Here is a 60948-nt window from a genome sequence, read left to right on the forward strand (position 1 = left end):
ATAGGTAACACCTATCAGTATCTCTGCTGTACTTTCCCACTACTGCCCATACTATACCTACTTCCTACTACCCCCTAATACTGTAGTATACCTATACCTATATATCATAGAGGGCCGAGGGACAAGACCCATGCAGTGGCTGGCCTGAGAATATCAAGAATCCAGTCCAACCCAGCGGTGCCTGGAAAGCGGACTTTAAACTGATGATGATGATGATGATGAGTACCTACAGACATAAATACATTGGCCACTGGGCCGCACATCTGCCCTGCCCCCAATCCCCTCATATTATGTAGGGCAGCTTTCCATAACTCCAGTGCAAGAAATATGCCTGAGTTGTATATCAATAGAAGAGCTGAAGACTTGTTTCTGTTTTATAACCATAATTGTTACTATAAATGTAAGATAGCATTTGTGTTTTATTTGACAAAGTATCCTTGTATCATTACATACCGTATGACAAACCAAAACCGCGTGAAAATAGGTTGAGAATTCAGTCTCGGAGGCACAGCTCTCCCTAAAACAATATGACAGCCAATGGAAAGCAAGTGACCAATAATAACATATCTAAATGTATATCTACCATATACTGTATGTATGTACTTCCCTACTACTACTACTAGTAACTGAGATCCCAACTTCCCTACTAGTATCCCTACTTCTTCATTACTACCCCAAATGGAATCCCTACTTCCCTACGGTACTACCCCTACTAATATAGCTACTTCTTCTATACTACCATATGCACTAATAAACCTTCTTGCCTATACAGTAGGCTACCTCTATTATATTCCAGGTGTTTAAATAAACACTAATTCATCAGCATTATGGACAGAAACATTCCTATGTATGTACAGTAGTATGCTTCAAGAAGTGAACTGTGAACTTAATGAAGTGAAATGACAGAATAGCAGGGGAGCCAAATGGAAAGCATCAGCAGCACAGACAGTATATATATATATATAGGCCTGCTATGCCAGTGCCAATACAAATAATGCATTGTTTATATAGCACTAGTATCATGTTTTACAATTAAAGAGGAGGCAGAGAAGATCATCCTAGTACTTGATGAGTGTACAGCAGTATACCCATGAAGCTAAATCAAGGACACGAAGAGAGAACGTACCTCCTGAAGAAAATTAACTTAAACTTAAACTTGAGCACAGACAAGCTGAAACTGCAAAGTGTCTGTTTGGTTGGAGGGCCCAAGGAAAAAGAGGGAGCAGAATGCGAGCAAAGTGGCTCCATGGCCGCTAATCTCAGTCAGAGGGAGATATAATTTCATGCCTATTTAGAGAACAGTCCTGTAGGGCTTTCTCATCAACGACTCCCGAGTCTCATGGATAGGTGATGCAGCAGCTCTGAGATTCTGAGATTCTATCATCATCCTCTTTAAAGAGACACTCTTCACCCTACAGCTCATCAATGACGTCTCTTTAATACAAGCATCATGGACATTAAGGAGAACCTTGTCATCAGCAACACTCCAGTCTGCTGAATGAGCCAGACAGCACCTCTTCACTATTGATCACCTCTTTGCTGGCTATCGTCTACATCTTTTAATGTTTTTTTTGTGGCTTTTGCCGTTTATTTTATTCTTTTTGTAGAGAGATAGACAGGAAATGGGGAGAGAGATGGAGGGGTGGCATGCAGTAAAGGCCCTCGGGATCGGGAGTCAAACCCACAGCACACTGCCAGCCAAGGTGCCTGGACCACTGAGCCATGGCCCATGCCTACTGTACATTCAAGTCTAAACAGAAATACTATTGTCTGAGTCATCAATTACTTCACTATAATGCAAGCAATATGGACTAAAGGGATTGGGAACTTTATTATATAATTTGTTTCTTGTCTTATTCTTTCAGCAGATTCTCATCAGGGTCACCACAGTGGAGTTTCCATTTGTTTCTGCCACCTGCATGTCCTCTCTCACTGAATCCATAAACCTCCCCTTTGACCTTCCTCTTCTCCTTTTGCCTAGCAGCTCCATCTTCAGCATCCTTCTCCAAATGTACCACTCATCCCCCCCTATGCACATGTTCAAACCATCTCAACCTCGCCTTTCTTGTCTCTTATCCCCAAAACTTCTAACCTGGGCTGATCCTCCAATGTAGTCATTTATGATGCTATCAATCCTTGTCACTCCTAATGAGAATTGTAGCATCATCAATTCTGCCATCTCCAGCCTGTGTCTTCGTCAAGCCATACAGCATGGCTGGTCTCACTGGTGTCTTATACATCTTCCCTCTTCACTCCTGCTGGTAACCTTCTGGAAGTTCTGTCACAAATCACTCCTGACACTTCCCTCCATCCATTCTACCCTGCCTGCACTCTCTTCCACACTTAATATTACTTTGTATAGTTGACCATAGGTATTTAAATCACCTTTGCCACCTCTACTCCTTGCATCCTCACTGTTCCACTGTCTCGTTACACACACTCTTACTCCCGCTTACTTTCATTCCTCTTCTCTCAAATGCATGCCTCCACCTTTCAGACTCCCTCCCCTCACTACATATCACAATGGTGTTGTCCACAAACATCATAGTCCACACACTGCCTCCTGCCTGAATTCATCTAAAAGTACTGTAAAGAACCTGGGGGTCATTATTGATCGAGTTGAATTTTAATACACACATTAATCAGGTTACCAAGATGAATCGATTACTGCAATGCACTTTTTCTGGACTGCCAAAGAAAACTACTGACAGACCAAAATGCGACAGCCAGAGTTTTAACTAAAACTAAGACTATGAGATAACATATTACTCCAGTTTTACCTTCACTCCATTGGCTTCCGGTTGTTTTTAGGATTGATAAAAAAAAATGTCTTCACTTGTTTATAAAGCCCTTTGGTCTCGCACCTTCCTACCTACATGTCCCAAAACGCCTCCTCAGGTCCTCCAATGCTGGCCTGCTCAATGTGCCTAAAACAATGGCTACAAAAAAAACATGGTGAAGGAGCTTTGCGCCTCTATGGGCCGACGGCATGGAACAAACTCCTGCCACTCCTGACTTCCTCATGCAGTACCACACTTACTCTCTTGGCACCCCATCATTCCTGTTTCTTGTCTATAGTGTGGAAATATACATGGAATATTTCTCTTCCCTTATTCCTGGGTGATCTATGAATCTGTATCAATGGAGAGCTTGTTTGAATTAAGGGAGAGAGGTGGGGAGGGGGGGGGGGGGCATATTTTCAATTGAACACAAGGAGAAATATTTTGTTTCTTAAAATTGAGTCACTAAGCCCTCAAGTGGTACGCAACATTTTGAGTTACATGGGTGGGTGATGTGTGCAGCGGACGCAGCTGGCCATGAAAGGTTGAAGACTGAACTGATGATTTTGAAGTTTTTATTAAATCAACATAGAACTGTACAAGAAACAGGCATAAAATGTATCATAAATCAGACAATAATCATATGATCAAACATTCCCATAAACCATAATTACATAACCAATAAAATCCATGCACTGCATAGCTTAAAACTACCGTATCAAAATGCAACATGAAAATAAACCTCAGACAAAACAAAAACACAAAATAAGACACTCAGACCAAATATAACTATCAAGTCACCTTGTCCCCTTTCCAGCTGGGTGCTAAAGTGGCATGTGCTTCACTGCTTGGCATCCATTTGTTCCAAAAGTTTGGCCATCCGTCTCTCCTTTCCTTAGGCTTTTTTTTCTTCCTTAAGCCCTTTCCATCCGGTGACGGTCCATGGTCCACAAACCATTTGTTCTGTTATCTGCTGCCATAGTGTCCCTTCCTCAACCTGAGGCAGCATTTAAACCCCAGTACCACAGCTGAGCCTAATTCCCCATCACCAGATTCTCTGCAGCTGGCCCAATCATGACAAGATAGAGCTCCATGTTTCTATATGACACCACCAAGAAAAGCACCTTCATATTAAAAGTCTCGACTGGGGTCCGTTAGCGTTACAATGTGTAACTTGAATGTTGAAGATACACATGGTTTCTAATCAAATCTCTTATTTAATACCAAGAAACATTTGAGCAGATTTTTGAAACCAAGTCTCACCCTGTTGCATGCTGATTGGATGGCTGCCCAGTGTATCGCCACCCTAAGGGGTTCCTCCCTGACAACCCTCACAGATAAGTAAGTACTGACAACCACAATGAGAATAATAAAGAATAATGATGAAATTAGAATATCATTATGCAGTTCCAATTCATACCATCCGCTACTGTTTTTAACTCTGTGTTGCTGTCTCTTAAGACTTTGGTAATGAGACAGCACTCTTTTTTAGCCATGAGATCAAGTCCTACGGGACCTTCTACTTCACAGTAATGTCTTATAAAGTATGCCTTTCAAGCATGTCTGCCCAGACCCAATTATGGAATATATGCACCCACAGCATTCACCCCAACGTTAACCACAAACACATACAGTTCTCACAGGCACAGCTTCAATATTCAAGACACCCTGGATTCTTAAAAACGACCCTGACAACCCAATGCAACCTCAGATTCTTTATTTTTTTTATAGCCAGGGGGTGTGGATGAGGGTTGGCTACACAATAAAATCATATGCATTCATTTAACTTTGAGAGAGTAACATTTTGACTCAAATGGACCCATATGGAGGTATTTCCTTTTTAATTTCTTTACAATCCCAGAGTGAAATTAACACAGAGGATTTGACTGTGCGGTTTTGGGTGAAGGAGGTCATTCTCTCCCTGGGTGGACAATCTGAAATGACTAATGACCTTGTGTCCACAAACTGCATGCTTGCAACACATGTACAGCACCATTGTTCATCTTAGTTACTTCTTTTAACCTCTTAATCAAATTCCGGGGGCAAGAAAACAATGAAACCACAGTGCATGGACAGTGTCAACAATTTGATGGGACAAATGAACAATGCACTGTGGTTACTGCGGTGTGGCAACAGCCTCCCTCTCTCCTTTCGGTATATTATATATTCATTATGTCCCCCTCTTTTCCATGAAACTTGTAGCACGTTCATCAGCAGCGTGACAAATCAGATGTGCAGTGAATATGGAGTAAGATTGAGACAAGAGCAGTGCGGAGGATTAGAAACTCTCCAATCTTACCAGCAATCTTTCCACTATTTCCTTCATTTCTGTGGGCAACTACCCATGGACGGGAATGAAAAATTAGATGTGTTTTACTAAAAAAAAAAAGAGACGCTCAGCCAGAGAAACAGAGTTGGAATAGATCTCAAACTTTCCAATTTCAAAGACCCTAATGGTGTACAAATGGGGTCCATTTGGTTCCATTTTAAACGTTACAGACCTGCAGGTGTCCATTTTGAACCCCCTCCGACTTTGAGAACCAGTGGAATAGAGTATTCAAACTTGTAAGCAAATGCAATTTAGGGTGCAGGATTTATGGATAGGATTAAACATGTGTGGGTGGATCTGGGGAGGTATAGTGGATTGTCCATCAAAAACAATCAGCTATAAAATTGTTTATTATGTCCCATCGTTCAGCACATTTCAAATAAACTTTTAGACCTTCTTGAATATAGCTGGAAAATACAGTGGCTGACTTTTTAGCCATTCCCCATATGTTGAACATAAAAGCAAGCCTTCAAGCCATGTCCAGCACACATTTTCTTCTTGTGCCTTTCCTCATGGGAGACCTTTTTTTTCTCTTCACTGCACACACATTGGTCCCATCTCTTTCATGGGACTGCAGTTATGGTTTCATGAGACCACAGGCTGGCCCTGCCTGTGAAACTGGCCTGTAGTAGGGCTATCTACAGTACAACAGTACATCTAATGACCACCAGAGGGGAATGTTTCACACATTGAAATTATGCCAGTCTGTGCTGTGATATTGGTTTAAACAAGTTACTGTGTCTGTGTGTATTATGTTGAAACAGCATCTATTGAAAACGGCACAGAATAAGGATAAAGTCAGTGATGTCTATCACTGACTCTTATCATGGCACATCATCTCCATTCATTGTCAATGGGAATTTAATGTTTGTGTAAGACAAAAATAGACACTCTAAGCTGATTTGCTCAGACACTATGATGTAAAGTTCTCCATTCACTGTCAATGGGAATTTAATGTTTAATGACAAACATCTACACTAATAGTGAGTATAGGAGGGGCTAGCGCCCCTCAAAAATAAGAATTGGAATTTATATGGCACTATTCTAAGTATAAAGTTTCTTTACATGTGTGTTGGACTCGGGGGGCTTAATTAGGGGAAAACTGTAAAACTCAGAGTTGAAATCAAAGTCAACTCATGGCGGTTTTGAAGTAGGGATCGAGGGGGCACCTCTGATGTTATTCCAGAGGGAGAGGGCAGCCACAGAGAAAGCCCTGTCGCCCAGGTTCAGAGCCTGGTCTTGGGGACCTGGAGGAGGCCGGGCGGCATCACTGGACCTGAGGGAATTATGGGACAGAACATGTGGCTGGAGGAGGTCAGAGAGGTAGGGGGAGGTAGGGGGAGCCAGGTTGTGGAGCGCCTTATAGGTGGTGAGCAGCATTTTAAAGTGGATTCTTTGTGTGCAATATGGTCGGAGTGGGTACTGGTGTGATATGGTCTCTGGAGTGGGTACTGGGTACTGGTGTGATATGGTCTCTGGAGTGGGTACTGGGTACTGGTGTGATATGGTCTGTGGAGTGGGTACTGGTGTGATATGGTCTCTGGAGTGGGTACTGGGTACTGGTGTGATATGGTCTCTGGAGTGGGTACTGGTGTGATATGGTCTCTGGAGTGCGTACTGGTGTGATATGGTCTCTGGAGTGGGTACTGGGTACCGGTGTGATATGGTCTCTGGAGTGGGTACTGGGTACCGGTGTGATATGGTCTCTGGAGTGCGTACTGGTGTGATATGGTCTCTGGAGTGCGTACTGGTGTGATATGGTCTCTGGAGTGGGTACTGGGTACTGGTGTGATATGGTCTCTGGAGTGGGTACTGGTGTGATATGGTCTCTGGAGTGGGTACTGGTGTGATATGGTCTCTGGAGTGGGTACTGGTGTGATATGGTCTCTGGAGTGGGTACTGGTGTGATATGGTCTCTGGAGTGGGTACTGGTGTGATATGGTCTCTGGAGTGGGTACTGGTGTGCAGGCGAGCAGCTGAGTTCTGAACATATTTGAGTTTATTGAAGGCTTTGTATAGGCTACTGGTGTGTTTTGTTCAAGACGCCAGTATTATTATTATTAACAGTCTGACAGAGACATCTAGTGGCTAAATTAATAACAGTCATGTCTATTGAATACACAACTCTATCTATGGTATGGCCAAAATAATATATAGCTGCAAGCAGCTATAAGACAGGGTCAAGCCATAAAAGTAATAAAGAAAAATATATAGGAATGTGTGTGTGTGTGTGTGTGTGTGTGTGTGTGTGTGTGTGTGTGTGTGTGTGTGTGTGTGTGTGTGTGTGTGTGTGTGTGTGTGTGTGGGTGTGGGTGTGTGTGTGCACAGCGAGCATGCACACACACACACGCACGCACGCACGCACACACACGCACACGCACACACCCCAACGGTTGAGGTTCCTCAGCCATGAGGCCCATACTAGGTCAGGATCTCCTGTTTCCGAGGCAGCTTGTACACCCCCTGGAAATGACACTGGTATGTCGCATGCAGGGACTTACCCCCAATCCAACCCTTGATGCTAGGAGGCCTTGTACCTTCAACGAATGTTGCTGTGTAGTGCAGTTTGAGGCAACTGTGTATTATAGGAATGGATTAGAAGTATATATATATATATATATATAAAAAAAAATACGATTTTGTAGCCCATTTTTCACCCCTTTGTCAATTATCTAATGTGATTTTGGGCTCTACACACCATCCGGGGGAGAGCAACGGACTTGAACTCATGCTTCCTTCATGCATGAGTGTCCAAGTTGCTCCTTTACACCTGACAGGGGGGAGTTTCCCTGGTTGGACGTAGCGCGTGGAAGGAAGTTTAGAGACCAGGATTACTGCATGTTTTTTGTGAGGGTACCTACCCTAGGGGACACGGGGAGAACATGCAAACTCCACACAGAAAGGCCCTTTCACCAACCTCGTCTCGGGTATGGGCACTGAAGACGCGGAGGAGAGAACACGCCACCAGCACCCACAGCATCCCCAGCGGGAATCGAATCCAGGACCTTCTAGCTGTGAGGCGACAGCACCAACTGTGCCACCGTGCCCCCGGAGTAGAAGTATATCTTTAAGTAGTCTTTTAAAGCCCAAATCTGTGAATGCACAGAATATTCTATGAGGCAGACATCTGAGTACAGTGGTACTGTGGTAGGCCCACTTGTCTTAAACTCAATATACCTGGCCTGGGCCGGCTTAGCGGTCCAGGCACCTTGGCTGACAATCCAGCATGAAAGTGTGTCGCGGGTTCGAGTCCCGATCCCCAAAAGCTTTGCTGTATGTCTTCCCCCCCATCTCTCTCCCGTTACCTGTCAACTTACTTTATATATATCAATAAAAGGCAGAACAAGTCAAAAGATATCGTTAAAAAAACCCTCTATATACCCATCTGCGTGGGGGCTCTATATTTGTTCCCCTCCTTTTTCCCCTCGACGCCAAATCTCAAATGCCTATTTCCACCTTTTATTATGACCTACCCAGAATAGGGACACCAGGCCAGGGTTCATGTGGTCAACAGCCTACAGGTAGAGGTGGTATAGATACCAGGTGGTGGACTGAAGGGTAGTGAGTGTGGTTAGGGGAGTTGCAGGGGTATAGCGGACTAGCACACCAGGGACGCATGGAGGGTGTAGACTGGATATGTGGGGATGGGGGATAAGGGACAGAAAGAGGGAGAGGGAACAAGAAGAGACAGGTTGGATGGAGTGATATCTGTCTGGGAAGGGCGCATCGAAACAGTTGAAGCAGGTGGTCGAGGTTGATGGAGGTGGTGATGTGGTCAAACTAAATGCCCAACCACCTGCTTCATTAGGGCGGTGAAGGGGTGGAAGGAGCAGCTTGGTTATTTCAAAATCAAGAGGTATAGCAATAGCACAATACTAATTAGAACATGAACAATTTGAAAAAAGGAGAAATGCTATAAGTAACCTGTCCTTCATGCAAAGGTTTCAATAGATAGACTGATAGACCTTAATTGATCCCACGGGGGGAATTCAGCTGTCAGAAGCATTAAAGCAGTTAAGATACATTTACAGGGTAAGAGAAGTAACCTAATGCAGGATACAGCAGGGTAAGAAAACATCACACACAAAAGGAACACCATCAATAATGAAGAGTAGGCCTACTAGTAATCCCAATATATACAAACATACTAGACTCCACCAGATGCCAAGCATGGCCAGAAAGTTATGAGCCGCAGGAGAAAAATAAATAAATAAGTTAACTGCAGGGCTGCTCCTAAGCACAATAATAACAACAATATGACATCTGTAATTCTGCAGTGCAGGCCTCTGCTCCATACAGTATGATTGTTTAATAGTGTTAATGAACAATCAATTCAGCTGACAGTAATCCTGGGAATGGAAAAAACACAATAAATCCCTGAAACCACACCAGGGAATGCTACACATTCCCTGGGCCCATTGGATGGGATTACAGCACTCTGTGTCAGGGCCTTCACTCACAAGTGTCCTACTCTCATTGAATGGTATCCAAATCTCATGTAACATTTTGATGAGTATCTTTAGTGGCACGCTGGTCACAGCAGGAAGGGATTCTGTTTCACCTGACTGTGTCTCTCCTTTCAAATGCTATCACTTCTCTATTTTACTGTATGATGAATTAGGGTATTTTGTGGTAAACGGTACTTAGCTAGCTTCTTATGTTACAGTGAAGGAACAAATGGTGGAATCAAGAGGCAAGGCTTACTTGAGGGTACGGGATCCACAGAAACTCAGAGAACATTGCTCCAAGCCTTCAGAGAACACAGGTGCAGTAATTAAGTAATTTACTCATCAAACTGGACACCTTGAAATCCCCAAGGTAGCCTTCTGCCTTGACCAAAAAAGAAAAAGAAAAGAAAAAAACAAGCTATTCTTTGATGAGGTTTTAGATTTGTTTTGCTCCTTTTGAAGTTCAGATTTCGTCATGTTTTCTCACCAGAGTCAAATAAAATCAATGGGGTAATCACATGTAGCACTAGAAATGTCATCTACATGTTAAAGTGTCCATTTCGGCTCTCGTATATCAGTAAGAAAAGGCCATGAAAAACAAGGATTTCAGAACACAAGAAGTAAGCAACCAGGTTGGGAACCATGACTCAAAAAGCCCAGCTGTTCACTATATTCTCAAGCTCAACATTTGGTGTGTTCTTTACATTACAAGATGTATAGATCTCAATGTATGAATGAATGGACCATTGTAAGCGCTTTTAGTAGGCACGTACTACACGTAGTGCATTGAAATGTGCTATAAAAATGCAATCCATTATTACTTGTGCAAGCAGAGCGGCGCAAGTACTGCGATCGGCTGGGTATGTATGCCGGTGTACTCCACTGGCCAATCAGGGACCAAGTACTGCAATTGGCTGGGTATGTATGAATGTCAGTATACTCCACCGGCCAATCAGATACCAACATTACGTCCCTGTCAACAGCCAATAAGAGACCACCATTCTTGGTGACGTAACTAAGGTTTGTTTCAAGATTGGTATAAGGTCAATGCCAGTGATGAGCGCACCTCATGGCACACTCTACTAGCGCACAAGTAGACCATACCTAGCCTACTTGTGTGTAGGGCACAAGTTGGCATCTCGACAGAGTGCATTTCTAGTTATTATTACTTGTGCGAGCAGAGCGTGCAAGTACTGTAATCGGCTGCATATGTCGGTGGCGTCGCTCGGCCAATCCTTGGTGGTCCTTAGGTGGTCCCTATTTGGCTGTTGATGGTGACGTAATTACGATATGTTTCAATGTTATTGGCTGTTGATGGTGACGCAACTAGGGTACGTTTCAAGATTGGTATAAGGTCAATAACTCAGGTCTAAAAATAGACATTAGTTAGTTGCAGTACTTGCACTGTTTGCACCTCAACAGTTGGCTGGGTGATCGGCTGGGTATGTACAGTATGTATGTATGTATGTATGTATGTATGTATGGGTAGGGTTTAAAAAAAGGCAAAAGCATGCACTGTTGCACTGGCCTAAAAGTGGGTCCTTAAAAACTGCTTCAACTTCTGTATGTATGTATGTATAGTATTAAAAAGGGGGGCTTTTTTGTAAAATCCCAGCCCACAATACCTTCATATATTTAAAAAGAATACCAAAATAGGGTTACCAGTGAAGGGCAACATGCCTATTCACTGGGGACCATGCAAGGCAGAGGCGTCCATTCCCCTGAGTCCAAGTTAGACTAGACCGCATACCTAATGTGTATGTACTGTATGTACCGGTATGTATGTATGTATTTGGTTTGGTTAAAATGGGTAGGGTTTAAAAAAAGGCAAGAGTTTGCTCTGGTGCACTGGCCTAAAAGTGGGTCCTTAAAAACTGCTAAAACTTCTGAAATGTATGTATGTAGGTATGTATGTATGTAAGTTATTAAAGCTATTGGTGTTGTATCAGCTCAGAACCATGAGGGACCGACTAGATGGAAATGTCTAGATTTAACAGGAACATAGAAAATATTACCGCTGTTCTGGCCCACCTGCATACGGTAGGTTAGTGAATTACAGAATGGATGACTGGTCTGCTATAACTCATCATTCTTAACATGATGACATCTTATCATGTTTTCTGTTTGTTTGGTGATGTGCTTCGACTTTGGATCAGCACACTGTTTTTTAAATGTGGCTCATTATAAAGGAGGTGTTAAAATGCAGAATAATCAGAATCACCTTTATTTTAGCCTCTGCCCAGGCTTTTATTTCCGTTACCTTTATTGAAAAATCACAGGTTTTCAGGTGTAAAACAGCAGGTTAAAATCAGTTTTTGTTATTCTGATTCTGTTTTTCTTATTAAGATATTTTTGGGGCTTTTCTGCCTTTATTGGGACACAGTGAAGAGAGAGACCTGGACCGCTAGGCCAGCAGGCGCCCTCCGTTATTCTAATTCTGACATTTTAAATGCTTTACCATTCAGAAAAAAGTGAAAATAAGCCTAAAATAGCCTTAGTTATATTAATTATAATTGAGGTAAGAACACATATAGAACAGCAATTTGAGTTCATTAGTGCAGTCAGAGTGCAGGGGTCCTTGTGGGTTCAAGGGGGTCCCTATGCAGATAAATTAGTTAATAATAGCTATATTCAAAATATTAAATATGCATCACCATTGACAAGTTATGAGCTTGTTGAACTGCCTTTTTAAATAATTTGCAAAGTCTGGGTGTAAAAAAATAGATTCATTTCTTTTTTAAGACGTTTTTCTCTGAGGGTCCCTAAGGCAACAACATATTTTCAAAAGAGGGACCCGGATTAGCAAACACAAAATATTTTCAAAAGAGGGACCCGGATTAGCAAATTTGAGAACCACTGCATTAGTGACCTAGAGAGTTATTGGTGACCTATTGATTTCAGAACATGTGTCTTGGCATAACACTGGCGCGCGTCTCGGCAGCAGTCATGCATACAGCCTGGCGCCGCTGCCCCTGCACTTCCACAACATCAGGTGTAATGTTACTGTTTGTTGTGGCCTTCTGGCCTGCTAAGCCTAATAGGTTACGCCACAGTGTTGAAAGCAGCACACAACATCGCTTCGCTGCGAGGAATCACTCAACCGAGGATGGATCTGCATATTATTAATTAAGTGGCCCGGTTAACCAAGAGGCATGGTTTGGCTAATTGACTAAATGTCATAGCGTTTGCAACTGGCCCCGACCATATAGAAGATATAGGCGATCAAACATGCATATATAGGCGGCCTATAGGTAAAATAATGTAGCCTTCATGAAACTAAAGTTTGTTGAATTAAAATAGAAGTATGTCAATCTCTCACGAAGTAGGCTACACTACACTACAATTTATATATATATAAGCACTAAAACAGAATTATTATCTTAACGTCCATTCGAAAAATTGTGGCAAAAAGAGAAGTGGTTAATCCCAACACCATTTGCGATTTGATGCAATCCTATTGGCCAATGTTTTGGATGGACTTTTGGAGAGAAGTGACAGGTAGACGCCTTCAGCTCAGTCTCAAGACAGCCAGATTGACTTGTCTTCTAAGGTTCTCAGTCATTAGTGAGCTATAGAGCAGCATCACAAGCAGCTATAAAGGCATCATTTTTAAACAGGGTCAAATCAATCTACCGTATATGTTAGCTAGTAAATTAAGGGGATGAATACTTCGTTGACATCGACGCCATTTTCGGTTGAGGATATTCTGAAGCAGGAACATCATCATATTTATAACAATGGATTATCTTTGCCACATCAGACCACACAGGTGCCTCACCAGGCCACGCACCGTGCCTCTCGAAGCCTGGACTTCTTTGACTACCAGCAGCAAAAGCAGTGCGTCCCAGCAGGGATGCAGGGGAAACGCACCATCAACACTCTGAAGGGACATTCAGCCGCAGAAGAGGAGATACGTAACGAAGGTGAGTTGTCACTGTCAACTAGGGAGGCTATGTTACTCAGTCACACATGTTTTATTCATTATCATTAATTGAAATAGGAAATAGCCCACAGTGGGGACTGGGGAGTGGGGAAGTAGCCCACATAAAGTAACAACAGCACCGCTCAATAAATGTGTTTTATCTGTCTTATATTAATCGTGTTATAAATTATAATCATGTGTAGCTACAAGCAAAAAATCCTATTAGTGATTAAATACGAAATTGGCAAAAGTGACACAGGCTATAGCTATAGGTCTACTCTAGTCTGTAGTTTTACTTCAAGGCCGCAAAGGTTTCCAGCATAATATATGCCGACTGTTTTCTTTTCCTGTCGTTTATGTTGTTGCAGAAATGTGCAGCTTCGAAAGTTCACTTGATTTTGAGAAAACATCCCACGACGACGACGACGACGACGACGACGACACGACGGAGAAGAGCAATAAGCCAAGGCTGCGCAGGAAGCCGCGAGTTCTCTTCTCTCAGTCGCAGGTGTTGGAGCTGGAGAGGCGCTTCAAGCAGCAGCGGTACCTGTCAGCGCCGGAGCGAGACCACCTCGCCAGCATCCTGAAGCTCACCTCCACGCAGGTCAAAATATGGTTCCAAAACAGGAGGTACAAATGCAAGCGTCAGCGTCAAGACAAGTCGCTGGAGATGGCGGGTTACGCCGCGCCTCCGCCCAGAAGGGTGGCAGTGCCCGTGTTGGTTCGGGATGGCAAGCCGTGCACCGGCGGCGGGTCTCACTCTCACCACGCAGCGCCATACAACGTCACAATTGGACACTATAATTCAGTGTTTGGTTATGGCAACGGCAGCTTGTACGGTTATAACTGCCACAATGTTTCACTGCCCTCTGCTTCAAGTAGGCCCGCCACGCATTCACTCCAAGCCGCCAATAACCAACTGCTTGACATGTTTGAGAATTCTGCAGAGGGAGGCTTCGGCCAAGGACATTTTCAAGCTTCACTACCGGGTTTAAGAGCTTGGTGAGGAGCGAAATGGTTCTACAGGAAAATCAGGCAGGTTTTTTAGTAAGAATATTGCATTTTGTATACTTTTTTAAATAATTATTTTTATTTTTTATAAACTGTGCATGGTGACCTGTATGTATACATATAGTTACTATATGCTGGAATTGTCGGCTGCAAATAAATGGATAAAATGGCAACGTTTGCCATGCTTATCTATAGGTCTACTGTTTTTATATGTTTATGTACAACTATTTCCCATTTTTTAATATTAAGTAGCCTATAGGCTATATATTCACATGAAATTGTTTTTGTCAATTTCATAGCAACGTTTACAAGATAAGCTCCTACAATATATTTTTGTTCTCTAAAAGCTTTTTTAATATATATATATTTTTAGACATACAACAATTAGATGATTCACACCTATTTATTTGATTTAGTAGGCTAGTCTGTCATTTCCATTTAAAAATTACACAATGTTGTATCGCAAATAGCAATTAAGCTAAGGAGTAGGCCTAGCTTTAATAATCCTTAAACTAAACTTGTTTAAATGCCAAATGGCTATTTTAAGGGAACGAACGGGCTATTATATGATGTATTTTAAATTCATCTTGAAAATGAATTAAAATTGTGCATACAGACACAGACTTATGTAAACCTTTCCGCACATAAAACAGAAATGGGGCCGCCGCCTATATATTCGGGTCGATTTTTTAAAAATGAATTTGAACACATAATTAGCTGTAAAACGCTCAATTATAGGTCTAGTCTAGTATTAAACTGGCACCATGTATAGCCTACGGTTATTATTTTAAAACGTCTGCTATCAAAGAATCCAATCGCATGCTAATGGATATGTGATAGATTAGACTTATTATCCGATGCAATCTAAATGCGATAATAACCGCGCTCATTATTTGTCCATTGACAAAGCCGCTGAACAATTCCACCTGCGATAAGGGCCGAAGAGCTTGTCCTGTCGCGGGGCTTTGGTGGGTAAACAAACTCGCAGACACAGTGGCTCTTTACTTTTTAACTTTCAATCAAACGAGGAAACAGCTTGAGAGAGCCTCCAATCTGACCTGTCAGTCTCAGTCAGCGATAGGCCTATATATATTGCCTATTTAACACCACTTGTTCTTGCACCGAACTTATTATGCATAATGGATATTCATATACAAAATAAAATATTACAAATATTACAAATCTCAGACTGAACACTTTTTTGCATAAAATGCTCAAATGCACACACACACACACACACACACACACACACACACACACACACACACACACACACACACACACACACACACACACACACACACACACACACACACACACACACACACACACACACACACACACACACACACACACACACACACACACAAGCAACAACAAAACTATTCCAAGTCCAACAAATAGATGAGATTCACTAACAGTGTAACGGGCCCATTAGCCTATACTCAATTAGTGAGCCTGAGGTGGTTAAATGAGAGGCAAATCCCTGTGGGACTACAAATAGCCTACCAGTGGAGTGAAGGCTCAGATAAGGACAGACAGTGGCTGTAGACAGAAAGGAGACAACACACTCTTGAGCAGATCAGATAAGGGGGTTGTGTGCGCGCGTGTGTGTGTGTGTGTGTGTGTGTGTGTGTGTGTGTGTGTGTGTGTGTGTGTGTGTGTGTGTGTGTGTCCAGACTCCATTGTCTTGCCTTCTGGACATTTTCTCAAAATTACATGGCAGCATTGAGTAAGATTTTTTCATTAAACCAGTTTGGTTCATTTTGCATTACAGTCATGAATCGAATCACTACCTTGAATAATGTTACACAGCAATTTACAGGCTTGCTTATATAGTTTACACTTTACTATAGGGATTGACGCTCTAATCCAGAGTGATTTACAAAAGTGCAAGATCAGAGTGAACCCTCAACAAATGACAGAGTAAATATTAACTTAAGTAGAGTGCAAAGAAAAACTATTTAGTGCTTCAAAGTAATATAGGATACCAGGTAAACAAATAGGCCTAGATCCTAGCGAAGATCTGTCTAAATAACATGCAGTCTAAACATTCTAGCATTTGTGGCAAACATTAGATGTCAAATTATACAACAAACAATTAAGCAACTATAATCAACATATTTAAGTATAACTGCTGTCTGCATCTATAAAAAAAACTAAAAAACTAAAAACAATGAGAGTGCTGGGGGATAGGTGAGTTGTCAGACTGCAGTGTGAAATAGGGATTGACTGCAGTCCTGCCTGAGGGAGGTATAGTCATTCCATAGGAAGCCAGGAGGGAGAAGAGTGTACACTTTTTGGATCACTGGCCACTTGGCCAGGGTAGGGAAGGCAAGTATGTCATGTCAGTGAGCAGGAATGGGTGTAAAACAGGTCCCAAGGGGATGCAATGCTCTTGACTGCGTTGTGCAATCATCAGTGTTTGAATTTGATGCAGATAAATCGTGAAGGGAACGCAAAAGGGGGAGATATTTGTGGAGGCTGGAGACCAGCCAATGCAGGCACTGCAGAGTAGACCAGCAAGGAGGGAGTTGCAGCAGTTAAGTCTGGAGATGACCAAATGTATAGAGCAAACCTGTCCTACAGGATCGAGTGATCCCTGAAATGTGTGCATTAAAGGACAGCTACAGGACCTAGGTTCTTGGAAGTTGGAACAAGATCCAGGGGGCATGACTTTGCAGGTAAGAAGAGAAGCTCTTCTCTGCATTGAGGTTGTGGGAACTGGGAAGACTTGAGGTGTTCAGAAAATCTGCTTAGCCTTGGGAAAAATGCTTCATGAACTTTTCATCCCTGTTCTGTGCACACAGATGCCTATATACTGTATGCATGCAGTGTTGCACCTGTATGCATTCAAACATACACACAGAACAGCAACAGAGTCTACCGGTAATAGTTTTAGCTTTGTTGTTATTCAGCTGACACAAAGGGAGAAGAAGAGCGATTCAAGATTTGTATATGCAAATAGAAAAATAAGTTTTTAATTAAATGTGCAATTAAATTCCACAGAAAAACACGAGCAAGAAAAATCTACACTTTGAAAAGTGTAGGTGAGCCAAATTTTCATGTCAGGGATTTGAATATGATTGACTAATGACTACACAAGCTGATGGTTATCAGTGTGCTTTAACTGAAAATTAATTGATTGAAATTTGTATTCACAGTTTGTAGAATAGCAGTAAGTCGGACTTATCGTCCTCCGCGTCGGACGACCGACTAGGTGGTCGGGTCAAATGGATTTCGCCCTCCCTCTAGAATAGGTAGGCTACAGTTCAAACGATAGTACAGGTCAATACAAAGAGGATAAACCAGAAAAAGCACTAAGACTTGTTTACATCAGGGTCCTCCATTTTCAATTCATCAGAACATTTAAAGACATACAAATATACACTTCTATTAAAAAAAGGAAATCATCATATATACAGTTGAAGAAAGTAAAAAAAAGTGTAGGACTCAGTGTGGAAGAAATAGGGGGGGACTTTGACTTGAAATAGGGGGTGACTTTTACAGGGGCCAAGTGTTCTTTGAGAACACATTTATGGCGTTTAAGGAGTTCCACATTTTAGTGACATAGGAGCAAAATGAATTTAACCCCTTGTTTGAGACGAATCTGGATTGCACATGGGTTGTTGCACTCCCTCTGGTGTTGTGATTGTGGACTTTGTTGACATGTATTTGCAGTTACATAGGAATCTAGTGTTGTAGCAAATCTTGTAGACTAGGCTAGCCTCGGTCCCAGGCTTACTTATCTGCGAAAAGAAAAGCCTGGTCACAACGTAAGGCAGAGCTATCGCGGATGTATCCTCCGGAACATCCGTCAAAATGTATTTCCCCCGGATACGATATTTCCCCGACCAATCACAACACTTATTTCATTCGCGGAGAATGTAAACTGATTTGTAAAGCATCAACGTCATTTCCTTGAGCAATACTTCCGCGAAAATCCCGCAACTTCCGCTGATAGTCTTTTCAGCGTAGGTCTTGCCCAGGGTGAGACTAGGCCCATTGCAAGTTGCTTTAAGCCTATCAGCCATTCCAGCCTATCAAAATAGGCAGGGGTGAGGTGGGTTCTGGGAGTAAGGCCAAGTCTGACCAGTTAGACTGTTAGAGCCTTTTTTTTAGGGCATTTGAGATGCTGTGGTACCATGAGGTGCAACCTTGATAGCACATGTACTCATATAAAAGAAAAGCTTGAAGGAACTAAAATAAAGTTGCCTTCACACTGCATGTGTTTATATTTAATTTAGCTTAGAACTTTGCACACATGCTGTGCCATATATGTATCAAAGGCTCAATTAGTGCTTTTTCAAGGAATAAGATATTGTCAGTGGTTGCAAATGTATCATCTCATTGTAGTCTTTGAAAGGGGTTTAGCTCATATAGGCTTAGGCCTATGTAAGGTGCAGCAAAGAGTTGTAAAAAATAAAATCAAAAATAAAACAAAGTGACCTGTGTCGAATCTGTCAATGCAATTATTATATCATATGATAATTGACAGATTTAGGGGATTACTTCAGATTTAACAATAAAAACATATGACACTCATCTGCCCACTTATAGGACACCATAGAGCCATCAGTAAATCACAAACAACTTGAATGGGGATGGAACAAGTAACAACACATTTCCAAAACAAGTGCTTTCTCACTTTTCACAAAGTCCTGAGGGCACTGGATTGAGCTATTTAATAGGGATTGGTCTATAGCACACATTATACAATCTGTAAACTTCACTTCCCCGGGGTGATACGGTTCCCTGATGAAGGTACAGGAACTGAAAAGCATTATGTGTAATAATCCAAATAAAATATTATAGTTGTGTGAGTTGTTTTTGTTGCTGGTTTTCTTTTACTTTTTATTGGACTTATTTTTAAAAGACGTGCAGAAGGGCTTTAAATGTAGATAAATCAACTGACAACAATTCACAATTATTCAGTCAATGACAATCCTACTTGCAGCTGCTCATCAAGCTGATCTATGGCGTTGTAGCGCCCTCTACTGGACTGTCTGTAGATCACTCACTTCCCTATGGAATAATACATTCTAGAAGTGCATGATTTCACACCATAGCTATCGCAGTTAAATTATGATAATAATAATAACAATACCCGCATTAGAATCAAAGAACAATATTAACATTATTGTACAAAGGAATGTTTGAGTGTTTGATGTGATCGTTCAAATAGAGAAGGCATGTGTCAGTGGAATGGGATGTTATGAATTACCGTAGTCTATTCTGAAGCCAGATTGGAATTCGTTAGTTAGTTGTTTTTACTTCCAGCAAGATACTTTTCAACTTGTTCAAAGTCTCTGTTTAGGCATAGCTCTATAAATACAATATTATAGTTTGTGTATATACATTTAAATGTAATGCATTTTGATAATAGTGCACCATACACTCATAAAAGCTGCACTACAAAGATATGCCTTTTTGTCATATTTTGTAGATAAATATGAAGCTCCAATCATGTGTCAATATCTAGCCTATATGTCATGTCAATATCTACTGTACCAATTTATTTCAGATAAGATGAGCCCCAACTCTTCAACCTCATACCATTATGTCTTTATCCAGGGAGGAAACAAACAATAAGAAATAAAGAAACACATAGTGTGTTCACAACCGAAGGATCACATATCAACACTTGCACTTCGTAGATAACAGGAAGGAAGTCCAACAGACAGGCACACGTATACAAGGCATTGCCTTGCTACTCATCCCCGACAAAGAAATAACAACAGACCTGAATAGAAAACAAAAGTTGATTGATAGCTGGCTGACAGACATAGTGCAAGGATAACAACAGTAATGTGTATTATGTACTGTGGAAGACAAATGCCTTCCTAGGGCAAAGGGTCATAACGACCTGTAATGACATGCCTGGTCCTAAAGAAGTGACAAGACATGCACTTTGCAACTAAACATCTGCCCCGTTCAGTGACCGCTGCTTCATATACAGTACAAAGTAGCAGTCAGAGAAGCCAGAATAAATGTCCAGTAAAGAGTTAAGATAGAGCTATAGTATTTTAAAGGATCCAGTCCACACACACACACACACACACACACACACACACACACACACACACACACACAGAAGAATTCAAGGTGAAGTGATATAGCCTATCATCTAAACACGGTGAACTGCTAGCCTGACACAACATGAAGAAGCTTAAGAACACCTAGTTAACTATATGTAGAGCAATAAGAGCATACTTATTAACACCATTTCAGGGTCCTTGTAATTTCAATATTAGTTGACACTTATGTTTGACTGCTATAAAAAGTGCTATAGGCTACTTTGTGAACCCCAAGCGTCATCAGGGCAGGATATTTGGCATTCCTAAATTCATGTTATTCCAAACAGAGCGTGAATTCTCTGAGGACTATGCATGCCACTAGTAAAAACATTCCTTCCCCTCAAAAAAATAAAAAATAAAAAAGGTCACTTAGGAGAATGGAGAACAACAAATAAACAGCCACTGGACAATGAATGAATGTGTCAGTTACTCAGTTTGGTAGCAGACCTAAATGTGTTGAACACATTAGCCCATACTATAGCATCAGGGCAGGGTGGCCAGTGGCCACCCACACTGACCCTCTCTAAGAGGATGGAAAGCCCCCTGGACACACCAGGTCAGTGGTCATTCACACTCAGACTGTGAGGCTGTCCGAAATCTCAGAGCCATCAAGGCCTATTTCAGATTTTTATATTATTATTATTTTGCTTTATACTACAACAGAGATTATTATATTTTCCTTTTAATTTATAGTATGTAAAATCTAGTCATAAACTGAATTCATATTGGGCTCCTCAATGATGTGGGCTACCCATAGGGGCTACCATAAGTTGAATTTGTTTGCCCCGCCTCCTTCACTTGACAGTGCTACTCCCCCCGCATGCACTTAAATGGATGTCACAAACTACAACTTTGAACAGTTGTGTGTGCCACGCGGTGGACGACTTTACTGCACCGAGAGATGTCGTTGACACTAAAACCTCGGACTACGTCGTTCCTCATAGAGGACATTCTCTCAATTACAGAAAGCACAGGATTTAATGGTCTACAGCCAAAGACGGGAATGTGTCCACAGTGGGAAAAGTCCGAGAGTGGACCAGAACAGTTGGGCGCACAGGAGATGTCATTTGGAGAGCGAGGTGAGTGTATCATCATCAGCTATAGAGCTATACCATCGTTGTTTGCTATGAAAATAAAAATCCCATAAAGAGTTAATTGCATTTCACCCGATTGATGGTAGTATGTTCTTCTCGTTCGCAGAGTCCTGCGACACATCATATCCCAACACCTCGGCGACAGGCAGCTTCACAACGTCGGGGAAACAAAAACGTTCGCGCGCAGCCTTTACGCACCTGCAGGTGCTTGAACTGGAGAAGAAATTTAACCACCAGAAATACCTGTCCGCCTCGGAGCGGGCTCACCTGGCCGGCACCTTGAGACTGACCGAGACCCAGGTGAAAATCTGGTTCCAGAACAGGAGATACAAGACCAAACGAAAACAGCAAACCAACGAGTTATGCAAGGACATCTACAAGTCGGAAGGACTGGGTCTGGAGAACGAATTTGTCAGAGCATCAATACTGGCCACTTTTTACAAAACGCACACGTACCGAGCTCCAAACTTGTGTGACTTCCCTCGACTTCACTGGACACCGACATTGTGGTGACTGACATGTGACAATGACACCAATTAAAGGGCAAAGGGGACTCGTGTTGGGACGCCAACCCCTTCTCAACCCCAACTCGTCTTTTTATGCAGGGCTGTCAGGGTACCCTTAGGGACGCACACTGGTTTATAACCAAGAAGTTTTCGTTTGTTCAGACGCATTCTTCTTAATACAGTACTTAAGCTTATTATGACCTATAGGCTATTCTGAATATTATGCTTGTTTCTTTATTTTTTTAACTACATGAAATGTAATCTGCAGACTGTATCATAAAAACTGTTAAAATCACTCGGTTTGTCATTAAATCTTAATTGAATCTTGATGGCATTTGATTTTAATTTTACTATAAAAAAAAAGAAGAAGATATAAGCAAGGTTATTTCCAGTTCTACAGATCTTTATTAAGCAATAAGCAGACATTTTCATCCATTCAGGAAAGTAGGCTACCCATTTATATAAGCTTACATTGTACTGTATTGTAGTGTTTTGTCTTTGTCATCACTTAATTGTGACTTTGACTTTTGACCTTTTCCATCTCGCCCCAAAAGTGAAAATCGATCGCCCCTACGGTCCGGTACGGTCACCCCAAAGCTCGGCGAAGTCGCCCTAAAATCCTATAAAGCTGAGACAGGGAGAGTGGGAGACTGAACTAAACACACACTCATACTCTATAGCTAGTGCTAGTGCTATAGCAACAGAATCAACATTTTGAGCTATATTTAACACTTGTTCTTTTTGCATTAAAGGTTTTGTAAGTGATTTTTGTGTTTGTTAATACTTAATTATATTCCCACAGTAATCATTACTATAGGCCAATGTAACAGTGTTATATTAATTACACAAAATATCATACAAATAAGTGCTTCTACCACCTGACTTAATCCATGTTGGAATGAGAGGAGTCCTTGCACTACAAAAGGAATTAACCTGTAGACGTGTTATTTGTTATTCATTGTCAGAATAAATGGAGGTTGTCTCCAAAGAGAGTTCCGGGTCACAACGCAGAGTGAGATATACTGCCGGTTACACCAGAGTGTTCAGGAACAGGGGTCCCCCAAAAAATCAGGCTACCATACCATACCATACCAATTTTATCTAATTAGGACAAAGAACTCACACAGGATACAAAATAAACAGATACTGTGGAAGTGATGGTGACCATTGGAATCCGTTTCTAAAATGAAAACTAAATTATCAGAATAATACTTTGATTTATACTTCACTGTGGAATGGCATATTATTACATTTTCAAAGTTGTTTAGATTATCCCATTGGAATGGATTTGTTTTCTTGAAAGTCATTAAACTTTTAAATATGTCATAATCTTCTTTGTCCCCACTACCTATAGGCAGCGAAAGGTTTTATAGAAGAGTTTGAAGAGAACAAATGATCTCTCTGGAGTTAAACTCTGATAATACAGGTAAACTCCACAGACACTAGATAACTCATCTGCACTATCTGAAGCAGAGATGAGGGCCCTGTCTAAAGAATGAGGTAAAAAGTCCCTACCCCTATCCATCCATTTAAATGGAGTCATTCTGCACCCTAAGCTATGCTACGTTAATTTTCTTCCGGTGACATCATGAAAAAACAGCATGGTCCTTAAAACCAAGCAGAGAAATTGTCGCTTTTGACAGGAGGCTGCCACTGATTCCACCTGTTCAAATCAAATCAGTACTATTCATTAATAGCACACATGATTTTGATTACAGCCACATTCTGCATCGCTTAAAGCTCTGTGTGACACATTGGATACGCAGACAATCAAAACAGGATAAGAGTGGTTGTATGTAACATTGCAAGGCAAATTATTGTTATTCTATAAGAAAATAAATATCTGCAATTAACAGTTAATAACATTTTAGTTTAGACCCCACATATCCCACCATAAGCATTTTAACAGTATGCCACTGTTAAAAATCACTGCCATGGAGCCAGACTGCATTACATGACCTTAAAAAATAGTTTGGCACATTAAACCAAAAGAGAAGGGCGTGGTTTTCATAACCTCCAACATGTAGATATTGATGGCTTACAATTTTTGTTGATTACTTTTCTTGTAACCACTGCGCTCTGACTTCTGGTGCGTCATCTACTCAAATCAACATCACAAAAAATAAAGGTATTAAATAATTAAATGGACAGATGTTTCGCCTCTCCATCCATGTGAGTGTGACAACACTGATGAAGGCTGGAGAGCCGAAACGTCTGTCGTTCAGTATGATGTAAAATGAATTGAAATTCACTCGTCACTGACTGCGATCCATTACCTTTATTTTTCGTTACTATTTTTGTAGACAAGCGAGCAGAATTGTTGTTTTTATGCATTGATATCATCCATTCTCCTTTATCTCATGGCCCCTTTGTTGCCCTAAATAAGGGCCACAAATGTCCCAAGCTTGGACCAAAGTAAGATACCCTGCTTAACTTTCCTTCAATGTCACTTGATTGTCATCCGGCCCTTTTTATGACATAATGTAGATGGACTATGTTGATGACTGATATCCAAGATGAGTCATATTTTACCTCCCTACGCATGGCGGATGGGTAATAGGATAGCCTACCCTACCCCATTGATGAGGAAAAGTATACATAAAATGACAAGCTAACTTTGTAATTGTTTTCTTTCACCTTGTGCTTGTCGCTTTAAAACTTGGATTATGAGATTGTTGCACAAACATGAATGGTGAATTTGTTGATAAATATCTCATACAAGTTATAAATTCCATCCAATATAGTGTGGTATAATAGGATAGACATCTCTTCGTGTGCTTTTTTTGGTCATTAACCTAACTTAAAGCTATCACAAATCTTGATCTTTAGGTCAAAATTTGTGTCAAAACAGAAACAGGATCGTCATGTCCAGCCTAGACACAGGATATTTTCTTTACCAGCAGCGGCAACAAGTGAGTAACCTATACAGCAGTTTCTGCACTGCATTTTCAAGTGAGTGAAGGAAGGCTCATTAATACCTGCTACTTATTCACAAGACCTCACAACATGACGCTATTCGGCAAAATTAATAACAGGACAGATTTTCATGTGAAACTTTTCATTTGACTATTCAATGCATAGTGTTTATGGAATGTTTGTTGAAGAGAACAGTTGGCAGATACAGTGTGTGGAGTGTGGTGCACCTCTCCTTCAGCTTGTCATGGTCTGACCCAGAGTTCAAAATGGTTCATCTAAAACAAGTAAACAATCACACCCGTGTGAAGTGAGTGGTGCAACTCCATGTGGGGGTCCCCGGAAGTTCCAGACCCACAGGAACGCGGCCTGGGTGCCGGCCCGGTTCCAGCGAACCGCCTCGCATCCGAAGCGGTCGAGAAATGACAGAGTTACCATGTGGGGGTACCTGGGGGTTCCCTGGAACATCCAGGGACAGGGGGTCAGCCCGGTTCCGGCGAGCCGCCCTGCGTCCGGATTGGTTGAGAAATGAGAGAGTTACCGTGTGGGGGTCCCTCTACTGTACTGTACTGTCACTGTACTGTAACATCCCAAATCATCATATATACAGTTAATGTGTGTGTGTGTGTGTGTGTGTGTGTGTGTGTGTGTGTGTGTGTGTGTGTGTGTGTGTGTGTGTGTGTGTGTGTGTGTGTGTGTGTGTGTGTGTGTGTGTGTGTTAGGCTGCGCAACAGTGACAGACCCAGCCAGCCGGGGACAGACCCAGGAACACAGGGACACACATAGCTGTCTATAGGAGTGGTTGCACCACTCAAAAAAGGTAAGGACATCCCTAATCCCTTCTTGGGAGAGCCTGCATTTAGTTCACATGTTGCCATTTGCAAATCACGCATAGCACGATATTAGCACCCACATCAGAAGCACACCCCTCCGACAATATGCATGCGAAAAGTATGTACTATGTGCTTACAACATCAACTTCCGATCATCTCAACGACAAGAGTTCCTTTTACTAGGAACCATTCCTGAAATGTCCTTTCTGTTCCTGTCTCATATAAAGGATGGTTTAAATCTAGACAACTGTATACATAAAGCTGCAATCCGAACGTTTCATGTCCTATCAAGCTCTAAATGCATCAGTCCAACCACAGCAGATGCACTAGATACTAGATAGTTATAATGTAATAGCAAACTTTGCCAGACAGATTGGTTAAAATAACGTTTTACTCTTAATTAAGTTACATATTGCAGCTTTTAACATTGTAGTTGCGCAGGTTGCCTGCCCAGACTGATTTAAAGGAGCGTATAGTGTCCTCTTAAGATTCCTGAACTGATAAGACGGCATGAAGAGTTTAGAGCAATACTGTACATATTTTAAGGGAGGGCATGTTTACAGTAGCATAAGTCAAGTGTAAGCAGAAATGAGATGAACTTGAGATACAATGTCTGAGGGCTTTCACAGCTGTGATCTGTCTGACACTTTGTAGTCTGGACTCTGTAGCCTACCTTGGAACCACCTGCCACGCAAGTGTCACAGATAATTTTAGTTGTTTGTTTTATTCAAAGGACTGATCAGTCTTTTTCAATGTTCCTGTATCTGGTTGCTTGATGTGTTCCTTACTTCCTTCTAGTTTCATTTACTTATTTATACCTGTTACTCCTATACTATATATACAGCATATATATATATATATATATATATATAGCTTTTCAGAAAACTTAACTCAATAGCTGCAAAAACTGAAGTGAGTTACTACTATCACCTGCCAACAGCTGAATCACTCAAGCAAAGTCTTTCGAGTAAACAGGTAATTAGACATTGAGTGAGTGAGCAGATAGCATCTGTTTTGACGGCATTGAGAGCCTGACCAGTATCTCTGTGTGTCTCTGCCACCAGCCAGGTTGTATAAGACCTTGCGCATCTGATAAAGACGCTTGTTGATGTGCAAAGCTGAAGGTTAAAACTATTGTATTCTACTTGCCATTGTAATGCTTACACTTCCCAGAGGCTGAACGGGACACGGTACATTGGTTCACAAATGCTGAAAGAAACAACCCCATCCTGGTCTCCTTCTCACTCTCTTTCTTTTATGTTTTTTTTTAGGGGAGTGCCACCAGGTCTCTTCCTACCATCTGGATTAACTGGCTTTTCTAAGTCATAGATCAAAAGCTGTTAGGTGGAGATTACAACATAACTGCCCTTGATAGAAGCGTTGATTTTGAAGCCTTATCTCCACTCAAAGGAAGGAAGAAGGAGCTGCCTGTCAAGGAATGCCAAATATAATCCTATCAACCAAAAGACATGCATGTTAAAGACATACTCCTCCCAAGCATTGTGGCCATCGAGAATTTTATAAAATAACAGTACAGGGAAGTTTAACCACTTAAACCCTGTATACTTTGTTGAGTGGGGTCTCGCAGGGGTCTATTCTGGGTCCCCTCAATTTCCCTCTACACCAAATAGCTGAAAATAGCTGGTCTACAAGCCAATTTTGCAGAATGTTTGCCTAATAGGACAATTTCAGAATAGTCATGTGGTTAGATCAGAAATGTATTCAGATTCAGTTAGCTAGAACATTTGTTATGAACAATACTGTCAAATATGTCTATATCGGTATGTACAATCTAAACTGTGGCACAGAAAATGTATCTTAGGGTAATGTAACAAGGGTCTATGCCCATGTGCTTAACTGTCATCTCATATTCTTGGGAATCTGAATGGTCCGTACAGGATGCAGTGAACAGCGTGGCCATGCCATCATTGCAGCTCTTCAAGGTGCCCACTGATGCTTTGGGAAACAAACAGATCTCCTTTACAGATGGGGGGAACCAAACGTCAACCACAAAGACTGCCTTTGTCAGTGTTCCAATATGCCGTGACTTGCTGACAAATTTGTTTTAGTTGATAAAGCAGGTTTAAAAGCATGGCCCCAGCCTTTGCACAAGGGAAGATTCATAAACTTCCTAGGACAGTGTAACTAGATCCCTCATGTTACGGCACCAGCAGACAAGATCCTTTCTTCTCCTATCAACAGATAGACTGCGGGATTCAACTTTATGCGATGGTTAACGTTGATCACATTATCTGCCTGTGAACAACGTGTGTGGCTGGAAATTATGAAGTGTCCAATTCTTAGAAAAAGACAGACAGAGAGACCAATCTGTGGAAATCTTTAAATGGCGTTATCTCCCAGACATAAAGTGGTGGGACAGTTTATTGCAGATACGGGATTGGAGAAATGTACTGTCGACAGGGAAAACAGGCAGTTTTTTTTTTCATTGTGCACTTCAGATAAACAAGTTTCACATACACCAGGGCAAAAGATAAACAAATCATGGACAATATGGCATTACACCTGTGTACGTGCCATGAGGCATGTCCGTTTTTATTTAAAAATGTTTCGTGGGAACAGAAAACTGTGGTTAAAGTTATGTTAGATTTAGAAAGATATGAAGAGTGTAATAAGTAACCCCTCATGAAAAATGTGTTAAAAATAAATTATGAAACATTTGCAGCATGTTGTGGTAATGTACAATTGTAGGAAGCAAGTTGGTGTTGATAATAAGAATAAGGTTCTCCCTTGTTGGAATTTATTTAAGAATATGGGCATAAGGTGACAATGACAATGTTACACAAAATCAACATGAAGACCAAGTTAAAATGAAAATTAAGTTACATTTTCCACTTGGTTAAGATCCCCAGCATTTTTCACATCATCTCCGTTTCCTCAAGCACCTCAAGCCAAGGTATTATAGTGCCCTCTGTTGGTGTTACACAATTCCATCAGATGATAGTGCTTTATAACCAGAAATCTGAACAAATAGTCAGTGGCTACATGAAAGATAAAGAATAGCAGTGGAGAGTAAGACATATTTTAATAACCAACTAAGCTCTTAATAGCAACGCAAATAGACAGATAAACATATTTTGAAACTGTATTATTATTTTCTATAATAGGTTTGTTTTTGTTGGTGTTTTTGTAAACGCTGGAGCACTCTGCAGGCATGAGATGCTAACACACGTGGTAATATACAGGATAGTGACATTTGTCAAGAATGCAGATTTTAACATGATTTCAAAAATGTTTGGCACCGCTTTTACACCGTAAACAAGAATGAAGTTCACTGTAAACCTCATTTTCATCTTTTAGAACACTGTTTATTTTATGTTATCATTGTCTCAATCACACCATCCAGGGAGTATACACAGTAAAATCCTCTGTTAATATTACTTTGAGTGTACAGAGATTATTGCACTAGTGAAGCAAACTGTCTTCAGTGTTTCTCTGAGAAGTAAACTGTGCCACCTCAGCACAGGCTTCTAGATATGTTGTTCTAGGAGTCAATTATATTTTTGCCACAGTACAGTGACGTGACAGCCTCAGATGAAAATCTAATAAAATTCCCTTCCTGGTCACAAAGAGATTGTAGTTCATTGGATGGATGACTCTGCCCAATAGTGCTTTGGTAAAGTGTTGAATAAATGGATCACTCTATGACTATGTCAATGGCCCGGTTTCCCGAAGGACACCTCTTACACCATGGTGTAAGAAGTGGTGTTGCACATGCTCAGTTGCTCCTCTAGGCCGCACACAGAAGCCTGTGAACATAGCATTCCGTGCATAGATGTGCCACGCAATGGTAGGCCTCAGGCCTGGTATGGTAGGCCTCAGGTCTACCATTCTGAAATTTTATTTATATATATAATTAAATTAAATTTCAGAATGGTAGACCTGAGGCCTCTGAAATTTAATTTATATATATATATATATATATATATATATAAATAAATAATTAAATAAAATTTCAGAATGATAGGCCTACCATACCAGGCCTGATGCCTACCATTGCATGGCACATCTATGCACAGGCTTCTGTGTGCGGCCTAGAGGAGCAACTGAGCACCATGGTGTAAGAGGTGTCCTTTGGGAAACCGGGCCAATGTCTGTGCCTAGTTAATCAGTCAGCTAAGACACATGGCCATGCTTCAATTTGTACAGGGTCACTTCAGTACTAGGGGTTCTCAAGGCAAATTCTCTTGTAGTTCTACGGAATCATGTAGTTTGTAGGGCCCCTACTGTTGTGTAAGAAACTGTATGCCAAAACAATGGTGGTGGACAATCGGTTTAACTGGTACAATGGTTATGTATGCATTGTGCGCTTGAACACACCGAGCGCACAATACAATAGAACTAGAAAAGCGGAAATCTACGCTGGGAGGAATGTCGTTGGAGGCCATGCGACTTTTATTTAGTGCTGATCGGATCTTGCCTTCGGACACATTTCCTGGTCGCTCTAGGAGTGGGATTGAACTACAGTGCAGAGGGGCGTTGCTCCAAATGTGGTGATGTCAGTGTTGTCCACTGTGTTCTACCAGGCAGGGGAGGAGTGGAGGGGGGCGGGCACTCAGATTGATAAACCAATATGCTCCAGCGCAATGTCCCGGCGGCACCCGCCCCTCTATACCAGAAGTCAGTGGCGGAAGGTTCCTATAACGGCAGTGGGTGCAGCCACGCATATTTGCGCTGCGGCTGGCTGCTATTAGCTCTTAAAAGAGCCGTTGTGTTGTGTTATTATTTTGCCAGTGGGTTCTTCTGCTCCTGTGCACCCCCGGAGTTGACGCCACTGCCAGAAGTCACGGAGGCTGGGCCCAAGGCCCCAGTGAGGCTCTCCAACGTTGAGGCGCCCGGCCCTAGTGGTGAGAGGAGGGACTGCAGGCCGACCCGTGGAGTTATGACAAGGAAACCCCATGCAGCTGGGGTTTAACATTGAGCGCCCATTTGCACTTTCGCATTTTGGACACCAAATTTGGTGTCCAAATTAGTCTCGCGTTACCAGACTGTTGCCTCCGCGATTTCCAAACGCTTCATCATACAGTCTGGGCCTAGAGGTCTCATGAGTATGCAATAAAGCAGAAGAAAAAAACGAGGAAGTAGAAGGTTCTCCGGGTGCTTCAAAACGCCACAGAGCAACTTCCACTGAAATGTCGCTTCGGTTCGGTCTCTATCCTTTTAATACTCTCCAGGCTACTCAGCATCAGACTCATGGGGTTGATTTGGAAGCCAATTACGGCTGAAAGGTTGACTATTAAAATACTGTATGATGCGTTTCAATCGCATTTGTCTGGAGATCCTTTATCCTATTTTGTGAGATTTAGAAAAAAGAAAATCTGAGCCAAAGTGTGTTTTGAAGACAATTCTAAACAGCGGACAATCTATACAGATGCAAATTGGCGTGGACTATATGGGGAGTTTTATATCATGATCCAAGGATAAATCAAATTCTATGATGAGTTGTAGTCCAAAACGTAGTTATAACGGCGACATGAGGCCAACTGGTGTAATTATTTTGTCCTATGAAAGGCACTGTACTATGAACCTCAAGTGTTGTATCTCTTACGATTTACGGTTTCCGAGAGAAAAATACTTGGATGGGAGAAAAATGGAAGAGAAAAGATAACAAATATAAGTGGAAAATAGTTAACACCACGTCTATGTTGCAGAATCTAATGTATAAACTCAGTCATGTCAAGACGTACTGATCAGTAAGACAACGCAACATTGATCACTTCCATTTTTATTTGAGCTCCAGTGTTACATACTGTAGCAGCATTTCCACAATCATTTAACATTATCTTAATTCTTCAATTGTAAATGGCACTCACAACTCCCAAATCCCCTAGAATTGCTTTTGCAAATAGCATGAAAGATGTCAAAGCATTTTCTTTTGATCAACATTGTTATCCAATAACAATGGTATTGGATAATAACAGTCATAAAACCATAAAAATCTGAAATTTGAGAATGTCTAAAATTATTTTTTCTACTACAACTATTCGAGCAGTGTAAATCTCTACAGTGAATAAAGAATAATGCCATAAAAATGTATAGGGGAATGAGCAACTGTATAGTTAACTATTTAGATTTACTGTATAACTATAAACCATTTGAATAAACTAAGCTAGATTTCACTTTTGTTGACATCTCAAATGATTCGATACATTGCACTAGGTTTATATAACTTGGCACAATCAAAACATTGAACACAAGCTTCTACCCACCAATACGTCTGTAATTCAAATTATTATAATAAAGGCCCTTACAAATCATTAACCAACATTTAAATTAGTGTAGTATCAGACTAAATAAATTATGAATTCCATGATACACATTGAGCTAGATTTGATATGGAAGCTGAAATATTGTAAAACCTATAGAGAATGGATGAAGACAACAGGAATTGCTTTTCATAGCAGGTACACAGTAGTCCATTTATCATCTGTACACTCAAGGGTTATAATTAATGACGATTTTACTGTGCAGGCACATAAAATCTGGTCCACAAACCAATACGTTTCAATGTAAAATGCATAGAAAATAATGCAGCTCTTTGGGATTTTCGAATAACCTAGCTTTAGCAATAGTAACAAATTCTTTAAAAGTTGTGCGTGATCTAATCTGACAATGTGCCTTCACTAGAAGACAATGTAAGCATTTCATTGTCAAAGTCAAACAAACAAATCGTGGTGGATTATATCAATATCTGAAGGAATGTCTTGACAAGAGTGGAAAATGGAGAGCCAGGAGGCAGACAGGAAATGCACAACTAAAACAGCAGGACAAAAATGATGTAACATGCTTGCTGGCCAACTGAATTAGGACATGAATTGACTGTTTGTAGGTGAACTCGTACGATGAAGTATGATCAGGCATTAGCTGAGGGAGATGACGCACGGTAAGAAAGGTCTACAGGCTAACACATTGGAAGAGGCTGCTTTTCCAGAATGTATCTGCAAAGGCTTGGCTCATAAAATGTTCAATGTATAAGACATGTCCTCCACCTTTACTTATGCAAACAAGAAAAACTTATACACTAAATATGAACACAATCACACATATCTGAATGCTGTGACAACTGACAAGGCCATAATCCAAAGCAACAGCCCTGAATGATATAACAAAAAGAAGTTTGACTTAAAAAAAAAGAAAACGAACACACACACACACACGAACACACACACAAAATATATATATGTACGGTATATACTTATGTATAAAAGATGCCTTCTCTCTCTGCAACATATAGGATTTTTATATTATACATTTTTTGTGCGTGATTCAAGAGCATTGTAGTACTGCACTTAAACAAGGCAAATAATCGGACCGTTGCGGTCTACATACTTTTGATTCTGAGAGAGATGATCTCTCTGGAGAGAATAAAGTTAAACAAAACAAATAACGACAGGGGAGGGATAAGTGAGGACAAAACAAATAATGACAGGGGAGGGCTAAGTGGGGTTATGTGAGCTATGACTGATGACTTCACCAATCTAAACAATAAAAAAAGGGAAAGAAATCTACTCTATTTTGCACTTTGGGATTTTGACAGCTTATTTGACTATGACATGGATCAGAAAATAAATCATGGGGCCTCATTCACAAACCTGGTTGTAACTTGTACATTTTGTATGGCCGTATGTTTTGTGTACGCATACATCAATTCTTTAGTTCAGGATCACAGGTGTTTCTCATTTTTGTTTGTAAGTCGCAAGCGTGTCACATGGAGATCATTTGCATTGTTCCACACCCCATTTAAGACCATAAAAGGTATCCGGAAACAAAGTCAGATGAAACACGTCATCACTCATCAAAATTAAGTTATCTACAGGCTTATGTGTCAGGACTCAGGACACACCCACTTGACGTGTAGATCTGCATATTTTCGCAAGCGATTCTCTCACACGATGGATCCACTGAACGTTAATAAAGTAGGCTAATAAGTTTACAAAGTTTAACCTCGAGTCATGATCAAAGGCTAATAAAACTTGGAAAGGATATTAATAAGTCCTTTCTACTAGTGAAGAGCCACTATATTTGATATCTTCATCAACAGAAGATTGCAAAATTATATTTTCCCCCATATTTCTGTCAATGAGAAAAAAAGAAGAAAATGTGTTGACACATGGAGTTCAACATTCAAGAGGCACTTTGAAAGTGCAATTATTCCGTTTACTGTGAACCCAAACTAAGGAATGTGTCCTAATATTTCTTTATAAATATACACACACAAATAAAACAAGCAAACAGCCAATGTGTTTCTTCAACAACCATAAAATGCAAGCCTTGAAAAGCTAATAAAATAAATATATATTATGATAAACTCATCAATGAAGGCAAACTCATTATTCATACATCCAGTCAAACATATGCCGAAAAGGAGCCCTGGGAGTGTATGTTATTAAGGTGTGATTTGGGGAGGGATGACGAACAGGGTGGGGTCGTCCGTGCTCTGTGGACAATAACTACGCTCTCTAAGCTATGGGGCTTGATGCAGTGGATGTATAGAACTTCATTCATTCATTTTAATACTCCCATTCCACTAAATATTTAGGTTCTGTAGGTCATTTAGAACATACAAAGGCTTGGTGGGTGGAATGTAAGGAGTGCTGCCCTCCAAATGAGTATATGGATTCCCTACCAGATGACTCCCTGCATTCACACGATGTGTTTTGCATGAGTGAGGACATTCACCTCTATTTGCGGCAGAGAAAACTGCCAGTAACTAACTTCCCTTTGAGACAATAACCCCAGAGGTCCTTTACTCGGCAACACAGAGACAAACACGCACACACAGCCTCCAGGCTTCGTGCCTTGATTCCAGTCAAGGAGTGACTAGTGCGACTGCTGTCAAGGTGTGACTACTACTAGTGTGTCTTACCTACCCCCCTCCCCTCACGCCCGTTAAAGTGTGCGGGTGCCTGCCTCTCGCTCCAGCTGTTGCTGGGTCAAAAAGTACTTGAAGAACTCGTAGACTGACCAGGCAATGGCAGTAGAGGGCATTTGATAGATCACCCGAGCTTGAACGCCTTTGAAAAAGGCTGCCAAACCGCCAAGTCGGTACACCGTCCTGAAAGCATTAGCCATCCCTGACAAATGGCCGCTGATGTGCATGGAGTTGAGTGCTACATTCTCCTGCGTATTGAGCAGGGTCTTGCAGACATCAAGTGGAGTGGTTATGGCGGCCGAGATGGCCCCTGCTGCGGCGCCTGACACTATGTGGCTGCCGGGGTGGTAGTGTCTGTGGGGGTTTAACTGTTCCTGCATCAGTTCATATATGATGAAGTGCACTGCCTGAAAGGGGATGTTCATCGTCAGCTGTGTGCTGTAGCTGCGATAGAAGGCCCCGATGCCCTCGGTGTGCGTTATTGTCCGAACACAGTCGAACAGGCCTCGATACGGAGAGTTGTACATCTGCATCCTCTGCTTCACCACTGCAGACATGCAGGAACAGAGAGGCAATCATTTAGCAGTCAGAACAACACACCCTCAAACATTCAGCTCATCTCACACTCTCTCTTTAGTGGCAGCATATTCATGGAGGTTCCGGCTAGACAGCCTACCCAGTGTGATGATTCCGTAAGTAAGAGAGTGAGCAAATGATTCATAAGCTGATATGGAATATATCGACGTACATGTATGCATAGCAACAACTAATGAGACACAGAGGTAGCATCCGGATTTAAAGGTATAACAACGATAGGTTAGTTACAACAGGTCTATATGGGTTGGATTCTCTGCTATTACAGACTGCGGACAATGCGGAACTGCGAGCAAAGGCATGAGCACATTGGTTACATGTTAGTAGGATTTTGAACAGTAAAGATATGATCATTCGTTATTCCAGGGGTTAGTCCAGCAGCACTGCTCTGAAACTAAGTGGGTTTAGGTTACAGCTGATAGTGATGACTGCTTCACTTTGAAACCATTTTGCTTTACAACACTGTTTCTAGGTGAGAAACGGGCCATGTAGTTGCTTAATATGAATTAATAATGTCACATTTATAAAAGCTAGTTTAAACATTTAACAGTTTTCAGCAGCCTGGGAGTTTGTTTCGACGAAGTTATGCAAGTGACAATTCATTTTGACCAATCAGTCTTTTGGTATCAACTACCATTTGGTATCACCTCAGCATGCTTAGAACAGTGGCTCTTGAACATGGAGCTCAGAATTTCAAACAATACCATACCCTATTAGCCCAACAATATGTATATATTTAGTATATAAAAAGGCATATCACAACTTTGTATTTTATTTTATTTCTGTTATTATTTAATATTAACGATCTGAAAACCAGATATATTTTTGGTGTTGTGCACCAAACATTGCACTGACCTTCATGGGTTACCTGATGAAGGTCAGTGTGACTGAAATGTTGAATTTGCATTATAAACCTTTATTGCTCAAGTGAAGACATTGTGCAGGATATCTCTGAAAGCTGCCACCTATATTGTCACATCAGGCTGTCAAAAATAATATGGCACTATGTTCTTGGATGTTTTGACTATATCCTAAACATTCATGAATACTACTGCACTGCCAATGCCTACAAGAGACTGAAAAGTAGTAAGCATCAACTATGAGCAAGTACTTATTTTATTTATGCCCAGAAAACTTCAATGAAAGAGACTGAAGCAAATAGTTTCCAGAAAGTAATCGTTGAGTTGAGCACAAAAACTCTGCATGCAATAATACGTGGATATGAAAAGGTCAATTTTATGCTTCAATCGAGGGAACACAAATTAAATCTGATTCCAGCTCAGTCTTACCTTCAGCTGGGTTCATGACAGCATCATGAAGAACAGTGGCCACACTGCCTGCCAATCCTGTTAGAACACAGTAGAATACTGATGAAGAAACATGTGCTAGAACATGAATAATCATTAGTCATCATCATTGATTAAATATTTAAAACATAGTGCCAGCACATGTCTAATGAGAGGATATTAAATATATTCATACAATATACATATTCACTAAGAGTTTGAACTGAATTGTGTATTCAAGTTGCAACAAGAGAATGACAAGCTACCATTAGCTAAATGGCTGTTGCCTCCTTTCTGAATGGCATCGCTTAGTGAGCGTTTGACCCGTTCATAGCAGGCGAAGTAGAGTGCATGAGCCGGTCCTGCTCCCAGCATGGTGATGTTGAGGCCTCTGAGCGGTCTGAAGAGTCCCTCTGTCCGAATGATCCTTTTCAAAGCTTCGTACACACCACTGTACTGGGCTTTAGGGTCTGGCTGTAGACTCTGCATCCTCGTCTAAAATAGAAAACGGGAAAAAACATTTTTTTTTTTTTTTTTTAAATCGCTTGGTTTAGTTCCGTCACATATGAGAGCTGGTATGTTTGTACAGAGCAGCATGTGCTACAATTTCACATTGGCCTCGATTCTTCCGCACCCGAGTACAATTCATTCAACTGTATTCAATGCTTTCATATTGCATCGATCCATATCCAAGTACACTTCAATCAGTCCTGAGACTACCTCCATGTGGTCCCGACTCCTGGGAGCGGTTGGGTGATCCCCTCTGGGTAACGGTAGGCAGCATTCACACTACCACAACATCTGCCAAGTGGTCCCGAGTGCGCACCCGGGACCATAGTGTGAATCTGCCCTAAATGCCCTACTGGCCGTGGCCACTAGAATCTGTGCTGCTCCATACACCTCGCATAACCCGATTGGCAGCAGGGATAAAACAAAAAGTGACTGCAAGTAGCTCCAAGTGGAAAGTATTTGACAGACACTACGGCAATATTTCACTTTAATAAAACACGTAATTGAAGGTACCAGGTATGACGCGTGAAGCTGCTGCAAATTATGCTGCGACACGTTTTTGCATTGTTTCATCTGCCCATCTGAAGTGAACGCACCATTATGCGTCACTTCCAAGCCTGGGGTGAGGGAGTGCTCAGTGCATGATGGAGCCCTGTTATACACCAACTCTACCATGCCAAGTTATCTGGATAACACAAAGCATGTTTTTATTTGTCAAAGTGGTACGGAGGCTGCTCCGGAGATAGGCAAAGTCTATCTCCCTCAGCATATTCCCATGCGTTTCCTTCCTTCTGCTTAACAATATAATATCAATTTCAATACACAATACAAATGCAAGAGAAACTTTGCATTTGTGGGATTCAATCCACAATTGCCTGAAGGCTAAGGCCCAGGCCACACTTATATGGATCTTTTGCTAAACGGATATTTCCGTCCTAGGTTTTAGAAAAGATCCCTGCCCATACGACAGAGATATCTATGTCCACACACAAACGCAGAAACGCATTAAACACAGGATTCAATTCAACCAAAATTGTGAGTGGAAGTGGAACATTGTCTTTCATTGTCTGTCAGCATGTCACACTATGTGCGTAAATCTCCAAATGAAATCCCGACTCTTCTCTAGATTTAATTAAAAAATGATAGACACTTTACCATTGCTCTGGCGACTTGGCAAGTCCTGCACAGAAAATAATAGCAGTCAGATCCATATACCGGTACATGTGGCCTGGGCCTAAGAGTGATGTGTTAACACTAGATATAACAATTGCATTCTCTCACTCTGCATATAAATGCAGTTTACCACTTTGGTCTATAGCCAATTAAAGTATTACATTAATTATCAGTATCCCTTTTGGAATACTATTGTGTTATATGGCTAAATTCTATCTACCACAATACTGTTCTATAATTTCTGCAATTCAGAATTAGCTAAAGTTGAGTGACAGTTTACTAATCATTAGTACAGGACAGCAATCATCCACACACCCTTTTTCTGTGTGAAGCTGATTCTGAGGGTGTGGTTCTGATGCTGATAAGATCCCTCCTAGCATCAGTACAAGACAGAGGCTACTCCCCGTGTCTTCTACATGTGGCCTTACCTTGTTGTTTTAGAAAGTCTAGCTGAGGCAGGCTCACTGGTGGGTTTATTAGGCCATTTTGAACTATTGCTGTCAATTAATACCAGGAATCAACATATTTTGCAACTGATATTTTACAAACTTCTCTAAGGTCTGAAACACTGCAAGTGTAGTAAGGACTGCAAGTAAAAGTAAGAAATATATATATATATAAATCATGACATTTACATAATCACAAAATTCATATAGCTAAATGTTTCTTTCTAAATAATAACTGTTGACACCAGTGATCATTTACATACAGACCTTAATATTTCATTAAACCCATATTTTCATTAATTTTTATACATGAATCTCTACAGACTGTTAACTGTTAACTCTTAACTGCACTCACTAACCTCTGATAGTTAGGATGGGAAAAAGGAAGCAGACCAAACAGGATGATCAGCCTCTGTCTGAATGATTACATTTGAGGTGTATGTCCTTGTATTAAAGTTCAACATCAGTCCATTACTTTATTTCACTTGTTATGGAAATCTGAATATTATGTCAGTACTAAATTATGTCAGATAGTTTGAGGGTATAAAAAAAATCTAACCATGTAAATATTATCAATTCGTCCAATTTTTTTCAGCTCTGCATTTCCTGTCATACACTGTACTTTCCACAAACTCAATCATCTAGCAGCACCGTAGCAACCTCAAGAGGAAATTGTGACAACTGCTTGTGTGTGTAATGCTATTGAGTAGACCGGACATAGGAGTTACATTATGGCAAGATCACTGCATTGTGACGTGGAGAATATCATGACACTATTTCTTAAAGGACAACTTTAGTTTTTTTCAACCAAGGTTCATGTTTTAGGTTGTTATTAGAGAAAGTAAAGGGTGAGTGTATTTTTTTTTTTCATTTGCTGCTTTCTTTCGTTTTAGGGACTTTAGCTGTTTTTGACAGGGGGGGGGGGGGGGTGGGGGACGGCCGGGGGCATTCGAGCACAGGGCTAAATATGTATTTCTTTTTTTATTCTTTACTATAGTCCTACTAGACCAAGAAATTACATTTGGCCACAAAAGATCACGGGATCTACTGATTACTGAATGTGTCAAACTGGCATTTTGAGCCTATGACACACAGTGTGGCTTCCCCCCAGTAGGCTACCTTCACAGTCAGTAGATCCTGTGATCTTATGTGGCCAGATGTAATTTATTGGGGTCTAGTAGGACTATAGTAAATAATAAAATAATAAATCGCTATACATTTTTTTTGTAAAGAAATGCATATTTAGCCCCATGCTCGAATGCCCCCGCCCCCCCTGTCAAAAACAGCTGAAATCCCTAAAACGAAAGAAAGCAGCAAATGAAAAGAAATTAACACTCATCTTTTACTTTCTCTCATAACCTAAAAGATGAACCTTGGTTGAAAAAACTAAAGTTGTCCTTTAAAGAAGATTGTTAATGTATGCATCTGTTGCATTGCGTCAACGTTGTTGTTTGAGTTAGCCAGCAAGACAACAATTTATGAAAATACTGCATTGTTGGAAAACAATAGCTGACCAATATAGAGGAGATTTCAGGGGCAAAGCTCACTGAATCAAGCAAATGGTTAGCACGTTCTTGTGTACATACAAGCTTTTGTCTGGCTGTCTCAAATCTACCCAGTAAACCCATTTGACAATCCCCAAAACAGTATAAAAATCAGAAAGAAAGAAATGTATTTATAATGAGCAATATATATTTTTTTTTTATCGAATAGTGTTTGGTACACATAGGAAATCCAAATTAGAATGTCTTTCAATTCACCAGTGAATTTCATTAAGGCTAGACTAGACACCTTACACAAGGTATACTATACAAGAGGCGATTACATAAGCTTGACCATTGTCCTACATCTACAGTCTAAATAGAGCTTTGTCTGGCCTTTAAAACCATATGCATTCACTCATTCACAGTGACAAGTCTTGTCAGTGGTTTGACATACCGTAGTCTAGAGATGACAACCATGCACTTGACCTTCAATTGTTTCAATGGCAAGAACAGTACACTTGTAACAATTAAGTAACTCAGGTCATGTCAGTCAGTGATTCTGAATATAAATCTAGACTAGAAGTGTACATTTTAGCGCTCAACGTGACGCGTTTGTATTGTAGACGGCCAACGTCATGCAACATATTATGGGTTAGACACGCTATGTTTGGTTAAGAAACGTGAATGAAGCTAAGCTTCGGATAAGTTGGTCAAGTTGAGTGTTTAACGATGAATGGAGAATTAAGGGAAGGGACCGGGATAACTGTTGTCGTCCCTATCTAACCTAACGCGCTATGAGGTTCAATTGAATAGAGCCGTTTCGACTGGCTATTTGGCTAACGTTACTTCTATGTACTATGGGCGCCACTTGACAGTAAAAGTGAGCATGCATTGCATTTTGTGTGGCGTCCAATGCGCTACAGTGAAGGTTAGCTGAACCAGGCATCTGTAGTGTGTTTTTGAAGCCAACGTTAGCCAGACGTTAGCATGTAGCAATGTATCCGAATGCGGACACGATGCATCCGAATTGACACACAGCACAGGGCTGATCGCGCCAGTAGGGAGGGTAGCAAAGTTTTGGAATGCTAGCCTGTCGCTCAAGCCTCGTAGGGGGTTACCACCTCCTCCCAACTCCCAGTGTTTACCTTGACGGAGTCCACGGGGTACATGACCGTGTGCTCCAGGATACCCGCCACGGCGCCCGCTGTCATGTGGGTCATTACTGAGACATGAGGTGGCAAACTCTCGTAGTCGTGGTCGCCGTCGCCGTCAGAGGGTTCGCCGCCGTCCTTGCTTTGAAGCTCCGACATCTCCAGTGTTGCCAGCGCAGGGCGTGCGCTCAACTCCATGCGTGGCACGGCGTTATCTTAATAGACGCCGTTGCTAGAGATAACAGTCTACAACCAGCGTGGACGACCACAACATCATCATCACCATCGCATCACACACTGGAGTTCCAGCGCCCATGCGACGTCAGCGCCGTGAGCCCCGGGACCTTGGCTGTCTTTGACCAATCGCATTCGCGACTCGCAAAAACGAGGCGGGATATTAACCTCAGTTAGCCAATGAAAAGTTGTCTTATTGGGTTCCCTCTTCCCATCAAACCTGTCCTGACATTCAGTTCAGTTAGTAGTGTACACATGTGTACTACTCGCCCCGGGCCGCCACCCCTCTTCATACACTTTTTGGGCTTGACCCCATATGAGGATAATCACTGTCTGATGAAGTCTATGATGAAGTCCAAATGAATAAAAATTTACCACAAAGTCAAGTGAAATGAAACAATGCATGAGTCATGCATTGTTTATAAGTAGGTTTGGTCTGCTACTTTAATATCCAACATCATCTGTTTTGTAACATTTTTGTGGAAACTACTATAGCCTACTAAAGGATACTGATTCCATTTTAGTAGACATGCCTCAGATCTTGTGATTTCTTTTTGCATTCTTGTTCACGGAAATCTATGTACCTTTTCTTCCAGGAAACTTGAGAAAGAATGCTTTAAGGAAACTAAAAGGGGGGATTACAAAACCTGTGTGTGTTGTGTTCACACAGTCCAGACATGATCTAGGCCACGGCTAACTTTGTTAAAATTGAACAAATTATACGGTACAGTACAACTCGAGCCCTGCTTGGTCATGTGAATGGTGGTCATATGAAAAAGCCTAGGGTGGGTTGCATAGAGAAGTCTTTCAGGTTGGAGGAACACTGCATCGATCCTTTTGTTTCAGTTTGAGGAGACCATACCAAGTTTCAAACTGTGTCGATTAATAATGGTGAAACAATGCTTCCAAAGATCATGAGACATTTGAATCCACCTGGGATGGTTTTGACTTAGTTTTCTTTTCTCATTGCATTACATCTCTAAGATCTCTTGACTCTTAATAATTGATAATCTTGCATTTAGTCAGTGTCATCCCCTACCTAGCTGACTCCTGTTGCAGCCCGGAAGTTTGAATTTCACCTTGAGATTAAAATTGAATGCCCATATAGTCGACTTGCCAGCCCATAGAGCATAATAGAGCCCCATTGTGAACCCGGACATGTTGAGTACACCAAGGTTTTATGTTGAGTATGGGTCCTCAGCATGTAGAAACTGCTGGATGCTAACTTGCATATGTTGAGCTTTTTTCATAATTGGCATATGTGACCATACCATTAACAACCTATAAAAGGCAAAACGTTCAAAATTTCATCATTAAATTTAGATTTATTTTCCTTATAGGTTTTATGCAAGTTATCATCCGGCAGTTTCTACATGCTGGGGACCCATACTCAACATTTCTAACATAAAACTTTGATGTAGCCTACTCAACATGCTCAACTTCACATTCTGGCAAGTGGACTAATAGGTAACATTTGCCTTGACATAGCTGATTCCCAATTCAGGGGCCGTGTCCTTCAATGGAGGTGATCCCTGATGGGACACAGATAGTCTTGACATTACGGCATACTGATAGATAGTGCCTTTACAATTACAGGCAGCAGTGCTGCCTATTTTACCATGTAAAACTAAGTAAAAAATGTCAAAATGTAGGAGGGTTTGTTTAAAAAAAAATCTACTGCATATATTTGATCTCCACAGGTTGATGTAGGTCTTTATTGATGTATGATATGTTTGATCACTGTCTTAATTAATTGGTTGTGAATTGGCAGGATCTGTTAAGTATCCTGTGTCACTCATTGGCTTCTCCCACACACTGCAGTGTCGCTGTGCTGTGGGTGTGTTGTTCACCAAAGCAGACATGACTCAGCAGTCAGCACAAGTAACTTGAGGTTCTAAACTGCCCACTTGTCCAGTGTTGTTACAGCTGGCCATCACACTTCCAGTTAGTAAACTACAGCCTCAGCTCTGCTACAGGAGACCTGAATTATTAAAGAGCGGTTATATATGTTTTAATTATTTTGTTTTCTCAGAAGTCTTATAGCCTACTACGATACTTAATACATTTACATATGACCCTATGGTGATAGGTCAAGATTAAGCCAGGTTACCAGATGACCCCAATGTCCTTGACCTTGTTTTAGCTTGAGCACCAAATTGCACCATATGTCATATACTGAGTAGTCTACGAAGTAGGCTTCGTTAGTAGTAAGGAAGTAGCAAAAGTCAGGCTTCAGTGTCTAAGTATTCAGACTGAGGCATCTTTAGATTTTTGAATCACATTTCAAACCATCTAGGAATGTGTTTAAAATTTGATGTGCAAAAATCTGGTGACAGGTGGCAAATTCCTAAGCTTAAGCTTATTGATAACTTAAGCTTGGGCATTGGGTGCCATCACTGCCATGTCATCTGCTGGTGTTGGTACTGATGCGACATGGGCATTAGTGACTGTCTGCAGCATACTGTTAAATTGATAAAACACCCATCACTAAACTTCAGCTTTAATACCAGCCATTAGGATGGCAAACCTATTGTTGCACAATACTGCATCTCCTTTCTAATGTGGAGTCACCAGTTTGTAATGGTAACATATCCAGTAAAATAGCCTTCCCGTTTTAGCCATTATAGGTCTAATAAAGCAACTGCCAGTAAAGAGCCTTGCCCAAGAGCAGTTTAAAAGCATGTGTGTGTGGGGGGCTAGATTGTTTCATCCAATTCAGATAAATCCAAGACAAATTAGGAACTTGAGCAAGCAACCTTCTGATCAGAAGCTTGCTTTTTTTTTTTGCCAATATTCCAAAACTTTTAGGAAACTAGAAAAGAAAAACACAGTATAATACATTTTTATTATTGAGTTGCAATAGGGTTGCCAAAATCTCTTGTTTGTGCAAACAGTTAACTACACTTTAATAAAAAATAATGGGATATGTGCTTTCATTTACCACCCCTTACAGCAGTGATCATGACAGCTCCAGAAAATGAAGCTCAGTATATCTGTAAATGCATGGAAGTGTATCAAAATGAATCGAACCACATCCCATGACATGAGGATGTCTACAGTGATTGACAGAGTAAATTAAACTGATGTGAAATGCAGTCTCTACAGTGATAAGACGAGAAGAAATATTGCACTGGTGTAGCCATTCCAAGGCTACACATTACATGACAAAATACCCTTCCTGCACAGCAGTACCATACATTCTGTTTCTTTTTTCCACACAAAGTGCTCCTTTCCACAATAAAATCATCATATTGCATTCGTGCCAGATTGGCAACGCATCTGTGATCAGAGGTTACTGTGGAAATGGAAGTTAACCTACACCATTTGACACAAAATAAGAACCACATAAAACGTATCATGCATCTAAAAAGGCAAAATAAAAGTGCTCACACAAGACAAGTTAAAAAAGAAAATCCCCAGATGATGGATCTTGAGTCATGATATTCACTAAAACAGAGATTCCATGGACTAATGCAGAAATTGTCTGCAAACTGCCAGAAAGAATTGCCTTTGACATTTTCATTTTCCATAGAAAATAGGGGCAGCTGCCATTTGAACGTCATGGAGTAGAAGCATATAAGGCTAGAATATGTATACTTTTTTTATAACTCAATCACATTTGTAGTACATGAAAGGCATAGGTTTCAATATCTTTCAAAATAAGTTAAACTTTAAATAAAAATCTTAAAAAGAACCAGGTCTGAAAATGCATCATGCAAAAATGTTCGTCTCATTATCATCTCTCTCTTCAATGTACTTGGTTTAGGGCAGAGAAGACTGACTTGGGAGAATCAAACACATTGTCCATTGTGCCTTAAAACCCCTGGAAACTTAAATTAATAAAAATGAATGTATTATAACAAACTTAAGTGTCATATTATTAAGAGTGAAAATAAACGTTCATAACAGTGGGAAAAAGAGCATTTCTGAAGACGGTCTAGGTATAATAGATTACATTATGACTGAAATCTCAACAGTCACACAGCAGTGGCTACTTCTTTTTTCATGCACCTTAAGAAACAGATTGTTTCCTTTGTAAAACTAGGGTTGTTCAACTTGACTTTGTGGTAAATTTGTATTTATTTGGACTTCATCATAGAAGCAAGGGATTGTTCTTGTAACGTTTGAATGATCATAGAAGACATACTATGTGATCAGCTGACGTGATGAGAGATGAGTTGGTTCAGACTGAGCGAGAACAGAGAGATTTGTTCCACTGACGTGGATTTTTGATTGGTTAGCTGAATTGCATAATTTTGGTAATAAATATCTGAGCATAACCACACCCATCCTCAAACCTAAGATTGTAAAACTTAAATGACAATATTTCAAATTTAGATGGATACCAGTTTAATACTTGTTTTGCTTACTATTATGTACATAAGCCGCTAAATTACATAGATCATGAATTTTGGTTTCCAGTGGCTTTAAGGCTCTACTTTCAGTATTAAAGAGTGAGAGGAAGAGTAGGGGAGCCCAGGCCCTGTTCCAACCATGGGACAGAGGAGGGGGTGCACCGCTGTGCTGCACGTCGGTGGATGCGACGAAGACGCAATAGATACAGCAGAATGGACAACAGCACGACTAGGAAACAGGCCAGGAATAAGTAGTGGTTGTTGACAAACGAGAAGCTATGCCGCCAGTGGGAATGTACTCCTTTCAGGCTCTCCTGCGGGATGTCTCTGGAAGAGGAAATTCAAACACTTTTGTTAGAAAGGCTTAGCCAAGAGAGCTGATACTAACGAGTATAAAAGCTTGAAATGCACAAATCCAACGGTCAGGCGGAAATAGCAGATATTCGGAGTGTTTATGCTTGTTGTATGCATATTTTCGGCTGTAGTTGGAACCAGCATAAGGGACCCGATTCATTGGACCAAAAGCTAAGATGCCATGCCACTAAATGCTAATCCTTCTTGGTGCTCACCTTTGAGCCAATAAGTGAACAGATCACTGTCGACTGTTACTGCTGTGACCCCCGCTGTTTCCAACCACTGTATTAATTAAATATCCGTCTTACCTTAGTGGAAGAAAACGTGTTCTGTAGAGGATGGCTCCAAGTGTCCACTGCACCTCCTTTTCATAAACCAACAGTGCAGTCTTCAGATTTTTATATTTTGTAGGAAAAGAGAAGCCAGCGTGGAATACCTCATACATCCAGGATGATTTAAAACACTGGTACCTGCACAAACAATGTTGATGACATAATGTTAAGATTGGATATAGTGGTAAGCCTATAAACCAACAAGGAATGTTCTCTGATTGTGCAACTTACTTCAACCTGTGAAGATCAGCATGTGAGGCATAAAGGCCTGAGTCAAAGCGTTCCTTCAAAATCCTCCACTGGGTGGCGCAATAACTCTGGGGATGTAATAAAATCCAGACAGATTAACTTCTCTACTACATTGACTTGAAATATTCTATTATTAATTACATAGCAAATCCAAAAATGAATCTGTATATCCATCCATCTTATCTATATATATTTTTAAATGATACTTAGTTAAAGTGTTGTCCCTCATTCAACTTTATGGGTTAAACTTCAACAAGCTACAGCTAGAGACTTCAAGACATCTCATCGATGCATAGCGTGCAGTAGGCTTTGCTATAGAGCGTCACAGTCCCGCCCCCTCGAGAGACATCCCGTTCATTTTCCTCATAGACTTTTCAGAAAGTATTTATTTAAAGACGTTTACACCGCGGACAAAGCCAACTCTTGTCGTGACAAATCATGACAACAAACAAATAATTTCGGGCCAAACAAAGAATTAGAAAGTAGAAAAAAACGGCAGGTTACAACACTTTTTTTGTTGTTTTTCTTCTTTGTAATTATTTGTTTGGTCCAAAATATTGTGTGTGTTGTCATGATTTGTCACGACAAGAGTTGGCTTCGTACGACGCTTAAAATAAATACGTCTTGAAATGCCTATGGGAAAAATGCATTGGGATTAATTTCCTGGGCCTGGCGTCGTCATGAAAGGGGACGCTCTATAGCAGGGGTGCCCAAAAGGTAGATTGCGATCTACCAGTAGATCACAAAGGCTGTGCAGGTAGATCACATGACATGTCCCTAAAGAATATTTAATCTGCCACTTGAATTAAGTTGACTTGATTCATTGACATAAAAAAAAAGCCTGTCAGCTCAAACCAACAACAATACTTTGTTTTCAAGAGTGTTGCGGTGCACAAATGTCGGTAGAATTACAAAGTACAAAATCTCTACCTATTCCATTTCTCCCATCACATTCCCCATTGTATATGTCTTACATGTAATGCCAGCGCCGCTATTCCAAAGCCATTTTCAGCAATGGTATTATACTGTTTTCGGTTGGTAGATCTTGTTGAGCTACTCATTTTGAAAGTAGCTCTCAAGTCAAAAAAGTGTAGGCACCCCTGCTCTATAGAGTGCTTACCTTGGCAGCTCTGGCATATGTGGAGGAATTATAATCCCCACCCATCCGAAGCACATCCTCTGTGCAGTAGTAGAACTCGGAGAAGCCATAGAACTGGCTGTTGTTGTAGTCAATAGGTGGCTGATAGATCCCATTCAGGGATGTGTGGGTCTCGTTGGTGTGGTTGAGAAAAGGATGGAGCAGCTGTCTGCACTGATCAAAGTCCCCTGTGCCTCGCAAGTACAGCTTCTGGGCAGTCAGTCCAACCTCATCCTGTAGGTCTGTGGGTAGACATGGGTCCAGCAGGGGCGACTCGGCTGTCTCACCTACATGCTGGCCTAAGAACCTGGTGGAAGGATTAATAATGGAAAACATGCCATAAGGCATAATAACAATGGTATATGCTCCTACTGTGTAAACCGTGTCAGTCAACAGTCTTATAAGAAAAAAGAAAGAATCTGGAAATCAGAGCCAAGAATGTTCTTACTTGTTTCGAGTCGCAGAATTTCTAACAAGGTTGTCTTCGTATCTTTTGCGCGCCGCATTCCCACCGAAACCCAGGAAGGTGGACACGTACACACGATAAACATGCTCTGTGCGGTGCGCGTCACATCCCAAGTTGAACTCTGCCAGCAAGTTCTTAGCAACTTCCTCCTATAAGACATATAAATCAGCTAGGAAATGATGATGAAGGCCCACATCCAGGCATCTTGTTATCTCCATTAACTGTTGCAAGTTATCTATATTTCAGAAAAACCCACAATTCTAATACATAAATACTAAATTAGATGAGGCTACAACAAACTAAAGAGGTACACGTGAAGCTGGAGTTGAATGGCATAAGGCAGCATTGAGGGAGAAAACAATTTGCACAAGGAGGAGAACATGCAGCACGTAGTACACCATCAATGGATAAGAATTGAAATGCTAAGTAAACAACCCCAAATCTCAATTGAGTGCGTCATGGATAACCTCATGTGTTACAGTTACAGTATTGGATGAAGAGTACTGTACTTTATCTCCACAGGACAGAAATGGTGTTAACCAGGTAATGACAGAAGTTGAGGTGAGTGGAAGGGGGAGAAGAAAAGAAAAGGGGGTGAGCAACAAAATCAGAGACAGCACAAAAAACTGAATTGGTCGTGGATAATAACCTGTTGTGGAGAAGCAAAGCTTACAGTTTTGGGCACTTCGTATGCGATCTGCGTGGAGACGCCACCCATGTCCAGGACACCAGCAGTCCTTTTCCTCACCATTGCCTCCTGCTGGTCGTTGCCTGGGACCTGCACCTCTACAACGGCTTCCCCTTCTGGTTTAGGAACCAGGGAAACATGGCACATGTTAAGCAAATTAATATAAACTAACCACAAAGCCAATAGAACGTTTAGAAACATATCATTAAGTGGGTGTGTGACTGACGATAGCTTAACTCTTAGGAAATATAACCCTTTTGCTACATTTAACATGCATACATTTTTATTCAGCACAAAAGAGAATCTGTTAGATCATCATTGTGTTATACTGTAAATATATCTTTCGCATGCCATGCCATGGCATGGGTTTATTGTACTTATTTATGCATTAACTAAAGTGAATGTCATATTACACAGTTGTTTGATGGTGTGGTGAAATTCTAAATGTATTAGAAAAAGAGGCCAACCTTCTCCACAATACAATTTACACATAGCTTGTGTCTGTTCCAGTCATATCAGCAAATACGGATATGACTGTGACGCACATTGCCACGCAAACTAATTGTACATTCCTGTTTGGGCACTTACCATTATGTACATGGTTAAATTTTCCAAGGACAAAGTTGATCCCAATCCACGCATACACACCTTTAATAGTAGAAACAAAACACATTTGGGAAGTTATAGAACACAAATATGTTGTCCTATAACCACAATGCAATCTATAACCACTCCATCTCAGTCAGATAGGATGTTCCTCCTTTGTCACAGTTGACTGGACATTCTTACCAAATATTTTGTATGTACTGTAGACATACATTTCATTTACATAATCTATAGATATATGCTACAGTATACACATCCTTGCCACACCTACTGTATCAGCACATATTTGCACTATTATGTCTATTGTCTAATTGTACACTACATATTTTTGTCCCTAATATTTTAAGTTTGCTTACAAAGTATACTATTCTGCTGCTAAAATCTTATACTTCAAATATGGCATTATAGGTATCCTGTTATTGGCTCCTAAAACAACTTATATTTCCCCTCAATTATTTCATTTTGCCTACCTTCCTGCTTGCCAGAAATTACTTCCACATGGGAATCCGAGAACAGGAAGTTGAAGTGGACTGGGATGTCCGTCCGAAGATCTTCAAGAAGTGCCTCTTGTTGGCTGAGATAAAACAATAAGGCAAAGTGAGCAGTGAGGTGAGCAGTGAGGAGTGCTCCTCAGGCGGGTGGAGCGGTTGTGGGTGTATACTTTATTGACTGGGGTCCCAGAGGGTCCCCAAGGCTCAATACCTTTCTCACTCCCCTGTACACCAAATATCTTTGCTAAAAATAGGCAATCTACAAGCTCACAACTCATTGTGAGCATTGTGTCTATGGGGCATGTACAGTACTTAATAACCATAACTCAAATAACCACTACATTTTCAACAGATTTTCAAACAGTTTGGTTTGTTATAAACGTCAGAGACGTCCACATACTTATATGCTTTTATATGACATTCATATAAAATAAAATAAACATTAAGCAGATAAGCATCCTGAATCATAGCCATGTTGATAACGTTTGTAATAAACCAACCCATTTGTAAATCCATCGAGATTTGAGCGAGTTATAAGTATTTTTGTTTGAGCTGCCATAGAACATACTGTACTGTAGCCCCGAGGCACTTTGGATAAAAGAGCTATATAAATGCACCATTTACGATTTAGTAGGACCTGCCCAGAATAATGCAAAAATAAAGCAAAAAGCGTGCCCAGGAGCTACATTGCTGCCGGGTCACAATCAAGTTTTGGTCAAGCCACAGGGGAAGTGGTTAACAGGCTTTTCTGCCTTTCACACAATGAAGCAGGAATTTTGAGAGAGTGAAAATAGTGAAACAAAAACATAATTATGACTGATTGACAGTTCAAGTCCCTTCACTGCGTCATTGGAGCACAAAACAAAGTTGAAGCCAGCTGAACTATGTTTGTAGCGTGTCATGCCAGTCACACAGTAACAATTTAAGTGTTGGGTATCAGTTGTTCGCTTCATGTCGCTGGCTTCCACTGAAAATGTCTTGTATCGTGTTGCTTTGTCGCCACATGGGTGAATGCAGCATTAGTATAAATAAGGCCTACCTTTCTGAAAGGACTCTCATTCCAGCTGTGCACAAGATGTACAGGGGTGTTTCCTGGTGCTTGTTTTTTGGGATATGTTGGGCTGCAAAGCTAAGCAATGGATAAATGTAGTCACTGGCTTTCTCAGGTGTTGTGGCCAGTTCAGAGATACCTGTGAGCACAAACACAAAATAATTAGATATAGGGTTATGACAGACAAACAGGTTCAGCATTCTGTAGTGGGCCAAGACCATCATTGACAGCCCCAGCCTATGGTCTTGATTGAATGGTGCTTTTTTTTTTTTTAAACATAAAATTACTAATATCAGCACCACTTGGTAATACTAAAATTCTAGTATAGAATTTAGTATACTTGTTTACATAAACTATCTTTTGATTTTAGAAAGTGTGGTGTGGTCAGGTCACAGTGGTTCATACAAAGCCACTGTGAGTCATGAAAAACCTCAAGCTTCTTGTCTCACCTGGCTTAATCTTCATAACCACTGGCTTGCGGTGCTGATCTCTCATTTGTCGGATGTCAAGCAGTTCATGAGGATTGCCAGTGTGCCGGGGCCAACAGTACACAAACACCCTAGAGCCACTGCTGCCACAATCCACCACAAGGCCATAGTTGAGATTGGGGTTGCTGGTGTCCGTGGCCTCCACATCGGTGAGCCTGGCCAAATGCCTTTTGACGACCAAAACCCCCAAATTAGTACAAATTAGGATGAATAAATAAACTTGCTTCGTTGCATGCATTCTGAAAAACTCAATTATATTTCAAGCTAAACAGAGTGCAGAGTATCTTCATATGACTTCTCACTAATTCACCTGTGGAAATGGCTTTCCTTTCTGATCCAGCTGTCATGTCCCTTTCCAATGACAAGCAAGAGGTAAATGAGTCCCACCACGCCCACTGCCAGACCGATAAAGAACAACTGTCTGACAGAAGGTAGTAGGATCCGAGGAATAAGATGAGATGGTAAACTGAAATGCCACGATGCTGGGAAAAGGCACGAGAAGCTGATCCTGGCAAAAGATAGAAGGGAGAGACTGAATGCATTGATGGCTAATTGGCTAAATCAATGTAATTAAATAATTTGCATTTTCAAGCCCAATTGGACGGGCAAAGTAAACCTACCTTCCCATGTTGCTGTGTATCGTCTTTAAGTCGTTAGATCATTATAGAAGTCATGGGACAGCCAGCTGGAGGTTGGTAGTACCAGAGCCCCATCCTCTTTTCTTCTCTCTTAACTCTAGCCATGATCTTACCCTGACAACACAAAAATAAGGAAACAAATGAGCAATAGACCAATAGTTCAAAAGTGGTTGCTACATTTAGGCCAACCTGGATGAACGCTGTTTTGGGAAAGACATGTTCAGCTGTGGTCAAAAATCGACTTGGCATGATGGCATCGAAACGCAAACATAATGTTCTAAGTAACTTGTGACGTTGCCTGCATGCATGCATTGTATTCTCGTTCGCATAGGTCTGTAAGGGTGGTGAAGACACGATTAAACTCAAATACACTGAAGCAGCATTAGCCAGCAACAGATAAACATCTACTACTACTACTCTACTACTAACCTGTCTGTTAAACAAAAACACGTTTTAAGAACACGGTCTGTAAATTTGTGTCATACTTACGATTTAAGACCCTTTCGGGTTAAAATAAATCGTGGTGCCGTCCAGATGAGATATTCTAGCCGCTAGCGAAGCTAATCGCGACGCAGGTCTCTGCTGCTCAGTGACGTGGCAGTCGTGGGTACGTTTGATTTTACCTCTACCTCGTCTGGAAGGAAATCTTCCGTGGAGGTGGCGCCTACCAATGGTCTAAGTTATAGCATAGAAATGATCGAATCCATAGATCTATGCTTATAACCACAGCCATGTAATAGGTCTGTCTATATATAAGGCTCTGCTTATAACAAGCACACAATACTGTCAATATTGCCCAAAAGAACAGATCTTCTACAAGCGTTACAACGCGTTACTGTTATTGTAAATCTGGGAACTCATTGTACATACAACTCAAGTTACTTGAGACAGTACATGTACTTACTAAGTCTTATACAGTACTTGACTGTATACTGTATACAATTTTGATGCGCTTACTTTACTGGAGTTTCCCTCAATATTCACTATTTTACTTATTGTTAATTAAACAAGTAAGGAAAATGTACTTTTACTCCACAAGCATTTGAAAACGTTACTACTAGTTACTTGGATTTAGATTATTATTACAACACATGAATTAACCACGTCAGCCCTGTGCATACTTTAAAGGCTATTTGAAAAGAATAGTTAAGCATTTTATACATTTGGAAACTTGTGAAATGGGACATTTTGCTAAATTAGTTGAAGTACATTTTGAATACCAGACTTTTTACTTGTCTATAGGCTATTAGCCTATTGTCTATATTGTGGTATTGGTGCACAATGTGAGTACTTCTTCCACCACTAATATTTAATATTATTTTCTTGAGAGATTAACTTCTAGATCCATTCTTTTTGGAAACCTTGTTGGTTCTTTTTTAATTTCTCAATTACATTGGAAACAGTTACATAAAAAGTAAGATTTTCTATTTAAGTCATACATCTTGACCAGTAATAAAGGTTAACATAATACAGTATTACACATTCATTGTGCACAAAATTACACAAAAGAAACAATCAACCCATATTTAAAATAAACTTTATTTTCTGAAACATATTTGGTAAAACTCACTTAGTGGTCTTACTACTCAACACTTGCAGGCATTGCAGTAGGCCTATTTGCAGTTGTATGTAATAGAATTTGGCATGATTATTTATTATCGTAGGCCTATTGTATATTTTAAGTTCAAAAGGCCACTTAAAACACGGTATTGTCCATGCTGGACATTTACAAACATCACACTATACATACATTTAACACACCATAGAAAAGGCAAGCCGTTTAAAATCATTTGAAAATATTACACATTTTAACTGTGATAAACAGGGTTAAAAACATTGCCGTTGACCTCCACATAACTTTAGAGCGAAAACAACTTTCAAGATGAGAAAAACACATACATGTTGGCATGCCACCACGGCAAAGGAGTTTTAATTTGTGATGAAGGAAAGGGCCATGCCCAAACTTTCTCTCTCTCCAGTACCCTGTAACTGCTATTTTACTTTTTAGGATTTACACTTAAGGATTCTGGCCTTTAAGACAATTCAGATTTGTTGTTAAAATGCTATTTCAGAGCCAGTTCAAACCTATCTATGAGGACTATTTTTGATTTATTTATTAGATCCCTATTAGCTTACTGTGAAACACAGCAGCTATTCTTCCTGGGGTCTAGGAGTTAAAACTGGTATTTCTTTGTTTTCGCCATCATTGCACAGGTTCTAACCTCTTTGCTGGTGAAGACATTTCCTTATGTTGAAAACCTAGTGTGTGAGACAGAGAGAGAGAGCAAAATAGATAATGACATAAGGAACATTAATTTCACAGTTGGGTACTGTACATTATCAATACAGGTATGTGACCACAGTGGAAAACATGGCATGTCATCTGTTGAGAAGGACCACCAAAGTGTAATGCTTCATGGTCCACACAGTTTTTGTATTGAGTTGTACTTGAAATGTACTGTAATTCTGCAAACTGTAAATAAATACTTCAATCAAGGCAAAGGAGGGCGGAACTGGACAAGTAAATCAATTTTTCAGTTGAGAGAAAGTGTTTCAGTGTCCAATAACAACAATAACTAAATTATAAGAACACTCAACAAGCAAAATTCATGGAGACCCTTGATCCACATCAAGCCTCACCATCAGACCTCCTCACCACCTCCGATCAGGGTTAGGCTTAGGCACCTTTGCGGCAAACTATTGTGACACTACATTCCTTTAAATCATGCTATGCCCTTCATTAAACACTCATCATGTATAATTATCTGTTTTGACTCATTTCCATTGTTCCATCTGCATACTTTCTCATCAACATAAGACTGAAACCACAACAAAGCTACGTTGACAAACGTAGCTGTCCTCCACATTTTTTTTCATGTCGCCCCTGGTGTGTATTTGTGTAAGGACCTTAACGGGTAGATTATTTTTAGAGAACGGAGCAGCAAGCTAACCTGAGTCTGCAAGGGTTAGGCGATTCAATTCTTTCTCCAGTTCCTCATCAGTAATATTGAAGCAGCTTTGAGGTACAGTTGGCAAAGAATTCAGCAGATTGCTGCCAGGGAGACTTGGCTGAGGCTCCCTGGCAGGCGATAGAGGGTTGGTTGGGACTTCAGGTAAACCGGAGATGCCATCTGGCGATAGAGGGTTGGTTGGGACTTCAGGTAAACTTGAGATGCCATCTGACTTTGAGTCTTCCAACAAAGATTTAAGCTCTTCTTCCAACTCCTCTGTGTCCTCTGTATCCACAACAGATTTACAAACTTAAAATCAAACTGAAACAGTTACTTGATTGTGTATAATTTAAAGTAAACATTTCAAAAAAAGACAGCACACCTGAGCTGGACCCGCCACCAGCTATAATCTGGTTCACTTCATCCTGAGTATCACATAACTGCTTATATCAAAGGGAATAGAAAATACATTTTAGTGGTGTGAACATGAAAACAAACGGCAAAATGTTATGATATAACTTGTTCCTTAACGAGTCCGACCTCCTGAATTTGATCCACAAGGCTCTCAGCACGCTCCACTGACACATCTTTAAGAGAGAGGCGCAGGGCAGCTACTCCAGCCTGGTACGCTTGTAAAATCTACAAAAGCAATTTACAATTAAAATCTAGGCATTTAGCAGACACTTATCTAGAGAGATTTACAAGTGCCAAAACAGAATAGGCAGAGTAAGCAAGAGCTATAGTCAATAAACAAGGTAAACAGAGTAAACTGGGATACCAGGTAAACAATAATCCTAGCATCTGCAGCAAAGAGTCTCCTTTATGTGTCTCCTACCGGAACTGCTGCTTCTCAAATTATTGGTTTAGGAATGAGACAAAAACTACAAAATATCCATGAATTCAAGCCTCCATGGGGTGAGAAATCGATAGGAGGGGGGAAGAAAAGTCATTTTGGGGGTGAACTATGCCTTTAAGTCTGTCCATTCAGCACGGACAGGTTAACTCTCAACAAGAGCTAGGGCTGTCCTGTCTTCAACAAAAAAGCATAGTCAATTATTAGTCATTGACTAATCGATTAGTTAATGAATGAGTCATTAAGGAAATGACTCAGTCAATTAAGACCAAACTGACCATTACATTTAGTATAACAGCACAGCCCTAACAATAATTTAATGTTATGAACTGCTTGTAAATCAGGCAGCATGTAATGAACATGACTAAGACATTTTACCAACATTATCACTGAATATGAATCAGTTACCAGTTTATCAGTCTGTGACTGGGCTATTCTGTCGAGGATTCCTTTAATAGTCTCCAGCTGGGAAAACAATTTGTCCGCTCTCTTTTCAACCAATTTCTGGCCTCTCAAACACCTCAGAGCCTGTGGAATACACCATGGGTATGACCAGGGGAAATGGAATTAAAGGTTACAACAATATAATCAATGGTTATAGCAATGGGACAATAGTTGGAAACCTGAGATTTCTTCCCTTCCCGAAGCAGTGCCCTTGCTTCTTCTCTGCACCTGCAACACAGATAATACAATCCAGCATCAGCAGAAATCACACTCAAACCCTGACCTTGGCCTGAATATCAGTCAAGGGAGTGTTTCATTGGTGATGCTACCAAAATCAAGTCTAAAGCGTTATTGATAGTCTGGATCTTCGGTGGTGAGGTGACCACCGAACTACAACATGACGTCACGAGCCGCGGTGAAGAGCAAACCACCGCCACCGCCCCAGCCCTTCTCTCTGTTTTTACTCACCACCGCTCAACGTTATTTTAGCTCAGGTGGTCAGCTCACCACCGGAGGTGGTCACCTCACCACCGAAAATCCAGACTATAAATGAGCCTTTACAGTTATGGCCCAGTAGGGCTGACAAATAAATAATGAGCGTAGAATAATTGTCAACTCTGAAAGTGTACAAAATCTACAAATGTAACCAAATAGTTTAATTCTAAACTCTCAAGGTGCCTTCACATGAGGCAATTGCAGGCAAAGCCATTAAATTGACAGGATTTGGGTCACAGAAACAGATGTGTTCATTTCTGACTATTCACACAAATGACGTGAATGCTGTCAATCTCTGTAAAAAATATTTTGGAAACAGTACTGAATACTAATGTAATAACACACAGCTTCAAACATGCTGTTGGAGTGGGGTGAAATTAAGCCCAGTTCATCCGAGCCATGTAGCTATGTAGCATCGCATCAATTTGAATTGACTTTGTATGCCAATCAAAAATGTCTTTGCCTCAGAGTTAAATAAACACTGAAGGTTTTAAAGAGTAAAAGTAAAAGAGTAAAATGTTTATGCGAGAGTTTAGGTCTTTATGGTCATACTTTTCAGACTCAACACCCAGTGCATCCACTCTTTCTCCAAGAAGTTTCTCACTGCACTGCAGCTGATAGATGCCTATATCTACGTCACTGACCGGAGATACACGATCTTGCCCAGGGCGACAAAACTTGACAATCTGTTATGGGTGAACGCACAAAAACACAATAGATGGAAATCAGATTATATAATTAGAAGTATTACTAAATCTATCACTGAGTAAACTCTCCCATCACCATTTGTCTTTAAGATACTACAGTATATGTGCACCTCACACCTTGAATGTTTTCAGGCTAAGCTTTACCTTCTCGCCTTCATGCAATGAAACTATCACTTGCTTTTCCCTCTGCAGCTGGAGCACAGCCATACAGAGGGTACTTTCATCAGTGCAAACATGGGAGGATAGTGCACAAAGTTCTTGAAAGGACAGGAGAGAACGGCTGGCAAATGCACTGCTCTTGTATGTAGCCAGCAATTCTGCTGCTTTCTCCTGCAAGACACAAGTGAAGATTCTGAAGAATGTACATTTTACACCTATCAGACAAAGTTTCCAAAAAACTTTACTTATAATCTACTGAGAAGAAAAGGGTCCCGCACACTGTATTTCACTTATAGAGCAGTAGTTTTATTAGATGACAACATTTCGGTCTAAACGACCTTCATCAGGTATCTGGTTTACAACAAGCAACCGGTAATGGCTATATAGAGGAACTCAGAGAGGCGAGGACCAATCAGAGGCACACGCGCCAGTCTGTTACCATGGAGAGGGAACAACCCATTAAGCCCTACAGGTAGGCAAAGGCATAGTATCTTATAGTAAAAAATATGACACATAAAAAAAAGCTGCCGTCTGTTCCTGTTGACTACAAAACAATACTACAACATGACATAACGATATCATCCGCTCCCGACAGGATCATACGGACTTTTGAAACAGAGACCAGGCTTTCCTCCGAGGTGGTGGAAAGCCTGGTGAGGCGAGGTTAATTAGACACAGACTAAGTTTTAAAAAATTGTGCCATTTTATCATGATTATCCTATTATATGAAGATAGGTTGAAAAGTGGTCCTTTAATCAAGGAATCTCTTAGATTACGTCCCCGCTTATTAACAAAAAGGGGGGGATAACAGAAAGTACGTGAAAGTTCAGGGTCAGACTGTAAAAGGTGCCAAATGTTTCTTAAAAACGGACCTGATGTAGTATGAATATGGTGAGCGTGGCCTAATGCTGCGGCAAACCAATTTGTAAAAGGAACCACTACTATATTCTACATACGTACCTTTACTAGTTCTATGACAACAAACGACTCTTCCAAAGTTACACGACTGCTTCCCAGAAGGGTGGAGAAGGTCCATTTCAAAGGTTTCACCAGTAACAGGCCAACACCCCATGACAGCCAGCCTGAGTCCACATTTGCAGCAAACTCAGATTCTCGTTGCACCTTCCCAGCCCTGGAAAAGGTGAAACAAGGAATAAAATGTAATCTGTATGCACAGATTCTGAAAAAGAATGTGGAAGCACTGCTATGTTGCCCTTGCGTATTGTAGTGTGTTGATAGTGTGTTTGTTGTGTCTTGTCAGTTTATTTACATCTGCTAAAGTGAAGCGAAGGACAACACTACATCTACATGTAAGTATACTGGTATTTCATACCATTGGATTGATTTGATTGAAATTTATACTTTATAACAGTTTGCACAAAAACACAGAAAGTAGGCCTACATTTTAACACAAATACAATGCTATTAATGGATTGAACTCAAGGAGGAAGCACTACGGCTTGTTTCCATTTTGGTGCTGTATGGATTTTACTTGATTTGTCGAATATTTCGTTTATTTTCTATATTCACGGTATTTATTGTATTGTTGCTATAGCTATATTGTTGCTATATATGCTACGCCTACTGTAATGATTATTTTGTATACCTGGCCATGGACTGAATGGCCGTAGGCAAGCCCAAAGGCAGAGTCCCCTTCCTCCTGAAGATCTTGTTCAGTTCTTGCAGATTGACACACACGGTTCCCCGACTCCTGCAGCTCTGTATGGCGAGGGACGACCAGAAGTCCATTTTACTGTCCCAGTCTGTTGTGTTCACATCTCGGTTTTCTTTGAAGTCGGAAAACAAGAAATTCATTCGTTCGTCGTCTTCCCACTCAGGTGGCAAGGCCATTTCCGTGAAATTAGACATTTTCCACTTACAATTATGTAAGCTAGCTGGCTGGCAGACGGCTTGTAAACAGACAGCCCTAGCTACTTCCAACCCCTTCCAACAAGACCAACATGCACCATGTCAGTGTACATGGAACTCTATTAAACGGCAAAATAGCTACCGGGGCACAGTTCACTTTGGGCTCTGATAAGGTCAGAATCAGATCATCAGATGTCTCTTTACGGTGAACCTCACCATGATTCATATAAATCAGGATCGCTAACATAAACACATTAGCTCATCAATAAGCATCGCAAAAACATATGGTACGATTGAGCTAAAGCACAGAACGGTACGAATACGCGGAGCTTATTTCGTAATGTGTAAACAGACGTTGTGTCCACCCTCCCAGGCAGTAAGAATTCACTGAACATGCGCACCTCCTTGGCTTTGGGCGACGGACATCAAAGCTGCGCAGTTTCTCCGCATCCAAGCAAACATGCGTGTCATTTATTGGCACATTCACAAATACATTGGCAAATTAGCAAACTCAAAAGTCAGGGGAGTGGATGATTTAATTTGTATTATACGCATATGCTGCTATTATTTAATACAAATTACTATCCATGTGAATATAGCCTGGTAGGCCTACATATTCTACCAAATTGGAAGTGCATCAGCAGACATCTACTGGCAAGTTTCAGTATTACCTATAGCATTACATACATACAGGCAACAGGACATCATTACACATTTTACAGAAAGTTAAATTCAGAATGATGTGGTTTAAATTCCCTGTTGAACACCGTTGTATTGTAATATTCAATAAATATGAGTTACGTTGGTTACAGAGTCATGCATGGTTACAGACTGATCCACAGTTTTTAAATCAGCTCTTCCGAACATAGGCGATAAGATTACATGCACATTCATTACATGTGATCACAAAAGCTTATGTTTAAATCTTCAGTT

At 40.8% G+C, this 60948-nt stretch overlaps 4 protein-coding genes across 8 annotated transcripts; 1 reads left to right on the forward strand and 3 right to left on the reverse strand.

Moving 5' to 3' along the window:
• Positions 1-21424: 21424 nt before the first annotated feature.
• On the forward strand, positions 21425-22222 carry nkx3-1 (NK3 homeobox 1). 2 transcript variants are annotated; one of them, XM_083783589.1, is made up of 2 exons: positions 21425-21646; positions 21768-22222. In XM_083783589.1, exons 1-2 carry the CDS (start codon positions 21469-21471, stop codon positions 22172-22174), a joined length of 585 nt encoding a protein of 194 aa, XP_083639715.1. In that variant the 5' UTR covers positions 21425-21468; the 3' UTR covers positions 22175-22222. The 2 variants fall into 2 exon arrangements, with proteins under 2 accessions (XP_083639715.1, XP_083639716.1); XM_083783590.1 differs by having other exon boundaries at positions 21807-22222.
• An 8649-nt stretch (positions 22223-30871) lies between these two features.
• On the reverse strand, positions 30872-41741 carry slc25a37 (solute carrier family 25 member 37). Its single transcript, XM_083784530.1, has 4 exons — positions 41442-41741; positions 36950-37178; positions 36687-36743; positions 30872-35350 (listed from the first exon to the last, which is right to left on the reverse strand). Exons 1-4 carry the CDS (start codon positions 41643-41645, stop codon positions 34821-34823), a joined length of 1020 nt encoding a protein of 339 aa, XP_083640656.1. The 5' UTR covers positions 41646-41741; the 3' UTR covers positions 30872-34820.
• A 2766-nt stretch (positions 41742-44507) lies between these two features.
• entpd4 (ectonucleoside triphosphate diphosphohydrolase 4) lies at positions 44508-53137 on the reverse strand. Of its 3 annotated transcripts, none has more exons than XM_083784482.1 (13): positions 53027-53137; positions 52520-52651; positions 52210-52401; positions 51861-52066; positions 51400-51550; positions 50340-50443; positions 49852-49911; positions 49225-49379; positions 48558-48724; positions 48092-48416; positions 46954-47039; positions 46699-46860; positions 44508-46363 (listed from the first exon to the last, which is right to left on the reverse strand). In XM_083784482.1, the coding sequence occupies exons 2-13, from the start codon at positions 52525-52527 to the stop codon at positions 46129-46131; spliced, it is 1851 nt and encodes a 616-aa protein (XP_083640608.1). In that variant the 5' UTR covers positions 52528-52651; positions 53027-53137; the 3' UTR covers positions 44508-46128. The 3 variants fall into 3 exon arrangements, with proteins under 3 accessions (XP_083640608.1, XP_083640609.1, XP_083640607.1); XM_083784483.1 differs by having other exon boundaries at positions 49249-49379; positions 52210-52407; XM_083784481.1 differs by having other exon boundaries at positions 52210-52407.
• Positions 53138-54058: 921 nt separating this feature from the next.
• On the reverse strand, positions 54059-60374 carry chmp7 (charged multivesicular body protein 7). 2 transcript variants are annotated; one of them, XM_083783859.1, is made up of 10 exons: positions 59753-60373; positions 59107-59278; positions 58132-58317; positions 57833-57966; positions 56965-57013; positions 56750-56869; positions 56029-56127; positions 55871-55928; positions 55489-55773; positions 54059-54796 (listed from the first exon to the last, which is right to left on the reverse strand). In XM_083783859.1, exons 1-10 carry the CDS (start codon positions 60013-60015, stop codon positions 54741-54743), a joined length of 1422 nt encoding a protein of 473 aa, XP_083639985.1. In that variant the 5' UTR covers positions 60016-60373; the 3' UTR covers positions 54059-54740. The 2 variants fall into 2 exon arrangements, with proteins under 2 accessions (XP_083639985.1, XP_083639986.1); XM_083783860.1 differs by lacking the exon at positions 58132-58317 and having other exon boundaries at positions 59753-60374.
• Positions 60375-60948: the final 574 nt, after the last annotated feature.

Source organism: Protomyctophum parallelum (genome assembly GCF_964188405.1).
Source record: "Protomyctophum parallelum genome assembly, chromosome: 15".
In the NCBI taxonomy this organism is placed as follows: domain Eukaryota; kingdom Metazoa; phylum Chordata; class Actinopteri; order Myctophiformes; family Myctophidae; genus Protomyctophum; species Protomyctophum parallelum.

Coding starts and splice junctions, on each gene's coding strand:
- slc25a37 (XM_083784530.1), bottom strand. CDS start 41,645: ATGGAGTTGAGCGCACGCCCTGCGCTGGCAACACTGGAGATGTCGGAG. Junction 37,179..41,441: donor ACCCCGTGGACTCCGTCAAG/GTAAACACTGGG, acceptor TTTCTATTTTAG/ACGAGGATGCAGAGTCTACA. Junction 36,744..36,949: donor CAACAGCCATTTAGCTAATG/GTAGCTTGTCAT, acceptor GTGTTCTAACAG/GATTGGCAGGCAGTGTGGCC.
- entpd4 (XM_083784481.1), bottom strand. Junction 51,551..51,860: donor GGTTATGAAGATTAAGCCAG/GTGAGACAAGAA, acceptor TTGTGCTCACAG/GTATCTCTGAACTGGCCACA. Junction 46,364..46,698: donor ACACGTTTTCTTCCACTAAG/GTAAGACGGATA, acceptor TTCCTCTTCCAG/AGACATCCCGCAGGAGAGCC.
- chmp7 (XM_083783859.1), bottom strand. CDS start 60,015: ATGTCTAATTTCACGGAAATGGCCTTGCCACCTGAGTGGGAAGACGAC. Junction 57,014..57,832: donor CTGGGTGTTGAGTCTGAAAA/GTATGACCATAA, acceptor TCTGTGTTGCAG/GTGCAGAGAAGAAGCAAGGG. Junction 55,774..55,870: donor TGGTGGCGGGTCCAGCTCAG/GTGTGCTGTCTT, acceptor TTGTGGATACAG/AGGACACAGAGGAGTTGGAA.
- nkx3-1 (XM_083783589.1), top strand. CDS start 21,469: ATGTCGTTGACACTAAAACCTCGGACTACGTCGTTCCTCATAGAGGAC. Junction 21,647..21,767: donor GATGTCATTTGGAGAGCGAG/GTGAGTGTATCA, acceptor TCTCGTTCGCAG/AGTCCTGCGACACATCATAT.